General features: G+C 40.3%; 5 protein-coding genes across 6 annotated transcripts; 1 reads left to right on the plus strand and 4 right to left on the minus strand.

The window, feature by feature from the left end:
- The first annotated feature begins 6,334 nt into the window (after positions 1-6,334).
- On the plus strand, positions 6,335-10,357 carry LOC118490411. The gene is made up of 2 exons (XM_035988037.1): positions 6,335-6,856; positions 10,265-10,357. Exons 1-2 carry the CDS (start codon positions 6,335-6,337, stop codon positions 10,355-10,357), a joined length of 615 nt encoding a protein of 204 aa, XP_035843930.1.
- Positions 10,358-10,539: 182 nt separating this feature from the next.
- Positions 10,540-13,144, minus strand: LOC110931758 (caldesmon-like). Its single transcript, XM_035988038.1, has 6 exons — positions 13,133-13,144; positions 12,539-12,785; positions 12,333-12,472; positions 11,391-12,242; positions 11,016-11,306; positions 10,540-10,947 (listed from the first exon to the last, which is right to left on the minus strand). The coding sequence occupies exons 1-6, from the start codon at positions 13,142-13,144 to the stop codon at positions 10,540-10,542; spliced, it is 1,950 nt and encodes a 649-aa protein (XP_035843931.1).
- Positions 13,145-15,588: 2,444 nt separating this feature from the next.
- LOC110931759 lies at positions 15,589-16,116 on the minus strand. Its single transcript, XM_022175141.1, has one exon. It carries the CDS (start codon positions 16,114-16,116, stop codon positions 15,589-15,591), a length of 528 nt encoding a protein of 175 aa, XP_022030833.1.
- Positions 16,117-23,795: 7,679 nt separating this feature from the next.
- Positions 23,796-28,993, minus strand: LOC110929336 (glucose-1-phosphate adenylyltransferase large subunit 3, chloroplastic/amyloplastic). The gene is made up of 15 exons (XM_022172478.2): positions 28,644-28,993; positions 28,430-28,543; positions 28,151-28,324; positions 27,511-27,603; positions 27,347-27,430; positions 27,226-27,281; positions 27,039-27,132; positions 26,849-26,961; positions 26,417-26,489; positions 26,136-26,216; positions 25,851-25,937; positions 25,621-25,725; positions 25,076-25,182; positions 24,931-24,991; positions 23,796-24,270 (listed from the first exon to the last, which is right to left on the minus strand). Exons 1-15 carry the CDS (start codon positions 28,836-28,838, stop codon positions 24,169-24,171), a joined length of 1,539 nt encoding a protein of 512 aa, XP_022028170.1. The 5' UTR covers positions 28,839-28,993; the 3' UTR covers positions 23,796-24,168.
- A 2,914-nt stretch (positions 28,994-31,907) lies between these two features.
- Positions 31,908-37,665, minus strand: LOC110929339 (serine/arginine-rich splicing factor SR45). Of its 2 annotated transcripts, none has more exons than XM_022172480.2 (12): positions 37,372-37,665; positions 37,202-37,270; positions 35,274-35,362; positions 34,524-34,570; positions 34,091-34,171; positions 33,847-34,011; positions 33,516-33,769; positions 33,370-33,432; positions 33,173-33,277; positions 32,991-33,057; positions 32,867-32,904; positions 31,908-32,284 (listed from the first exon to the last, which is right to left on the minus strand). In XM_022172480.2, the coding sequence occupies exons 1-12, from the start codon at positions 37,557-37,559 to the stop codon at positions 32,182-32,184; spliced, it is 1,269 nt and encodes a 422-aa protein (XP_022028172.1). In that variant the 5' UTR covers positions 37,560-37,665; the 3' UTR covers positions 31,908-32,181. The 2 variants fall into 2 exon arrangements, with proteins under 2 accessions (XP_022028172.1, XP_022028171.1); XM_022172479.2 differs by having other exon boundaries at positions 33,516-33,768; positions 33,843-34,011; positions 37,372-37,663.
- Positions 37,666-72,089: the final 34,424 nt, after the last annotated feature.

A 72,089-nucleotide genomic window follows, 5' to 3' on the forward strand; every position in this document is an offset into this window, starting at 1 on the left:
AAAGTTATTTGCAACCCCTTCGGAAGTACGGTCGATACGTGAGGGAGTGTTAGAGCACCAACGTTGGGAGAAGGTACTCCGGAACGAGATGGTGTCGGCGTTTGGAAAGTGAGAAACTCGAGATATGTTGCTCCAGTTGGAGTGCTTCCCAGTGTTGAGATGGAGGTCGGTATAGCCACAGGAGTTTGGTTGTGTTTGGGGTAGAGGTACGAGGGACTTGGTTAACCTCTCCCAGAGACTCACCTTCCGACATGCTGATTCTTGAGCAGAAATGGAGCTACACTACTAGGTCTTTTGAAGAAAATCAGTGGCGTAGCCCCACGGTGGGCGCCAACTTGTTGATGCAACAAATACTAGACCAATGGTAGTGGCGGGGCTGGTCAGGCAAAATGGTTGGAGGGTTTAGTTTTGCCTAGCGCAGGTCGTGGGGTCCCCCCCACTTTTGTAAGACGTCGAGAGAGGTTCACTAGTTAGATTTTGTTGTTTGCTCGAGATCCTCCACTGAAGTGTGTTTGGCTTCGGGTGTGGGAGCAATGGAAATGTGTGTGTTGAATGTGAGGAAGAATGACTTGCATGGAACAAGTACTTAAGAGCAAAGACCAGAGATCCCAATGGAATTAGAGCTGATCGAATGTCCTTTGGCACTAAATGAAGTGTCATTTTATAGAGAAGGACATCTCCCAAAGAAGAAACCATTGACTAGTGAGATATGTCTGCAGTGGGGGACTTATCCTTTTACGGGTTGAAGCGTTTGGACCTTCGGGTAAAGACTACACTCTGTGCACATGTCTTCTTTTACGGCTGTGAGAGGCTGAACAAGTAATCAGAGAAGTGATGGCTCACTGTTCACATCCTTTTTGTTGCTCACCCAAGTTCGCGGGATCTGAACCTTTTAACCCTTTAACCTTTTAAGCATTCATATGTCTAATTCATTTTATTTGGTCTTGGGCTACCCCTATCATCAACTTCTGTGGCTGCATTTTGACTTTATTTCATTCTTCATATAATTCAATTCAATCAACAGTTGATAACTCACTCTTTTAACATTCCATTAGTAGCAATAACTCTCAGTTGCTCAAACATCATTCCTAATAGCAGTCTTAACATTACTATGACATCTTTGACTTTCAACATACATAGACCGTTGACCTTTATGAATCCCACGAGATAGCTATTGACTATAGGGATTAGCTCGGTACCATCCGGTACCGAACCGGTACCGGTACCAAAAGAACCGGTACCGAAAATCCCCAAAAGTGGCTACCTGTGCCGGTACCGAAAATGTCAAACAAAAATATCAAAAAATTAAAAATACATATTACTATGCATTAGTATATTGAATAGTATTAAAAATACATATAATCAATGATATTAATACCGATTATTATCGAATATTCAAACAAAGTGATATGATATCTTCATATAAATTCAAATAAGCATCATAACCAAAACCATATGAAATAATCCCTAAATACTAAAAATGTTCAACCAAAAATATCAAATATTAAAAAATGGTGAAAAGTCATAAATCTAACTAAGATTTAACTACACTTCGGTTCAGTTTGATTGTGGTGGGTATAGAAATCTTAATAACCATAACTGACCCGCTACTTTCGGATTTTAGAAAAAGCATTAACCGACCCACCGACTTTTGATTTGGTTCGTTTTTTCGGTTCGGTTTTGTTGGTTAATTCGGTTATGGGTTGGTTAATTCGGTTTTTTGCACACCCCTACCGCAAAGGATGATCAACCTGAACTGGAAAATAAACGTGCACTATTATGGCTCTTTTAGATGGAGGAACTTTAAAAAGACAGAAAAGTTGGCTAAAGGTATCATTTTATTATTTTCTGTCATTTTGTGAGAATTGAACAACTGATTTCATTGATTGTAAAATGAAAACAAATACAGTATATATACAAAACCCACTAGGCTATGTAACTAACTCTGTTAAATATAAACAACCTATAATAAACACGTGAGAAGCACGTGATGACTATCTCAACTAAAACTAACACCCCCCCCCCCCTCAAGTTGGAGGCTCAGAGAGACCCAACTTGGACATAATATTCTTGTGTGCAGGAGAAGCAAGACTTTTGGTAAAAACATCAGCAACTTGATCAGCAGTACGTGTGTGTTGCAAATTGATCTAACCTTCATGAAGCTTCTCCCAAACAAAATGACAACCAAGCTCTATATGCTTTGTTCTTTCATGAAATACTGGATTCTTAGCAATATATATTGCAGCTTGACTGTCACATTTTACAGCAATGGAAGTAGTATTGGGGACTTGTAACTCAGAAAGAAGACGAGTAAGCCAAGCAAGTTCAGCAGTAACACGCCTTAAAGACCGATATTATGCTTCTGCAGAACTTAAAGACACTGTAGCTTGTTTCTTCGATTTCCAAGATAATGGACATCCTCCCAATGAAACATAAAAACCACTGACAGACCTTCTAGTATTGGGACAAGAAGCCCAATCAGAGTCACAGTAAGCAACAAGGTCAAAAACAGGTTTATTGTTAAAGAATAAACCTTAGGAAATAGATTGCTTAACATAACCAAGAGTGTGTAACCCTTGGAGCCTGCATGTATTGACTCAAAAATTGAACAGCAAAAGCCAAATCTGGACGAGTATGAGTTAAGTAATTCAGCTTGCCAACTAGTCTCCGATAAACCAAGCTATCACTCAGCAATTCACCATCAGTGTTTGTAAGCTGTAAGTGAGCAGGTAAAGGAGCAGAATGAATAGGTAAAGAAGAATCTGCAAACTCTTGAATCATTTCAGAAGCAAATTTTCTTTGAGTCATGATGACACCATTTGGAACTTGCAAAACCTCTATGCCCAGAAAGTAGTTCAATTTACCAAGATCCTTGATTTGAAAGGTCGAATGTAAGAAAACCTTTAAGGATTCAATTTCTTCAACATTATTTCATGTGACAAGAATATCGTCCACATACACATCAACATGAACAATAGAAGAACCCATTGTTTTGGTAAAGAAGAAATAATCATTTGGAGATCTAACATAGCCTTTTGTTTTCAAAACTGTGGACAGCTTGCCATACCATTGCCGAGAGGCTTGTTTAAGACCATACAAGGATTTTTGAAGTTTTAAAACCTTGTTAGATGGTAGATTCATTCCAGGCGGAGGAGACATATATATGTCTGCATCAAGATCACCATGCGGAAAGGCATTATTCACATCCAATTGATGTAGAGACCAACCCATTTTGGTAGCAACAGAAATCAAACCTCTGATGGTAGTCATCTTTATGACAGGTGAAAAAGTCTCAAAATAATCTATGCCAGCTTTCTGAGTGTCACCTCTAACAACTAAACATGCTTTACACCTCTCAATAGTCCCATCAGCTTTATATTTAACCTTATAAACCCATTTGCATTTTATTGGTTTCTTTCCTTTAGGAAGATCAACAACAGACCAGGTTTGATTAGCTTCAAGAACAGAAAATTCTTTCTGCATTGCCTCCTGCCAGGCAGGTATTTGAGAAGCCTCATTGAAACAGGTAGGTTCAGAAATAGTATCAAGGTTATGAAGAAGGATTTGAGTAGGAAAAGAAAGGTTATGAGTGTCAATAGAGGTAGAAGCAACACAAGCACTAGTGATAGTATTAAAACAGGACTGCAATGGGTCAGATGTTGCAGTGGCTTGGTTACAAACATAGTCTTGAAGATAAGAAGGAGGATGATTATGTCTAGATGATCTTCTAAGAGTAGGATCAGTAGCAGGAGCTGGATCAGAAGAAGAATGAATGGTTGGAGGAGATGAAGAAGATGTATCATGAAAAGAAGAGTCAGGTTCAAAAGAAGAAGTAGAAGTTGTGGAAGATGAGAGATGAAAATCATCAAAGATTTGAGAAATCTGATCAGAAACTGGAAACAAAGTCTCAGATGCATTTGAAGGAATTGGGAAAATATGTTCCAAAAAGACCACATTTCTGGACACCAAAACTATTTTAGAATGAAGTTTATAAAGTTTATAACCTTTCTTATGCATAGGATAACCAATGAAAATGCAAGCATTAGCTCTTGGTTGAAATTTATCCCTACCATTTTTTAAAGTGGATGCATAACACAAACAACCAAAACTCCTCAAATGTTTATACGAAGGAAGCTTATGAAAAAGAAGTTCAAAAGGGGTTTTCCCATCAAGAACATTTGTGGGAAAAAGATTTATCAAATGGGTTGCAGTTAAGACACAATCTCCCCAAAAAGATATAGGAAGTTTTGACTAAAAAAGCAAAGCTCTTGCAGTCTCAAGCAAATGCTTATGCTTCCTTTCAACAATGCCATTCTGTTGAGGAACTCCAACACAAGAAGTCTGATGAATGATGCCTTTATTTAGAAGGTATTCAGCCTGTTTGGAGCCTGATGCTAATTCAAAAGCATTGTCAGATCTAATGCACTTGACTTCAGTTTTGAACTGAGTTTTGACCATTTCAATAAAGCTTTGCAAAATGGTAAAAGCATTACTTTTTGTTGCCATCAAATGAGTCCAAGTGGTTCTACTATAATCATCCACTATGGTCAAAAAATACCTAAAACCATTATAGGTAGCAACATTATAAGGTCCCCATACATCAATGTGAATCAGATTAAAAATTTTAGTGGACTTTCTTTGACTGTTAGGAAAAGGAAGACAATGTTGTCTAGCCTTGGGACAAACATCACAATGTGCAAGAGATTTAATATGATCATTGGAACAAAGATTCAACTGTTTGAGTTTATAGAAAGGCAAATGACCCAATCTAGAATGCCAAACATCACTAGTTACAACAGAATTACAAGAAAAAATAGAATTAGAAAGAACATGAGATGTGAAACATCCTTATTGATGTGTAAATGATCGAGCCCAATCAAGAGTTTACCCAGAACCACTGGCCTCTTCAGTGAAGGGGCCTGCAAAACACAGGATGTGGAAGAATAGAATATCAGTCCATTTGTATCTTGACATAATCTAGGTACTGACAGAAGATTATGTTAGAATTCTGGTACAAAGAGGACATTCTTCAATGTCAAATCATGATTAAGAATAACAGTACCAGCTTTGTGAACAGTAAGATAGCTTCCATTAGGAAGATAAATGAAAGCTGGTATTGAAAGAGTATGAAGTTCTGAAAACATGTTCTCATCATGACACATATTATCACTAGCACCTGTGTCAATGATCCATTTGAAAACTGCCCCTAAAACTTTACAAGTAATAATACCTGCAAAATTGGCATAGTTGATAGTATTTGTTGCTGGAGTATTATCATTGATGTTGGCAGATTTTTGCAAAAGACTAATCAACTCCTTGTATTGCTCAGGTGTGAGGATTTGATTAGGACTTGTAGATTTAGAAACATCATCTCCAGAACCATGACTTTCAGCACAGACATTAGCAGCAAACTTTTTATTTTTAGTGAACTTGAAATCCTTAGGAAAACCTATGATTCTGTAACATTTATTAGCCAGGTGCCCTACTTTGTTGCAATTAGAGCAAACCACACTTGAAGGGGTATGGTCCCAAAAAGTCGCGCAAACCTCATAACAGGTTGCACGTGAGACCATACTCCTTAACATAACAACTTGATAATACAGCCTCGCGCAACTCACGTCACATTATAACTTACCCCGCGCGAGGAAGAGCACATAACAAACCCAGATATCAACACTTAGCATAAAAACAATGGTATAAATGTGCACACTAACCCCGCGCGGGTTAGTTGCCATCAAACAAAATCCCCTCCGTAGGAAGACGCGCTGTTACCTACAGAGGTACACAGGGTACAAGTGGCAGTAAAAAGAGACTATGAGCACCCAGCAGGCTCTGTTCAATCGTGCGCCACGATCCTCTGACGATAAGTACACAAGGACGCCTACACGGCACCAATCAAGAGACGGGGACAACTGTCCCACGATCTCCACTCGTCTGCTGATGACAGAAGGACAACAAGGCCGACAACAATGACACGTGGCTCCAATCAAGGTGCGCCAGCTCCGGCGAGCATCTAGAAGCCACTAAGCGGTCGAGGCCAGCAAGGCAAAGAGCATATTCGTTGTTGTCCGTTTCTGGCCCAAGGCCCATCAGCCCACAACCTCTTACACCTCTCCGGCTATAAATAGAGACCTTCATTCCTCAGGTTAAATATTCTAGATTCTCGGCTCTTACTCTTAACTACTTAATTACTCTCAAAGCAGACGCTTATTCTCACGCCGGAGCCCGGTTAAGAGGGAAACCCCCACATTCCCCTCTTAACGAGTAACGGTGTTCTGTTTTGCAGGTTGATTAACCAGTCGGAGCTCAAATACCTAAAAGAAGATTAACCTCTATGAAAGGCAAACGCCCTTATGAACCTTCGTGGCAAGAGCAGCAAGTTGTATTTCCAGTAGTGCGCGGCGGACCTCGCGCCACACGTCCTGTGGTCATCACCGGCATACTCGGGCATTATGAAACTGACTACATATTCATAGACCCGGGAAGTACTGCCGACATCATTTATGAGCAATGTTTCAATCAGCTGGATGAAGAGGATAAAGCGCGACTCGAACCTGTCGATTATCCTTTGTCTGGATTTTGCAACGAAATGGTTTTTCCTCTCGGACAGATCAGTTTCCCTGTCACGCTCTCTGACGGGAAACACTCAAGAACAACAAATGTGAACTTTATGGTAATGCCAGTGAAATCAAGGCATGATGTGCTTCTTGGGAGGGAAACACAAGGCGAGCTAAACATGGTGACGTCAACGCCTCATTCTGCAATAGGTTTCCCAACCAAAACAGGAGTAGCAATCATATACGCCAAGAAGGAAGTAATGTCAACTGACGAGCTGCGCCCAACAAAGGCGGCAAAGGTCTCCACGACTGAGCCGGAGAAATGGGTTTTAAACCGAAAATACCCCGAGCAGACCGTGACAATTGGCCACGCCATTTCGTCAGACATCAGAACACGTCTAAAGCAACTGCTGTTCCGAAACATGGATATATTTGCCTGGACGCCGGCAGACATGACCGGTGTCCCGCGCAACATCACCGAGCATTGCTTAAACACGTACCCATCTGTCGAGCCAAAGGTCCAAAGAAGGCGCAGCCTAGGGTCAGACAAGACAAAAGCAATGAACGAGCAGGTATGTGAGCTGCTCAAAGCCGGGATCTTGCGAGAGGTAAGATATCAGAGTTGGGTGGCGAACCCTGTGATGGTAGAAAAATCAAATGGCGGATGGCGCATGTGCGTAGACTACACTGATCTCAACAAGGCGTGCCCAAAGGATTGCTATTCCTTGCCTGAGATCGATAAAAAAATCGATTCTCTCGCGCCATACCGATGGAAGTGCTTTCTGGATTGCTATAAAGGATACCATCAAGTGCAGATGAAGCTAGAAGATGAAGACAAGACAGCATTCAGAACAGACCTTGGAATCTTCTGCTACACAAAGATGCCTTTTGGTCTGAAGAACGCAGGCGCGACATATCAACGCTTGATGGACAAAACCTTCGCAGGCGACATCGGAAAGCATATTGAGGTTTATATCGATGATCTAGTGGTGAAAAGTCCCGAGGAGGACCAAATGTTAAAAGACATCGAAAAAACGTTCAACTCATTGCGCAGCGTCAATATGAAGCTAAATCCAGCCAAGTGTTCCTTTGGCATGGAAGAAGGGAAGTTTCTGGGTTTCATTGTCACAAACGGCGGTTTCAAGGTGAATCCAGAGAAGGTACAAGCTATAGAACGAATGCCATCACCGAGAAACATCAAGGAAATGCAACGACTAGCCGGCCGGCTGGCCGCGCTGAATCGTTTTCTCTCAAATCACGCCGCAAAGTCGTATCCCTTCATTAGCACGTTGCGCAATTGTGTAAAGAAGCAAGAGTTCAAATGGACCCCGGAAGCCGAAACAGCTTTTCAACAAATGAAAGCGTGTCTGATCGAACTCCCTACCCTGACGGCACCATTTGAAAAAGAGCCCCTTGTGCTGTACTTGTCCTCCTCAGATAAGGCAGTAGGGTCAGTACTGTTGGTAGACAGGAACGGAGTGCAAACCCCGATCTATTACGTCAGCAGGGTACTCACAGACCCAGAAACAAGATATTCCACAATGGAAAAGCTGGTTCTTGCGCTACTACACGCCTCCCGAAGATTGCGCCGATACTTCACAGGCCATGTGATAACTGTGCTTACAAATTTCCACATTGGCAATATACTACAGAAGCTGGAGACATCAGGCAGATTGGCGAAATGGGCCATTGAACTGGGCGGCCATAACATCTTGTATAGGCCGCGCCCAGCCATTAAGGGGCAGGTCCTCGCCGACTTCATCACAGAAGTGCCGGCCGATAAAGTCAAGGAGTGCGAGCTGGTAGAGACTCCCGAAGAAAATACAACAGAGACTTGGATGCTTTACACTGACGGGGCATCAAATGAAGATGGCGCGGGAGCAGGTTTACGTCTAGTGAGCCCAGAAAAGCACGAGTTTACTTACGCCATTAAGCTCGACTTCAAAAACACCAACAATGAAGCTGAGTACGAGGCTTTTCTGGCAGGCTTACGCCTCGCCATCAAGATGGGAGCAAGGAACTTGCGCGCACATGTCGATTCACTCCTGATAGCCAGTCAAGTAAATGGCATATACGACGCGAAGGGAGAAGTCATGGCTTTATATCTGGAACAAGCGAAAGAATTGCTCCAACAATTCAAAACCCACGAAGTCATACATATCAATCGCTCAGAAAACAAGCCCGCAGATGCCCTGAGCAAACTCGCCTCGACTTCCTTTCAACATCTCGCCAAGGATGTAAGGATAGAGGTACTCAAGAACCCGTCAGTATTGCTGCGACAGGTGAATGTGATCGAAACAGGGCAAACATCGTGGATGACCCCCATCATCCAATACTTGCAAGAAGGGGTGCTTCCCGAAAACAAAGCGGAAGCAAGAAAGATTCAAAACAAAGCCCTACAGTACGAAATGAACAGCGGTATCTTATACCGAAAATCCTTCCTGGGACCACTACTGCGCTGTGTGGACCCCCAGGACGCGAATTATTTGATAAGGGAAATCCACGAAGGGATTTGCGGCATCCACTCCGGACCAAGGATGGTTGTCGCGAAGATCATGAGCGCCGGTTACTACTGGCCTGGTATGCATGTTGACGCAATGAAGGAGATCCGCAAGTGTGACTCTTGCCAGAGGCACTCTCCAAAAACGCTGCGTCCTAAAAACGATCTTATCCCCGTATCCACCGCATGGCCCTTTCAGCAATGGGGAATTGACATGGTGGGACCCTTCCCGGATGCCCCCGGCGCCGTAAAGTTCATCATAGTAGCTGTCGACTACTTCACGAAGTGGGTAGAAGCCAAAGCCCTTGCATCCACCACAGCTATGATTGTGCGCAAGTTCATATGGGAGCACATCATATGCAGATTTGGCCTCCCGCTCAAGATCGTGACAGACAATGGCACCAACTTTGCTTCGGACGATCTTAAGAACTGGATGAAGGAGATGAACATTGAACACACTTTCACCTCTGTTGCACACCCACAAGGCAACGGACAAGTGGAAAGTGTGAACAAATGCATCGTCGAAGGGATAAAGGCCAGATTAGGAACAAGGCGGCGCGGATGGGTTGATGAGCTCCCAAGCATTTTATGGGCTCATCGGACCATGCCAAAGACGAGTACCGGCGAGACCCCTTTCAGCCTGGTTTATGGCTCAGAGGCGGTAATCCCGGCAGAGATTGGCCTGCCCTCGCCACGCATGACAACGGTCAACACGGTTGACAATGAAGCAGAAAGGCGCCTAGACTTGGACCTGTTAGAAGAAAGACGCGAAATCGCGAGAATCAGAGAGGCCAAGTACAAAACCCAGCTGGAAAGGTACTACAACACAAGGGTTCGCATTTGTACCTTCAATCCAGGGGAGTACGTCTTTCGCGACAACGAAGCATCAAATGCGGAACGCCCAGGGAAATTAGCACCTAAATGGGAAGGCCCATATCTGATTCATGAGGTCCTGGGCAAAGGGGCCTACAAATTGCGCACCTTAGATGGCCACATCTTACCAAGAACTTGGAATGCGCAACAATTGCGCAAATGCTATATGTAATCTTTTCGGCCTTGCGCCATCTTTCAATTCGCTACGCCGGCTACGAGCCATTGGCAAATATGTATGAAGGCCTAAGAGCCAACTTCTGACTTGAATGAAAACATACGACATGTTTTTCTATTACATTTTTTCGTTACAAATGCATGTTAAACTTTTGATTAGCGCGAAAACACTCCAGCATTTCAAGGTGGTTCAAACCACCTCCAAGGTCCTCCGCAAACAGAGCGCGAGACCGGGTGGCCACCTTATACTTAGAAAACGCTTCCATTTATTCGAGCTAATTTAACATAAAAGTTTTTATAACAATGCAGTAATTGCAACAGAAAAAACAAAAGGTTTCATTAACAACTTGCGCAACTGCGCAGCATCATACATAAGAGTATCAAAGAAATTACAAAGGCACCAATGCCTATCAACTACCTACTCAACAAACTATCCTATTCTTCGCGACGATCATCACCATCATCTCCGTCGTCTTCACCATCATCGTCATTGCCATCATCACCGTCGTCACCGGCGGGCTCTTCGTCAGACACCTCGACGGTAACTGGTGGATCGAGGATTGCCTTAAGACGCTGGCACCAGTCGTCTTTCTTTAACGATTCGACAACTAACTCCATGATAGGCAAGGAGAGGTTGTCATAGGAATTTTCAGCACTTGCCAGCGCAGCATCGGCATGTTCTGTCACTGAGCAATGACTTGTGTCAAATTCTTGCCCAAGCATTTGCTCAACATGATCAGCACACTCCAGGTAGCCTCCCCGATGACCCACCGCACGCGCCGCGTCTGTCAGAGCCGCTACGGCGCGATCTAGCTCGTTCGCATTTAGGATGGAGTTGGCAACCTTCAACAAAAGATAAGCGTTAAAGAAAACTCTTAAAACAAATTAAGAAAAAAGCATAAGGCACTTACCAACACTACTCCACGAGTGCGCATCCACTCCGCTTCTGAGACAAGCGTATCGACGATACCTTGAGCCTCAGAATAGTTGGTTTGGGCCACATTCAGCGCGGCAGTGCTCACAGCACGCGCCTCCTCCGCATCAGCGGCCTTGACCTTCTCAGCCTCAAGGTCAATCTCCAAAGACTCGCATCTGTCGATTTGCTCATTCAAGCGACGTTTGAGTTCCGCTATCTCAACGTCCTTGGCATGGAGATCCTTGTCCTTGTTAGACAATTGCACCTTGGCTTCAGTCAGCTCAACCTAAAAATTGACAAACGCCTTGAGAATTGACTTAAAGAAATCTCATAAACAAAAAAGGGAAGAGCGAAAGGCAGTAGAACTAACCTCCATCTGCTGCTTGGCAGCTCTTTCACCCTGCGCTTCCTCCACCTTTGAGGTCAAGTCCGCAACTTTGGCCTCAAGATCAACGATCTTCTGTCGTAACGCAAAAGCACGATCGTTGTCTTGGGCGCATATGCGCTTAAAATCGGCCTTCTCCTTGGCCAGTTGCTCCTCAACATTGTGGAGTTTTTTCTGCAGCCCCTCGCGACCCCACTCTTCAGCCTTCTTGTCAGCCTCAAACTTGGCTCTCTCCTCACCAAACGCGGCTTTCGATTTTTCGAATTCAGCAATACGTTTCAGCTTACGCTCGCGATAAGCCTCCCAGTCGGCGCGCTCCCGAACCATCGTTCGCCATTCGCGAACTATTTGATGGTTGGCAGCACGAGCGTTAGCCTCACCAAGAATATAAGTACGATACAACATTTCGTGAGGTTTCGCCCTTTGTCGATGGACTTCAGCAGGTGTAAAGGAGTTCAGGAACCACTCACGCGCAGGGCTGAATTCGATAAAAGTATCTTTCTGTTTTAAACTCCAGGGGGCTTGATGAGGAGCATCCCCACGCTCTTCTTCAGTATATGTCTTATAGTAGATATCTCCAACGGTATCTTTCGCCCCTATCACGTTAGGGTTATAACCCCCGGCTCCACCGGAGCTCGCGCCGCTAGAAGAGTAGCGGCCGGACCCTTTCGAAGTGATAACAGGGCCGGTGCTGGTTGGCCTGGTGACCTCAGGACCTTGAGACTTCAAAGGCTGATCCATAGCCTTTTTCGCCGCTACCTCCTTCTCCAAGGCCTGCTTCCTAGCCACCTCAGCAAGCCTCTCCTGCTCCGCCCTGCGCTTCCTTTCCTCTTCTTCCTTCTTTTTTCTTTCCTCCTCCTTCCTCTTCTCTTCTTCCTCCTTCTTCTTCTCCTCAGCAATCTTCTTCTCTTCTTCTTTCTTACGCGCCTCCTCCACCTTTCGCTGCGCCTCAGCCGCCTTCGCGGCGTCCTGGGCTGCAGTGTCAGTGGGCCTGACGGTTATCTTGGGTCTTTTTACCCCCGCCTCACTGAATGTAACCGCCTTTTCAGGGGTCTTCTTCTTGATCTCTGCAAAATAAGGCAAGTGTAAGCAAAGAAGTTTTTTAGAGAAGAAAAGAGAAGAAAAGAACATACCAGGAGAAAATTGATACAACGAGCGCAGCCTGCTCGTCTTCCCTATCGCAGGGATCACAACAGATTGAGGCGCGGAAGCCACACCAGTTGTAGCCTCGCTCCTACCCCTTTTCCGCCCAATAAGTTGAGCAGCAGCATCTTCCTCTTCCACTTCTTCATCCTCTGGGAAAGACGGAGTCGCGCCAGCTTCAGGGTTGCGAGAACCCGCGCTCCCGGAACTCTTCGACCCACCAGCACCAGCTTTTCCCTTAACTACATGTGATAAACCTTCATATGAGTCACTGATGATCACATAATCATCCAAGTCACGTTGACGAAGGCGAAGAGTACCTTTGCCAGCAGCAGTTGTTGCGCGACTAGGGCCAGTGCCCTTGCTGGTCACCTCCGGCTCCGCTTTCTTCTTCTTCTTCACCGGTTTCTTCTTTTTCTCCTCTGGGTCAATCCCCAGGTCGCGCAACACACCTGCAAATATTTTAGACCAAGAGCTTAGCTCGCCGCTGGAAGATCCTACGGACTCCTCGCTGGAAAGATAGAAAGTCTCTTTCCCAGCGAGAGTCACAGAGCGCAATGGACGAGGTTTAGGATATTGCGCACCTTCAGTAGCATCTGGCGGCGAGGCGAAAGCATCAGCAGTAGGAAACATGAAGTTTCCTTTAATCTGGTCATACCAGCTTTCTTCGTCGTCGCGCAATGGGCGAACGCCCATGGAGCCTCCAAAAGTAGAAAAAGCAGCTTGGTAGAGTTGCGCCTCTATAAACGGAGATACGTAAGTAATAATTACAGAAATCCCACTTAAAAAGAAAACATAAAAACGACTAACCTTGATCGCCAAGCTTCAACACGGGAACATCCCTGCTGCTAGGTGACCACTGGTCACTCATCTTTGCTGCAACTAGAACACTTTCCCCAAACACCCGGTTCGGGGTGGGGGTCAGCTGCTGATACCACAAAGCCGTTTTTGGGATCGTCAGGTCTTCCTTGGGTATGGCCTCAGTCCATTCCCTAAAGGTCATAGCAACCGGCACAACTTCTTCCCTGATGAAGAAGAACTTGGGTTTCCAATCATGGAAACTCTTGGGTGGATTCAACAAGATCTTCTTCGCCGCACCCCGGCTCGCAAACGAAAAAAACCCCATCGTCCTTTGCAGTTGGTAAAAGGATCGAAACTTGTCTACGGATGGCTCGATGCCATGAGACTGACATAAGAACTCGAAATGTCTCACCCTCACCATCCCAGGTGGACTCATCTGAGATATGTGGAACTTGTAGTAAGAAAGGATACTACCCAGAAAATTGGTCGCCGGCAGCCGGAAATTACCCTGAAGAAAGAAATCTTCATAAAGGGTAATATAGCCGGGTGGGGCATCAGCCGCGGTTTGGCCTTGAGCCGGATACCGGGCGTCCCATTCCGGTGGGAATCTGAAGCTCCGAACAATCTGTTCGAACAGACCTAAGTCCCATCTAAGGACTGGAACCGGTCCTTCCTCACTAGCAGGAACCTCTTGGTGCCCCTCACTCATATTTTAGAAGGATCTGGAAAAAAGAACGAAGAAAAGTTTGAAGATTTGAAGAAATCTTGAAGAAGATGAAGAACACTTTGAAGATTCAAAGACCTTTTGAGAGGAAATTGGAGAAGAAACGAAGAGAAAGTGAATCTCTCACCTTTCTCTTCGGATATTTATACCCATCGCATTTAATGCGATGGGTAACCGTGCCGCACTCGCCGCAAGGGCAACCAACGAGAAGTTGCCACGTCGAGCGGAAAAGCAAGGACGACGGTTACCACGCGCGCGTGGCACCCACTCTCCTGACATGAAGTGCAACCGCCGCAGGCGGCATGATGACATCCGTGCCAGGGGTCAACTCAAGCGTCGCTCTCAGCGACTTATCTCACCAACCTGTCAGAAGTTCAAATTTCGAAGTTTCCCGCTATAAAACACACAAGTAACTTCATATAGAAGTTACAGGAGCCGCGCCAGATACATATAACCTACTATAATCTCGCGCGCCTAAAGGGCACAATAACAAATCACCCAACACCTGCCTCGGGCCTGCGCATGAAGAACATCAATATTCTACATGCACCATACAAGTCAGGACCAAAAGGACTATTTCCCCTTCTCTTATTTTTATTAAGTCCAGAACTCCAACCACTTGCGTTGCGCATGGTGCAGCACTGGACTGGGGGGACTTGAAGGGGTATGGTCCCAAAAAGTCGCGCAAACCTCATAACAGGTTGCACGTGAGACCATACTCCTTAACATAACAACTTGATAATACAGCCTCGCGCAACTCACGTCACATTATAACTTACCCCGCGCGAGGAAGAGCACATAACAAACCCAGATATCAACACTTAGCATAAAAACAATGGTATAAATGTGCACACTAACCCCGCGCGGGTTAGTTGCCATCAAACAAAATCCCCTCCGTAGGAAGACGCGCTGTTACCTACAGAGGTACACAGGGTACAAGTGGCAGTAAAAAGAGACTATGAGCACCCAGCAGGCTCTGTTCAATCGTGCGCCACGATCCTCTGACGATAAGTACACAAGGACGCCTACACGGCACCAATCAAGAGACGGGGACAACTGTCCCACGATCTCCACTCGTCTGCTGATGACAGAAGGACAACAAGGCCGACAACAATGACACGTGGCTCCAATCAAGGTGCGCCAGCTCCGGCGAGCATCTAGAAGCCACTAAGCGGTCGAGGCCAGCAAGGCAAAGAGCATATTCGTTGTTGTCCGTTTCTGGCCCAAGGCCCATCAGCCCACAACCTCTTACACCTCTCCGGCTATAAATAGAGACCTTCATTCCTCAGGTTAAATATTCTAGATTCTCGGCTCTTACTCTTAACTACTTAATTACTCTCAAAGCAGACGCTTATTCTCACGCCGGAGCCCGGTTAAGAGGGAAACCCCCACATTCCCCTCTTAACGAGTAACGGTGTTCTGTTTTGCAGGTTGATTAACCAGTCGGAGCTCAAATACCTAAAAGAAGATTAACCTCTATGATAGGAACATAAACCCTTCTAATTAATACCATAATTAGATCACTGTTTCTTCAACACTCTTATTATTCTGGAATCTGTTGGTGTTGCTAACATTCATGGCTGCTGATTCACTGACAAATTGAGTACTAGCATGAATTTCCCTTTGTTTTTCATCTTGTACTAACTGGGCATATGCTTGTCTAATAGAAGGAATAGGTTTCATCATCAAAATTGTACGTCTAACATTATCATAGTTTGAATTCAGACCCATAAGGAATTGAAACAATCTTTGATCCTCTTCTCTTTTTGCAAAATCTTGTGAAACACCACAAGTACATGATGGAAGAAGATTTAAAACCCCTAATTCATCCCAAACACTCTTTAATTTGGTAAAATATGAGGCTATATCACTGTTACTTTGAGAAATCTCTCCCAAACTCTTTTGTAATTGATACAGTCTTGCTCCATTTGATTGACCAAATCGTTCAGATAGATCGTTCCATAATTGTTGTGCTGTTGCATAATATATCACACTACCTCTTATTTCATGTGATAAAGTGTTGAGAATCCATGAAATCACCATATCATTACATCTTTGCCACAAATCAAGCGGAGGAGCAGAATTAGGTTTTGTGATTTCACCTTTAACAAAGCTCAGTTCTTCGCAGATAAAGCACCAAATCCATTGCCATCAAATGGTTTAGAGACAAGAATCAAACCAGGGTGATCGGAAGGATGAAGATACAAAGGATTTGAAGAATCGATGAGATTAGTTGCAGCAGAAGTTTGAGTTGACATGATTTTTAGAGAATGATATTGAATACTCAAAGAAGAAACGAAATTGAACAAATACGAACAGATGAGAAGAAACAAAGATGATGAAAAGATCGAAAGAAAAGAAAGAGAACAGAGAGAGAAAGAAGATGAACGGAAAAATGAAGAAGATGACCGAAAAAATCTCCGGTGAACGGAAAGCTAACAGAATTTTAACAGAAATAACAGATCGGAACGGTTATGCTCTGATACCATGTCATTTTGTGAGAATTGAACAACTGATTTCATTGATTGTAAAATGAAAACAAATACAGTATATATACAAAACCCACTAGGCTATCTAACTAACTCTGTTAATTATAAACAACCTATACTAAACACGAGAGAAGCACGTGATGACTATCTCAACTAAAACCAACATTTTCTTCAACAAGTTTTGGATTAGAGTATTATTGAACTCCTTCAAAAAAGAAATTATAAAAATATATTTTTACAATTGCAGGGAGCCTCCTACGATAATTGTTGGAACCTTGGGAAGCTTGTGCCAAATGCTTGAGAAGCAAATGATCAAACTAGAATCAATGCGCGTGCTTTTTTTTTTTTTTTTTTTGAAAGATAAATTTCATTCAAAAACGCCACAAGAGGTCCCCAAAGCGGGGACCCAAGGGCACTAAAACGACTTTACATCAAGTTTAAAGGAAAATTACACCAAACATTCCAATCGATATTTTTAATTTTAGATCTATTCCGGATCCAAAAATACGACGTCGTTTTTATGATCTCCACGACTTCAATCGGTCTTCGGCTTTTACCTTCGAAACTTCTATTATTTCTTTCGTTCCATAACGCCCACATAGTGGTAATAACAATCCCTTTCAATATGTATCTGTCGTGCTTCGCGATTGTTTGTAAATCTGTCATCTTAAGAAGGTCCGAAACTTCAAAAGCATACATAGGGGCCATACGACACCAGCGTTGGATCCTCGACCAGATTTCATCCGAATAATAACATCCAGTGAATAAATGCAGCGAGGTTTCATCTTCCGAGTTGCATAACATACACACTGCATTCGGTAAAGGGACTCCACGTTTGAGCAGCTCCGTCTTCGTCGGTAGGCGATTAAGTGTAGCTCTCCAAGCCATAACTTTACACTTCAAGGGCACCCAACCTTTCCAATTCATGTTCCAGCTGTTTGTTCCTGCAGAAACATTAGTCATCAGGCGTTTAGCCGAGTTCACCGAGAAGGAACCATTATGGTCAGCCATCCACTTCCAGCCATCTACTCCAAGCCATAACTTTACACTTCAAGGGCACCCAACCTTTCCAATCAATGCGCGTGCTAGTAATTGACGAGGTATTTATTCACATTATTATTTATGACATTTATACCCTTCACGCAGTCACACATTAGGATATGTAAGTTTCGAGAAACAGAAGGGTATCATGATGCTCATATTACTGAAATGGGCAAATATGAAAATTTTAATATATTGGATGGGTATATTTGATATTATTTTTTTGGATGGGTAAATTTGATATTTTTCAAGTTATCAAAGTTATCAGGGTTATATATTTATATATACTATTAAAGAGAAAGGGTTATATATTTATATACTATTAAAGAGAAAGGTGTGGAAGACCTTTCTCTTTTAAGTTTTAACCCTCAAATTTTGACTTTTCCATTTCTTTTACCTTTTTCTAATTTACACTCTTAATTTTTTTTTGACATAAAACGCTATTAACCTTTATCTTTAAGTAAGTTGCACATTCACTTTTAACTTTCAGTAATTGACAACTTTGACCTTCTTAACCTTTTCTACTTAATAACTTGACACCTCCTTTGGTTTAAATGACTTATACGACTTTACACCGCAACGTCTACAAATTATTATACTTTTTTTTATCTATGTTCTACTTATTTTGTGTACGATCGTAAACTGTATTTGAGAGCATGTCGGGTCAAATATACTACGTTTTCATTCGATGGCGATGTAATTTTCTTAAGTAAAGAGTCGGGTCAAATATACAGTATAAATACGAGTTACTTTAACTTTCGACGCCGCCGTAACGCGTGACGGGTCAAAATCCTAGTATTATTTGGTTAAAATGTGCATCCGATTTGATACTTTGTAGGTCGATTTCATGTTTAATTCTTCAAATCAAGTTAGCTCTCTTCTAAAGCTATTGATATCTTACTCATCAATCAACAATCGTCAAACAATATTTGCTAGTGCATCAATTCCCCAATACAGGAGGTTTTTATACGACTGTACACACACCAGAAGTGGACTAAGGTTAGGCAGAAGACCATCAATTTATTTTTATTTATCCAACTTATAATAAAAGACTTCAAATAATATCTCATGTCATTTTCTCCTTCAAACTTATAAATTCTAATTATAATTATTTAACAAATTTCTTTTAATGTTAATATTAATAATTAATATATAGATATTATTTATTTTTATCCTTATATTAAGATTAATAAATAACTTCAATTTTGCAATTTAGACCCTTTGTTTTTTTTTACTTTTAACCCAAAGTTTTTCATCTTTTGCAATTTAATCCCAACTTTTTTTTATTTTCAATTTTGGTCCACCATACTTATTATCTTTCCCAAGTTTTTCGTTTCGTTCTAAATTTTGTGAGTTAATGCACCGCAACGTGCGTGTGTGGTTCAACATTTTTTTCGTATATTTTTTCCCGTTTGACTGGCCCGTCGCAGCACATCTATTTTTCTCTGTTTAACAAGTTCAACCAACGCGCGGGTCCTGGATTGACTTAGTTTTTTTTTCTATGTTTTACGTTTCGGTTTAATTTCTCCGCAACGAGCGTTCGTGATTCAAAGATTTTCCGTTTGCTTTTCGCTTGGCGTTATTTTTTACGTTTTTATTTAATTTGTTTTTACGAGCTTTTCCGGTGTTGGTGGTCGCTGACAGTGGTATAGCATTGGTACTACTTGACACAGTTTTACAACAACCGCTACAACGAAGTGCTTAATAGTAATATTCATAATAAATTCATGTGATATTGTTTGTTAGCGCAGGCTGCTGTTGTTCATATCCATGCACATCCTGTTAGCCAATGCCTGCACGTTTACAGCACAGATTTTTGGTGAGTCAATTTTCTGAATTCGAAACCGTACTGCATTACACTTGTCTAGATGTGTCAAAATGAATGTGACGGGTTCAGGGCCGATACCATGAACAAAAAATTGTGGCTAAGGTTTTTGTCCCATTATTTTAGTCGGCACCATATTTTATTTTACATTTTTTTTGTATTTGTTTGATTCTTTGTATTATATTATTGTACTAGTATTAAGCTCCTGCGTTGCAGCGGTTGTCATAAAGTGTGTTAAGTAGTAGCAATACTATACCATTGTCAGCGACCACCAACACAGGAAAAGCTCGTAAAAACAAAATAATCAAAAACGGGAAAAAAATAACGCCGAGCCAAAAGTGGACGTAAAATCTTTGAATCATGCACGCTCGTAGCTGAGAAATTAAACCGAAACGTAAAACACAGAAAAAAATAACTAAGTCCATCCAGGACCCGCATGTTGGACGAACTTGCCAAACGCAAAAAATAGATGTGACGCGACGGGCCAGTCAAACGGGAAAAAATATACGAAAAAATGTTGAAACCCACACCCACGTTGTGGTGCGTTAAGTCAAAAAATTTAGAACGAAACGAAAAACTTGGGAAAGATGAAAAGTATGTGGACCAAAATTGAAAATAAAAAAGATTTGGGATTAAATAGCAAAAAATTAAAAACTTTGTGTTAAAAGTAAAAAACAAATAGTCTAAATTGCAAAATTGAAGTTATTTATTAATTTAAGATAAAGATAAGGATAAAAATAAGTGATATCTATATATTGGTTATTAATTAATATAAAAATTAAAAGAAAATTATTAAATAAATATAAATAAAATTTATGAGATTGAAGGAGAGAATGACATGTGACATTATTTGTAGTCTTTTATTATAAGTTAGATTAGATTGTATTTGTTGTTATATATTTCAATTATTTATATATGCACACATATAAATTAATATATAGTTTTTTTTTTCAATGTTGTAAACTATAAGATTTTTAATTTTTTTTCAATGTGGTAGAAGTGAAAGACATTCAGATTGTCGTCCTTATTGTAATCTGATGCACCTCAGTCTGCCATAATTTTTGTAATTGATCAGGTTTGACTTTTGTTGACTTTTCGTAATTGATAGTGCAGTTTAAATCTAAATAAACTTGAAGGTTGATTAAAATATGTAATAATTATATTTGTAGTCTGAGAAGTCAAAGAAGGCTGGAAATGCTCCTGCAACTAGCATTGTAATTGATGTGCTCAAGAATTCACATCAAGGGAGTCATGAAATTTTGCTTCTAGAAGAAAAGTTGAATTTCAACTCTAGAGCAGCTTCTTTCTCAGTAAGTAACACCATGCAAATGACCAATTTCCCCTTGTTCATTTTTTATGACTTAATTTTGATTTTAGAGTAAAATGTTAAAATGGTTTCTGAGTTTAGGTATTTTTGCCACTTCAGTTTAGAAATGGAACCTTTTGTATCTGGGTCTTTGAGGTTTCATTTTTGTTGCCATTTTCATTCAATTGGCAAAATAGGTTAAAAATTTTTGTTAAACTCTCCTTTTGTCGTTTTCCTAATTTAAAGAGAAAAATGCCCGGATAGTCCCTGTGGTTTCGCTTTTTTTCACCTATAGTCCCTAACTTTCTAAAACTACTTGAATAGTCCCCAAGTTTTCAATTTTTGTTCTCGGATAGTCCCTGGGTCTAACTTCAGTTTGTTTTCTCTGTTAAGTGGGTGTTAAGAGGGTGTGAAATGACAAAAATATCCTTTCCTTAAATGGCTAAACCACAGGGACTATCCGGGCATTTTTCTCTTTTTATTTATAAAACCCCACCACCACACTTCATCTTCAACCTCCACCCACCACCACACTTCATCTTCAACCTCCACCCACCATCACCCTCCTCCACCCTCCACCATCACTGCCACAGGGACTATCCCGACATCTTCTTCAAGCTGCCATTTTTCTTTTCTTCTTCTACAAACAGCAACAATCTAATACTTTCTAAATCTCAGCAGCAATAAAGACTCGCAAACAAGATACTAGCTGTCATTTATGCCCTAACATCCTTTTTCATCATAAAAGGCACTATCGATTTTACTTCAACACTGAATCAAACCTGCAACTTTTTTATACACTACACCGAACGCTACAACAATCCAATCTGTTTATCTCTTTATCTCACAGCCATCGTTTATCTATCTTAGATCTGCACACAAATCATCACCACTTCCTATTTTCAAATAATAACAATCAGAATTCAGAACTAGTTCATCTACTCTGATGAACAAACAACAAAAACACAATTTTGATTTCGATTTGTAGCGGCTGTTTGAATCCGATGAAGATTCAGATCTGGAACTGGATACGGAGGCGGACGACGGTGGAGAGGAAGACGGTGGTGACGTCAGACGTCGGTGCCGGAGTAGGAGCAAAAGCGTCAGCGGCTGAGACAGACGGCGGTGACGTCAGACGTCACCGCCGTCACCATCTCCAGCGTGTCATCTTCATCATCATCGCATCATCAACTTGCCGACATCTTTGTCGCCGTGTCGTTCCGTCGATCGGGGGGGAGGTGTGATTTGGGGGTGTGTATCTCGACGATGAAGTCGAACGGACGAGGAGTTCCGTCGATATGCCGGTGTCTTGCTCCGGTCACCTGACCGAGAGGATCGAGAGGAAGGGATTAGGAGGGACGGTTTGTGTTGTGATTGAGAGGGAGGGATTACATAGCAGGAGAGGTGTAATTTGTTTTGTTTTTACATTAAGGGTATTTTTGTAATTTCACACCCACTTAACAGAGAAAACAAACTGAAGTTAGACCCAGGGACTATCCGAGAACAAAAATTGAAAACTTGGGGACTATTCAAGTAGTTTTACAAAGTTAGGGACTATAGGTGAAAAAAGGCGAAACCACAGGGACTATCCGGGCATTTTTCTCTAATTTAAATGGAGGGTATAATCATCATTTTATGTTTAAACTCCATCAGGAAGTCCATCATTTAAATGAGAAAAACGACAAAAAAGGCAGAAATTTCTAACCCAGTTTGCCAATTGGATGGAAATGACAACAAAAATGAAACCTCAAAGACTCTGATACAAAAGGTTTCATTTTTTTATTGAAGTAGCAAAAGTGACCTAAACTTAGAGATCATTTTAGCATTTTTTTTTTCTTGATTTTATCTTAAGAAACCAAAATAAAATGACCAAAGTAGCCTTGTTCTCTTGCTCATGTTAAAGATTAGATGTTGGAATTTTTAACTAGTTAACTTATTATAAAATCTACTTTAATGCATTATGCATATACAAAAATTATATAGAATATTGTGAATGTATTTTAATTTTTTAGTCATATATAACACTATTTATTTATAGGGATTTATACCAAAATTCGTCCATTAACATGCCAAGTAATGAAAATCCCTTTAATATTATTTGTAAATAAAACAATTTTAATGTTTATTGTGTCGGCACCTCGCCAAATATAGCGTTATCTTATAAAGAACATAAGGTCATATTCGTCATATGACATGTCTTTGCTCAAAAATACTATAAATGACACAAGTTACATACATGACAGCCTCCATAAACATTATCTTGTATTTTTTATAAAAGATAAACTGGATTTAAATAATTCTAGCTTTCTCAATTTGACCGATAATAATCTCAACTCAGTTATGGCCCATAATAATCCGAACTGGTCCACTTTTGGCCGATAATAGTCTGCCGTTAAAAATAGCTTAACAGAGTTAAGCTTTTTTCCGAATTACAAACTGATGTTTTATGGATTTTGATCTGAACAAGTATACGAGTCGATTTATGTAAAACATACCTCGAAACGATACTTCAAACGGCTTGATTATTTTTAATTAGAAGTTTAAACACCTGAATTGAAGCACCGTTTTCGTCATTTGGGCAGTATTTCGAGGTAAATTTTATATCAATTAATTCGTATCCTCGTTCTAATCAAAAGCCCTAAAACATCAGTTTGTAATTCGGAAAAAAACTTAACTCCGTTAAGTTATATTTAACGCAAGCATTTTGGGAAATCCCAATCCAACCTGACCTGACCGAGTGACCGTGCTAAAAATGAGTCATTTTTGGCGTAATTTGGTATTGGTTGACCAATTTAAATAACTCAAAACAGGAACTGAGGCAAGGTGGATCCGGGTTAAAGTTGCATTAACTTTTATTTTTGAGATTTGTTCACGGTCAGGTTCGGTTGAAAGTTCTGGCCTGTCCCGCTAATTACGTGTCAGAAAACGTAATTCAGACCAGCCTGATTGGTTGGTAGCATGGTTGGAAGAACCGATAGGCGTTAGTTGGCCTACCAACTAGCGATTAATCAGGATTAGTCGTAATTAATAGGTTGGGTCCGTTGGGATAAACACATATTAATTGCATATTCCAATATAGAAATAAACTCATTAACCATAAAGGTAAACAACTTACACAACTGGTTTCAAGTTTCAGACCATAAGCCGACCGTTAAACCCGGTTTTCTAATGGTAAACCGTCAACTTTGTGAAACTTAAACCGACTTAACCAACCGATATACTTTTGTTTGATCGGTTTCAACGGTTTATAAACATATCTCATGCTTACATAATCAAACCAAAATTTAATAATTTTGAAACGTTGCAATGTATTCACATTTACAGAGATTGGCAATGATGCCTGCAGCCTGTTGATCCTTTCTCTGCATATAAATGTTCATTTTTCACATCCTTCAATTTTCATGCTCAAAGAGGAGAAGACTAAACAAAATGCATTATATCACTAATCCGTCCTTAATTGTCGAATTCTTTAGTATGATTGTAACACCCGATCGAATGTAAAACCCTTCTGAAGATCTGTCCGCCTCCTGTATTCCCTGTCATTTTATGCAACTGTCAAAATCGCATTTGTTCATTCGCATTCTTCCATTAGTTTTATAACTTTCTGGTCTGCTCAGTTAGGTTATAGGCTTAAAGGGTAGGGATCCTGTACATTAATCCAGAAGTGTGAGAAATGTATTATAACACTATATATAACACTATATAACACCACATAAACACTGTATAACATTATGTAACACCATATAACACTATATAACACTATATAACAATATATAACACTATACATCTATCATAGACATGCTATCAGACAAAATATAGTGTTATATTTGTTATATAGTGTTATATTGTGTTACATAGTGTTATGGTGTTACATAATGTTATATAGTGTTTATATGGTGTTATATAGTGTTATATATGTGTTATAATACACTTCCCACACTTCTGGATTAATGTACAGGATCTTCTATCTAGACTTAAAATTGTCCAATGCATTATATCACTAAAATAATATGATTTTTGTGGTCATATTTGACACATTAATTATACATTTTTAGTTGTTGACTCGACACGACCCGACCCGACACATTTCAAACCATACAAAAATCACCCTTTTGGCCCGCATCCATTATAACCCGTTAAACATATTTCCTGACCCGCACATTTTGACACCTCTAGTATTTTTTTTATGAGCTTACCTCTGAATTTGCAATGATTACATTCTTTCCAATTCTAGCATTCTTGTCAATGATGCAAGTTCTGCAAAATATATGAAATAATGCGTTAATATCAAATAAACAGTAATCTACTGCATTAACTTGACCAAGTTTTAGATTTTCGCACGTGATCTTTGTATTTTCTCCTATTCCAATAGGAACACGGCCTTCTGCCAACAGCGACTTCATTTCGGCATCGGTCTCATAGTAGTCAGCGCCAAGCATCACAGTGTCCTGTATAAGTTTTTATACAAACAAAACAATGCTTATAAAGTGGAGTGTTATAAGCTGATAACTAGTGTCGAATGCAACGGTGCTAAACGAGTCGTGTTTGTGGGTTAACGGGTTGAACCCAACACGTATTCCAAGATTGTATTGCACATGAACCTGCTTAACACGAATTCCTATTTTATTTTATTTGTTTTGCATTTATCTAAAATAAGAAATTTACAATAAAAAAAATACAAATGTATATAAAACAATTACATATCTCTATATTTTATGAAATAACGGGTTAAATGGGTCAACTCGCGGACCCATCAGGTCACCCGGACCAACCTGTAGATCAAAGGCAGGTTGGTCTAAAGGCTAAGTGAACATGCGGTTTTGAAAGTGATTATGGATTTATATAACTTAAAACTAGAAAAAATTAGTTTAAATGCAATAACAAACCTTTAAGTGAACATTGGAACCAATTCTTGACCGAATACCGACAACACTGTGTTCGATGAAGCTATTAGTTAGATAACTACCATGCGATATGATCGAGTCAGTGATCTGCATAACAATGTGAAGGTAGAGAATGAGGCACATAGATTGTTTTTCGTTTATTTATTTATTTATTTATTTTTTTGTAAGGAATAAATAACAGTTGAATATTATCTTATATTGCTATTACTAACCTTGCAGTTGTCAACATTTGATGGTGGTAGATTTCTTCTGGAGGTATACATCGGTTTAGCTGCATCGTAGAAGCTAAACCGCGATGGCTGTTATGCAAAATCAGATGTGAAAATAGTTTAGTGTCAAATGTACTCATTTAAAACACATAGATTTTCTTATTTACAAATTTTGAAATTACAAATTATAATATGATGATTATACCCTTCTTCACCTTACAGCTTATGAAACAAAAAAAAAAAAAAAAAATGATCCCAAAGCATAATGGAAGTTGGAATGCAACTCACATGTTCGGTAAGCGCAAGATTTGCTTCGAAGAACGATCTGATCGTACCAATATCCTCCCAGTAGTCGTTAAATAAAAACGCCTGCAATTGAATTTTTTTAAAGTTTTGATTGTATTCACATGCATATATGTATACATACGCATGTATGCATATATACACAATTATTTATACATACATGCAGACATACATAAATGCGTATATAGATACATATATAAATATAATACAACCGCATGTGTGTGCATGTATATCGTCTTGATTCATTCAGAAGGGATTGAACAAACCTTTATGTAATATTCTTGGGCTGAAGCAGGGATAATCTCTGATCCGAAGTCATTTGCCGTAGGGAAACGCCATCTGCAAGTTAATTAACATTTGTTATGCAAATCATGTGAAGATAATCACTCACTGTGAAAAATATAGACAACGTAGACCTTGTATCTTGTCCGGTCGTATATTATTTCAAACGGTTCAAATCAAGACATTAAGCTAAAAAGGGTAACGGGTCGAACAGGTTAAAAACTTGAAAGTCACTAAAGTCTATTTTTACGGATCGACCTCCTAAATCATTTTTTCAAAGATTTATATCGTCATGTTAATACTATAACAAGTTATAGAAAATGGACAAAAAGTGTTTGCGCGTCAACCTGACCCAACCCATAACTAAATGACCCATTACCCACCACCCGACCGCCCATTGATCCTGTGTCTTGTACCTCAAAAGATTTAAAAGGATCTCCTTCTTGAAAATATATACTCCCATGGAGGCAATATACGGCTTCTTGTCCGCCTCTTCTTTAGACAATCCCAAGACTGTCGTATCCACCGCCTGAAGTAGAAATTTAAAGGTATAAATCATTTATCGTATCTTTCTATGATGCTAGTTTTAAATATTTCTATCTTTACCATTGATTTCAACTCATTCCCTTTAGGCTTTTCACTGAATGAAACAACTCTTCCTTTCCCATCAATCTTCATCAATCCAAAATCCGAGGCCCGACTGTCATGTGTAAATAATATAATAAAATAAATATTTTTATATCATTATCATCATTGTCGTCGTCATTCAGTTTGGAAAATAAACACAAGTAACCTATCATCCATGGGCAAACAGGAAATTGTAATATCTGCACCGCTTTGTCTGTGGCTCTGCAACAAAAATAAAGATATAGCATATAAATTTATATAAAAAAAACTTATAATAAACATTTCACCTGAAGAAAGTCCATATAATCCATTCTGTATAAGTGATCTCCAGATAGAATGAGAACATCCTCAATATCCTTGCTTCTTGCATCCTACAGACTCAAAAGTTAGTTATATTATGTGTTGTTAATAATACGTTAGTTTGTCCAAATAAGTATTTCGTTTCGGGTACCTCAAACAGCCAATGAAACTGTCGAACTGCATCTGCAGTACCCTGGAACCACCTCTTACCTTCCTCACCTGGAGTTTGAGTTGCGGAGAGTGCCTGATATCACATGATTACTAATAATTATTAGAATTTGTGACATGGGCTCTCAACATTTGGAACCTTTATTTTAGACTAAACGGATTTCCTTAATTCAACGAGTCAAACGGATTTCCTTTATCTCGCATGATTGGAATGAAATATATGTTAACTTTAGTAAAAAAAAAAAAAAAAATCGGATTGTATTTGTTGCTAACGGGTCAAATGGGCAAGGGCGGTTCTTAGAAGGGATGTGGCAGGGCCACGGCCCGGGCAAGTTTTTCGGCCGTAATGCTAATTTTCCGCATTTCGATCGAAATTTTTTACATATACTATGTTTGGCCCGGGCTTGCCCGAACTTTTTTTTAGTGCCCGTGTCTTTCGGCCCTGGCACGTTCAACGGGCAAGATCCGCCACTGCAAATGGGTAACTTTTTCGTTGTTATATAAACAATGAGTTTAGCAAATATGATTAGAAAGTGGATTAAGGTTTTAAACATTAAAAGTACAGTTTTGTTGCTTTCAACCCAACTGCCCATTTCCCAACTTCCAACAAAAATCAAGAGTACCTCAACGAAACCGTCTCCAAAGGTAACACCATTACCAAAATTATAAGCGCGGGCCAAGTGTCTGTTGAGTGATGCCGAATTAAACTGAGTCAAAATGTAGACTTTATTGATCCCGCTGTTGATACAGTTGCTCATGGGGACATCAATCAGCCTATAGGCCCCTCCAATTGGCACCTAAATAACTACCATACATCAATCTACTGCATTCATCATAAATCATTCAATTTAAATAAAACAATGTATCTTAGTCAAACTTTATAAAATAAAGACAATGCGTACCGCAGGTTTTGCCCTGCGCTTTGTGAGAGGGAAAAGACGGGTACCCGCTCCACCTCCCAATATAACCGCCACAACTGTTCGCGGGTCCCTTTTCTCCATATCAAGGTCCCTCAACTGCACAGTTAAGTAAGTTCATCAATCTCAAGTTTTCATCTATATGAAGCTACTTTGACTTTGACTTTTTGAAAAAAAAAATGTCAAAACAACAACTCACCTTTGCCTCACCTGTAGCAATGCCGGTGAGGGTCATGCATATGCTTGATTTAACATTGTTTTTCTTTTGGGTTTTCTGAATGAAATTTAGTTTCTTGCCCATTAAGTCACCGTTGACCGGCCTCCAGTCCCTCGGGGCCAATCCCGAGCTGCCATGTGGCTGGCGGACTATGGTGGTGGAGAGTGATAAGGCCATATTTTTATTTTCTATGTGTTGTTGTTTGCAGGTAATGAAAATGTCATGTTATTTACATGGGGTTGGGGTTGGGGTGGAGTTGCATTGCATTGCATGGTACTTGTGGTTAGTTATGTTATCCATAAAAATCTGTATCCACAAGTATTTTTGTTTGTGGAAAATTTATGTGATTCAGCGGTCCTTATCTTTTATATATATTATTATAAAATTTAAATTTAATACCCACGAATATTCTCGTGTGAATTTCTTTTATGTCTCTTGCTTTACCTCCGGCATAACTTTTTTTACAGGGAACTCGTGTTTCCTGGTTTTCCTATAAAGATGAAGTCAAATTTTATTTTTTTTTTAAAAAGTACATGTTTTTAGAAAATTAAAAAAATACTTACGTTTTCCTTTGGAGGATTCTAATGGTACACTTTGACATTTCAATACGGATCGTATACGAGGATCTGTATAAGTGATCTGTACATTTTAGGTACCTTTTATTTTATATTAATCATAATATCAAAGCATTAAAATTAGTACAAAATTTTATATTATTAATAATTTCATTGATTTGTGTAGAAAATATACTATAAGTCGTTTATATGTTTTGTAGGTTTCAAGACGACAACGAGCTAAAGCGATATCTAAAGGAACTTTGCAACGATATTTTCTTAAGTTCATATTGAAGGTTGATAACAAATAATCGGAGTAGCAATTTAAAGGAAACAAAAGGCGTGGTGGATGGGTTGGTTTAATTATTAGTAATACTAGGTTAGAACCCCGTGTATTACACGGGTTTAATAAATGTAATTTTATATACTAAATAAAAAATAATATATTTTTAAAAACCCCATTTATTACACGTGTTGAGATTAAATATAATTTTATATATTAAATAATAAAAAAACTATATCTTTAAGAACCTTGTGTATTGTGCGGGTTAAATAAATGTAATTTTATATATGAAACGATAAAAAAGTTATATTTTAAAAAACTCTGTGTATTCACGGGTGGAAGAAATGTAATTTTATATACTAAATATTAAAAAGTTATATTTTAAGAAAACTCCATGTATTGTACGGGTTGAATAAATCTAATTTTATAGCAAGTAATTAAAAAAATATATATCTTTAAAAACTCTGTGTATTACATGGGGTAGTGTTTGATATGCAAGAATAAGATACGAAATGGAATAGACCATTATGGAATAGACCTTTTTGTTACTTTTTTAATGTCACTTTTATAAAAAAAAAATATCGCAAAATACTTGATTTTATGGTATATATATATTTTTTTAAATAATGAAGTATATAAAGTTATTTTAGTTTTAAAAACTTGATGGAAAGAAAATGATTAAATGACTAATAAAGATCCTATTATCACTTTTTTAGATAACATAATGATTCATTGAAATTCTTTGGTCGTTAATTTAGAATGAAAATTTCCAATTCTATTTTACAAATTGTCTTTTTATATCAATATAACAATTATATTCAATTATTTTTTTTTCAGTGGTATTTTGATTCATAAATGAAATGCTATTAAATAGGTTGAGTTGTTTTTTTTCTTTTCTAATATACAGTTTGTATCACCTTATCTAATGATGTGTATGTTTCATTGAAATTCTTTGGTCGTTAATTTAGAATGAAAAAATGCCAGTTCTATTTTACAAATTGTAGAGTTGATAAGATTTATATTAATTTAATTAATATTTAATAAATTAAAGAAAATAATAATTATCTACAATTAAGGATGGTCTAGAATAATGACAAATAGAATCTCCATTGGTTGGTTTCATATAGTTGATAAGATTTATATTTATTTAATTAATATTTAATAATTTAAATTAAATAATAATTATCTATGTCGGCATTTTATATTATTATATTAGATTTTAGATTTGATTAAATATTATTAATAATAAGAATTTGTATTAATTTAGATTAAATATTATTATTTTTAGTATTATTAATAATTTTAATCAATTACATGAGAGAATGACAAGTGTCCAAAAACAAGTTTCTTTTATTATAGTAGATAGATATCTAACTTTATTATTACTTAATAATTAATTGATTATTAATATTTTTAAAGCCAGGTGCATTTTGGACATTTCCTCTCAAATCTAACTTCTCATCGACAGTAGATAATCGCAAGCAATTTTTTTTTTAGAATTGAAGAGTTCGACAGCATTTTGGGCCAAAGCATAAAACACGTGGAAAGAAACAGAAGGTGAATGAAGTTTTTAGCAACAAAAGAAAAAAAAAAACAGAGAACTTGCAGTCTTATGATTGTACCATGAACTCACAAGTGCTCATGTGTCTACCCACCAACACTGAAACTCACGCGTGTTATAATTTGTAAGACTCATTTTGTGTGTAAAAGAAAACAAAATCACGCAAATGACGTATCATGTAATCCAAAAAAAAAGTATTTTTTACCTCGATATAAATAAATTCGTGCAACCACAACGAATACCGATAGCAGTTCGGAGTACACCGATACTGGTACTCACGTTCGGTCGGTAACGGCTCGGATCGTCACCATACCGCTATTCAAGTAAAACTCTGTTTTTAATAACAAGTATATCATAATGCCTCGAGAAAAAAATTCGAAGTAGATACGTATTTACTTTTTAGAAAATATATCCTAACAAACAAAAGTTATAAGAGAAATAAAATTGTTGGATCAAAGTATAAAGTATTTTATAGTATAAGAGGTGAAACTGAAACTTTAAAACAAAAAATAAAGCTCCAACAAAACTCTGATTTTAATAATATTTATGTCAAAATGGCGAGATAAAAAAAACAGCCACAAACTTGGTTTTTATAAGAAAAAATAACGAACGAAAGCTAGGACTAACTATTGGGTTTAACATACGTTTAATAATCTTTATATTTTGAAGAATAACCAAAATTAAACAATTTTAAAATAAAATTTATAGATCATTCAACTGACTAAAACATAACTAGTTCACTACAGTCTGCATGCAATCTATTTCACACACTAATAACATAAGTTACAACGCATGTCACGTTCAGATGACTCGATTGTTTGAGTTGACGCTAGTTAAACATATAAACATAACAACCGGTAACACACATTTATATAACTAAACCAAACCATCAGCCGAACACAACTACCATATCTTATGACCGACCAGCTGCAACTACAAATTTGGAAAGGACAAAAGCAAGATGTATTTGGATGCAAATAGTAGAGATTTAGAAAGTATAGACATGTTTAGACGGTCAATGCATGAATTCTGTTAATCACATCCAAACAAACCACAGAACACAAATCACTACACATCGGCCGTTCCGAAATAAAACCAAGTTCGGTACTCCATATATGGGACTCAAGGCCTACGAGGTGGTGGTCCTGGTGGCGGTGGTGGTGGTGGGGGAAGTGAACCGCCGCTGCTGCTGCTACTGTTACTGCTGCTTCTACGTCTTATAGGCCTTCACCAACATAAACAACCACCATATAAATAAATATTGGCAACTTAAAAAGCATGTCCTCAACATGCTCTAAATAATACTTTCTTATCCATAATGAGAAAAACCTCTCGTTATCTACTCGGAATTAGCTTACCAAGCTTAAACGAGTTTGAGCCCGAATCCGAACCTAAATTGGTGCTTGTTTATTAAATAAACCAAAACCCGGCCTTTAATTATAAAACGTGACAGCTCAAAAACCTAAACAAGCCTCTAATATTTATACATATTGTAATTTTTTTTTTAAAACATATATTACATATTAGATATTATATTATATACACTTTTTATAATAAAAGTAATTAAAATAATTATATATGTATACAAATTTAAAAAAATAACAAATAAACTAATAAACGATTTGAGCCTGAGCAACTGAAGAATTTTCTCAGAAAGTGAACTCAAGCCTTCGATATATAACTCGAGACAAACAATTCTAGCCAGAGCAATGTGAATTTTTTTTAAAAATGAGCTCAAACGTATTGGCTGAGCTTGTGCTTGGCATGTTTACACCCCTAAAAACATATTAAAACCATTAAAAATTACCTTTTAGGACTGCGACTTCTTGATACTTTTCTTGCCACCTATTACCGTCGAAAAGAATAAATATTAGTTTCAACTAAATGTAGTTGGCGAATCTCCTTGTCACTAAATTAAACAAAGTTTAGACCTTTCGTGGGCTTGGGGAACTCGAGTAAGATGACGACCTCCCGCGCCTGCCAACTGGCGGCCGGCCCCTGTATAAATGTAAAGAAACAACCTATGGTTATGATATTACAATTGAAATTATGAAGCACAAAGTCTCACACTTAGACGAATTAAACTTTGAAAACGAAAAGTAAGAATATTTACCGCCTTGGTGAAACTGATTTAGAACGAGAACGTGAACGTGCACGCCTTCTGATAGGCGAGCGGCTCCGCCTACGACTCAGAGATGACCTTCTGGGAGGTGGACTCCTTGGCACACAAAATTACAGTTGGTAAAGCAATTTACCCACAAAAAGACAAACTAATAACATAACTATTATTAAATTAAATATCATAATTACCGGCGTCTTGGTGGGGGTGACCGCCTTCGAATGGGACTAGCACGCGGCCGACGAGGAGATGCCCTATTAAAAATACATATTTAGTTAAAACTAGTTATAGTAATATATTAATTATATACTAGCCAAATAAAAACATTAAAAGTAACCTAAGAGGTGATCGATTATAACGTCTTGCTGGCGGAGAAGGTGAGCGGCCTCTAGCCGGTGGTGATGCAGGCCGCCTTCTTGGAGGCGGTGGTGATGCAGGCCTTCTTCTAGGAGGTGGCGGTGAGCCGCCACGGCGGTAAGGAGATTCTGGCCGTCGAGGAGGGGAGTCGATACGGCGACGGGGAGGAGATCCTCTTCTGGGAGGAGGAGACCTCCGTCGTGGTGGTGATGGAGGTCTACGGCGAGGAGATGCTGTTAAAGAAACACAGAATTAGTTACCCTACTTGTTTCATAAAAATAATTATTGGTTGATAATTATGGTATACCAGCAGCAGGGCCACGTTTGGGTCCATCTTTTTCAGCATCCACGCCAGCATTATCATTTTTGGGCAAATCTCTCCTTGAACCGGTGGTCAAAGGCTTGGGAGGTGGTGAGGCTTTCTTTCTCTCAGGTAAAGTAAACTTGGCTTGAACAACCTTCCCATCAATTTGAGCCTGCAACAATGCCACAACAGCATGAGTTTATAAAATAGTACTTTATTTGATTAAAAGTTTTCGTCATAATTAAACGTACACCATCCATGTGTAATTGAGCTTTTTCAGCATCGGCTCTTAACTTGAACTCAACATATCCAGATCCTTTTGGAAGGTTAACCTGAAAATAAACAGAAAACCAATATTCAACTAACCTCAACAATAGAAAATGGAGTTTTTCAACATTTTTTTGGTTTATTTTTCAACATCATAAAAAGTGTGCTAACACTAACTACTAAACAAGAAATTAAACTGGTTTTAACATAATACCGTAAAAAGTTTTTTGCATTTACACATATTTCAAATTATTTTCAGCCTGTTTCATCCCCACGAGCAGTTTCCTTTTTGCTTAAGCTGCTTAACTTAAATTATTACATAAAATTTAACATCAATCAGCCCATTTGTATGTAAAATAAGTTGAAACTGCCAGCTTTATTCCTACTCACTAAGAGAATATACAACATAAATCTTACAATGTGATCCATAGCCAGCCGTACATGCACAACTTCACCAAAAGTTCCTGTAGTGAAAAATAAGGCGCATGTTATACAAGGATAAACAGTAAGCGTACACATAAGCAAAAAAATCACTGGAAATAAAGTCTAGCAAAAACAGTGAATTATTCATTATCCTCCAGAAGCAGTCACTTCCCTAAGAAAGTAACAATAAGTAATGCTAGTAATTCCCCTAGGAAGTAAAGCTACTAATTATCTTAGAAGTGATTAGTAAACAGTGATACAGAAAAATGATACTATGATCACACCGAAAAAATAATGTAACCATTGGCGCGCTAAACTTTCAATTTTGTATAAACTACAGCTTCAAATCTACTAGCCAAATCAAGTGCTCTCAGACACAATTTTTAAAAATATAAGTTAATTATTTATCTATCAAAATTTTTAAACGAGCACATTTGACCATGTAAATAAGGACAGTACATAATAATCGCTTAAATTAAGTTTAATAAAGTGAGCCTGTGTCAGATTAATCATGCATTTTACTACTTCAGCTTTTGATTTTTATGGACATAAAATAGGTAAAATTGACAGTTAAGACGTGAAACAAATAGCATGTGGTGTATGAGTGTATCCATCAGTGGCTTCTTAGTTTACTAGGTACATGTCTAAAACGTAAAGATATAATGCTTCCAGGCATAAGTGAAAACTTAAACAATAAACAGAAAAGAGTATATAACTAGTAAGCAACCAGATCAGGTGTATTACCAAAAATTTCTTTCAAATGATTTTCATTTACGTTCCTTGTGAGCTGGCCAATGTGAAGAACAAGTGACTCAGGTACAGGAGAAGCTTTTCTGTAAAAACAATGACAAGTTAATTTAGACAAAGAGCCTTTGCAGGTAAGAAATCAGAATGATTACTTTACTAACAGGTCTAAGAAACTCAAGCCCTTAATTTAAAAATAAAAAAGCAAGATTGCACACCTATCTAAATCAAAAAGCCTAAAAAGTAGCATAAAAACAGAAGTATTTAGAGAACTGTATATTATCCTTCCTCACATGGTGTCCATCTCTTATGATACAAATGTTATGGAAAAAATCAACTTCTACCAACCAAATTATATAAACACCCATAGGCATGTATTAGCATCGAAGTTATCAAGACGCACCCCGGCGCCTAGTCGATGTGAAGCCCAAGCCTAAACTAGCCCTAAACATGCCTAAAACATGTCTAAAGTAACATGCAAATCACTTGCTTTCCTGTGCCTCTTCAAAAAAACAATCAAACAGTATGTTATGTTAGTTGTGTCCATCTCATAGTTGACTCTTGCAGTCAACTTGTCAAAGTAACTTAACACATACATGAAAATCATGTTGCGAGTCAAATGTGCATCCTTCTTCATACAAAAAAAGCTTGCATGTATAACTTTTGTATATCATTAAGTTCCCTTTTATTATGTGTACCAATCAAAATGAATGCTTTTGAAACCAGAAAGCAAAGTTATTAAAGGCGCTAGGCTCAGTCAAGGCACATAGACCTCGCTTGGGGCCTAGGCACAAAGCGCAAAAAAGCAAGGGCCTGAGAAAAAAAAAGCGCACAATAAGATCATCTATCTAGTACCAAAAGTTTTAAAATATTAGTGTATTAGTGTAGAAAAGTAGAAATCTTGCTGGAATCTTGCCAGAATTTAGATACGTTGGCCGAAAACTCTCTAGAATCTAGGACTCTCGCCAAAATATGCGCCTAAACCATCATCTAAAGAATAAAGCGCAATTGCCTTGACTTGAAGCGCAATTGCCTAGCCTCAACTAGAAAATGGGCCTAGGCGCAAGAGGCGATGACTTTTAACAAGTATGCCAGAAAGTATCTGCAAGTTTGGATTAGTTTTAACCCACATAACCACACAGTTTTGACTGAGTAATACACTGAGATCATGAACAAGAGATGAACCAATCATTGGATATTTTATATGGTATAACACTAACACACTAACCTTTCAATAATATTAATTGCACATCCCATAAATAAAGCAAATAGCAAACAACACAATAGCAGTTCAACTTTTTAAGCTTGATCAAAAAATAGGAGCACATAGTATGATCAACTACATCTCAAGTACCAGCTTTTCACTTAAAGTGATCAAACCTGCCCTTAAAATGGAAAATTAATTCCATAAGCACGAACTGAAACTAACAAGAAGCAACTGTTAATGCCTATGTTGTCAAAAGCCCTTCAGACGCATGCCTAGGCCCTCAGGAAAATTGAGCCGCAAGGAAAGCACCTTGCAAAGTTCAGGTAAAAAAACTACACATTCCAGCCACACTAGTCTGCAACATCCAAAACTGGTTTGAAAGACTGAAACGACCCTACACTAGCCCTAAACAAGCCTAAAACATGTCTAAGATACCCAAAAAAAATGGTATGCGTATGCTATATGAATGCGGCATGCGCCTTGCTTATCTCAGACCTTTTGCTTTTTAAGCTCACCCTTTGTTAAGATCATAATCTTAATCTATACACAACATAAATTGCTAAATAACAGACATTACACATCAAAAGCACCAATATTCAAAACCGATAAAAATGAAAATGCATAGGATCTCTAGCAAGTAGTCAAAATGTAGTAGCTCCAATTCACAAACACAACTATTCAAATTAGGTAAAACAAACACATCACACAGTAACATTTCAACCTTGGAGGTGGAGAACTCCTCTTAGACTGCGCTTGCGGAGACCGACCTCGCCTCAGTCCATCACCAGAACTGTCAAAACCACAAAAACAACTCAGCATCACAAAACCCTAAAAAAACACAAAAATCTCAAATAACCTAAACATAACCAGATTACAACCACGAAAACAAACCTCTTCTTCGCCGGAGGACTGCGGCTGCGAGACGGAGACGAAGACGACGAGTAGGATCTAGAGCGAGATCTGGAACGGGAGGAGCCAGAGGAGCCGGAGACGGAGCGAGATCGAGAGCGAGAGGAGGAGGAGGAGGCGGAGCCGGAGCGAGAGGGTGCGGCGGGACGGCCGCGGCCTGGTTTCGCCATTGATGACAAAGTAGTGCTCGGGTTGTTCAGAGAAACCCTAGCTGAAGATTGAAGATGATAACGAGTGTTTGGTTGTGATGATTGGTTGTGGTTATTGGGCTCACTAGATCGTCTATTGTCTAGGCCCATTTATATGCTCTCCAAGTGTAGGGATGGCAAAAAAAGCCCAAGCCCGATGGGTATACCCGAAACCCGAAACATACGGGCCGGGTATACCCGAAGCCCAATGGGTATGGGCCGGGTACGGGCTTAAAAATAGAAAAAAAATCGGGTATGGGTACGGGTATGGGATTTAGTGATACCCGCCCGATACCCGGCCCATTTACCCGAATAATACCCGAATTATAGTTTTCCATATATATAAACTTAGTAAATGTATTTATTACCTTCTTTATAGTCATATGTGGCTATTTATTTAGCAAGTGTTTAGTTAACATATAACTTATTTTTAAGCATGTATATTCGATATGGAAGCTATCACCCTTTATTATGTGAATGTTTTATGCAGATAGGTGGTCCTGATATAATTATTTAATTAAATAATCGTTTTAATTTAGTTTAGTATATGTGGTCTGATTATGATATGTAAGTTATTAGTCATATTTTCATTTATTATAGTCATTAAAATAGTAAATTATATAAACATCAAAGTAAAAATTGCATATTTGTCCTAACATGTATTTTTAAGAAATTAACGGGTATACCCGATACCCGCAGGTATGCCCGATACCCGACGGGTAATTACCCGAAAAATACCCGACGGGTAACGGGCCAGGTATGGGCTAAAGAATTACAACCGGGTACGGGCCTAGAATTACCAATACCCGGCCCAAGCCCGACCCATTGCCATTCCTATCCAAGTGGATTAAGTAGAACGAAACCGGTTTGGTAGTTAAATGGATTAAGCCCATTTTAGATCCCACCATTTTAGTTAAAAGGGTATGAACCGGTTGGGAATTGATTGTTAAAAACATATGAAGAACCGGGTAGGAACTTTCAGGTAGTCGAACCGAGTATATATCCCACCGGGACTTACAAGAGGAAGGTACAAGGAATTATTGTGGTCCTGGTTTTTGGAATTGCCTTAAGGAGAGGTTTGATGGGGAGTTTTGAAATCGACCGTACAAGTGATAATCTCAAAACAAAGACCATAAGTATATACAAACCGATTGAAAGATTTCATGATGTTTATCACAAATGGATAGTAGAGTTTGAAGACCCAAATAACGATGAGCATGTCTGTAACATCCCAAATTTTATCATTTCTAACGAAGCAAATGAATCAACTATCCGAATTGTTTTAGTGGATCAGTTAACAGGTTTTGGCGCGTAAGATTGTATTTAATGGATTGGAATGATCCGGTGTATTGTCGTACAGATAATTTCGAAACCGAAACGCATGAAACGAACTGCAGGGACCTGATTGTCATTATCTGAAGTGAGTTTTATTAGCTTTATGATGGTAATGCTTTATGAATTAAAGTTGAGGGACTTCATGTAAATTTCTAATCATCACCTTTCTTAAAATAAAATAAAATAAAAACATAGCATCGTATAACCATAAGACATCATCATCATCCACAAAATTGAATAACCCTACTATCGTCACCTCCTAATCGGCCTCTACACGCACGCTCGCTTAACTTGACAAAGAAACACAAGGTCGCCTTAAACATGAACGAAACCCTATGCTCGTTGAAACGCTAGACCTGGTAACATTTACTTCAGGGCCGTCTCCCAGAACAATAATAAAAATTTGGGCGTTGGGCGAAACAAAAAAATTAGGCCCACTTATTATAATATAAACTCATCAGTTATGTATTAAGAAACCATAATACGAAGATAATTGTTACAAAATAAACAAAACAAACCAAAAGTGGTGTAGTTTGATAAAAATATGTTTATACACTCTGTATATATAAATATGTGATTCAAATTAGTGATGTTTTTAGGCATAACATGTCGTGTAATCTCAGTTTATAAAACGTTAATATTGTTTTTAGAAAATGAATCGTTACAAAATCATTAACTAAAAATAAAAGTTAATCATGGGGTTTGAACTCATGACCATAAGACTATAACCCTAAACATTAACTAAAACTAGATCAAACTGTTAATTAATTAAGTGGATTGATAAATAAAAACGTAGAAGACTAATAGTTGAAAATTGTTTAAATAAAAATACACCGGAGGGGATTAGAACTCATGACCTTGGTTTTCAAATTTGAGTGTCTTAACCATTGAACTAGCTTCATATTTTGGTTATTAAACTCATTTATTAAACATTTAACATAACGGTGCTCATTAAAAAATCTAGGCCTTGAAATTTTGTCGAGCCCTATAAACCCTTTGGGCCGTGGCGTCTGCCCCGACTGCCCAACCCTAAAACCGAGCCTGATTTACTTAATTCGATATCCCCATTCATTCTTATATGTGTGCTTAGTTTTAAGAACATGTTGCTTTCAAATTGATGCCTCTCCTTCAATCAAACCCATGTTAGTTGGTCGTTAGAGCATGTGGTTACCATTGTCGTGGCTGGATTTTAGTAGTTTGTTGGTTCTCTTTGTTTTAGGGTTTAATCGATGGTGGAGACCCGGATTTCATGACAGTCTCGGGTGGTTGATTGTACTCGCATACCAAGTTAGCTTCTGAACCGTGTACTCGCGCCTGACTATAGTTTTGAGTGTGTTAGTTATGTTGTTTACGGGATTCTTGTTAGGGTTTTTGAACCGTGTACTCACGTCTAAAGAGGAAGAAGGAGGTGATAATGTCGACCTTGCTTTAGGTTGGTACGTGTAGCTACGTTAGTTAATAATCACTAACTAAAGATCACCTCAGGTTAGTCTTGTTAATTCAAATTGCCATGGGGATGTGTAGGTGTGCTTAGGCAAGTTCATAAACGAACTAGAGTGGTGAAGATGATAAAGCTTGTTACGGATCAGATGGAGTATGTATGCATGATGGTAGTATAAATTTGATCTACTATTATGAACCGTGGATTTAAATTGGGGTTGTAAGGAGGCCATGATTTGGGTGATGGTTAGGATCTACGTATGGGGGTGTGTACATGAAGTATGAATTAAACAATTAAGAGTGTGTTAGAGCTTGGCTTGAATTTTTAACTAAATACGGGTGTCCGTACTGAAGTCGTAGCCTACTACTAATAGATTCTTTCCAAAATTGTTTTTTTCATAACTTCTTTGTTTTAAGTCTATTTGCTTCACCGTTTTCACCTACGTCTTCGTAATTCAGCCCTCTCTCATGCCATATATCAATATCTTCATATGCACTCATTCGTTTTTCTCGAAACACGTCCAATCTTCGTGTTTAACCTACAAATGCTTCTCGTAATTATTCAATTTCACACATTTAAACACATAAATACTCATAAGGTTAGTCACTTAAGCATGTTAAAAACCATTCCAAACCCATCCCATCATGTGCTACGAATATGGAAACCGAAGTTGAAATTTTGTATATTAAGCATTCTAGCATGCACCTTAATTAGTTAAGCATGCTAGCATGCATCTCAATTCTCTCATCTAGATTTTAAAGAATATGGTTTGTGAACACAGAGCGGGCTGTGACTATGTTATCGTATGTGAGGGTCTATAGGGTTTTAGTAACCTTATTCGGGCTGTGGGTTCGTATTCGAGTACGCATTTACAAGACGCTTGCTTCTATACTAGAAGCTTTGCAACCGGTGAGTTCTAATTCACATTTTTTAATGTTTTTAGGGTTGGGATACATGCTTATCACATGTTTTCATACATGTTGTGAGTTTTATATATTTTCGAGTTTTGTGATTAATTTTTTTATAAACGTTATCCCACGCGGAATGGTTTTTACGGCATACTGGTTAACTCGACTTTATTAGTCCTGCATAGCTGTATGATGTTTTATTAGTGATGTGAAGTTGTTGGGGTATGAGGCGTTGTAGGTGTCGATATCAATAGCATGACATGAGTCATGTAGAATTTTATTCTGTGATTTTATCACTAGGTTTCAAACCGTAGTAGTGATGGGAATTTGAGGGTAGTTGTTATCAGGTAGTTGACGTGCTTTAGACCTTGTATGTGTGTCTATGTGATTTAGCATCCTTGAGGTGCTTGATGCTGGTTACTCGTGATGGGGTCGTTACCTTCGGGATGGCGTCAGATCACAAGAAACACCCTTGAGGTGTTTAATGAATAGCCTTAGTGGCAACGACGGACCCTTCGGGTAATATGCGGGTGACGAACTCTTCGGGGTCAAATTGGAGGTGACAAAACCCTGACAAGGGTAATGATGAAAGCCTACGGACAACAATTGATTTGTTAGGTTCCCACATTGTATGCTTATTTGTTTCGCACTAGTTAAATGGTTGGCAAGTGATATTTATTTATGTAGTTGATGAATGATGATAAACTATGTGGGTGATGAATGATGATAAACTATGTGGGTGACGGATGGTAATTAATTATGCGGGTGACACATGATGTTTTATTATGCAGTTGTCGAATGGGGTTAATTATGCGGGTGACGAATGATGTTTATTATGCAGTTGTCGAACGATGTTAAATTGTGTAGTTGTCAAATGAGGTTTAGTCGCAATTGAGTTTATTCTAAGGAATGTCTTGTGTGTTTTGGGGACAAGCTTTAATAGGCAGTCGTACTTCACGATAAACGAGTCTTTTAGGCCATTAATTGTCATGTCTGATATTTGGGTTGGTTTGTGTCACAACCCCTAATCCCATCCTGGGAGCGGGGGCCGTGAGCCAGTTTCGGTGGTATCCTGTTTGTGTAATTTGGCAGCGGAATTTTTTCATCAGGACAGTAGTTAGGAAATATTTTATCAGAGTAAATGATGTGCACAAAACGCAACATATAAATTACATCAATCATGGCATAAAACTAACCATTTTTTAGTACTAATGTTGGAAAAGTGTGCTTTTATCTTCCTTTTGTATTTTCAGGATTCAATGAGCTCAAATGAACAAAAGAAGAAAAAAGGCAGCTAAATCTAACATAAATACAAGAAAAGGAACAAGCGTGGCATGCCCGACCTCCCCACAGCATCTTCCCAAGCAAAACAAGAAGACAGAAGCCTGAACACGCCCCATGCTCAGTGAGCACGGGGCGTACCCAAGTGTCAGCAGAAAAGACAAAGTGGTAGAAGCTTCTATTGCCCACCACGGGGCCATGCTCAGCAGACACGGGGTCGTGGTCAACTATAAGATTCGCGAAATCTAGGCAAATCTTGATAGTACAGATATGCTTCTGCACACGGGGTCGTGCTCAGTGGACACGGGGGTGTGGTCAACTAATGCAGACAAAAATGCATTTAATGAAAATGCATTTAATGAAGAAAGAGAGTAGGATGGGCACGGGGCCGTGCCCAGTGGACACGGGGCCGTGCCCGAGCTTCTGTTCAGCCTATAAATAGGAGTGCTTGGAGCTCTTGCAACTCATCCCTTGGCACACCACCTCTCTCACACTTCACCCACCACCCACCACCATCACAACACCATTATCCACCACCATCATCCATTGTCCATCATAGAGTGTGTGAGTCGTCTCGGGATCCAAGATTGATCGTAAGAGTTCTTGACAATCAAATGCCATGTTTGCCTAAGTCTCTTACATCACTTGGTGAAGACAAGTGTTTAGTGTAATACTTTTTATTTTTAATCTTTTGCACTTTTTAATTGGTTTTATATTAATGACTTTAATTACTAGTTTCTTATGTTGAAGGTGATTCTTCCTTATCGTTTGTCCGTGGTGTCTTGGTATTGTTTTACTGTCTATATAAAATAAAAGATTTTCACCATTCATATCTCCACGGTCTATATGGAGGTATGTTGGCTACCTGGTCGGGGGTTAAGGGAACGGTTTGGTAAGAGTCTTGCCATTGTTCAGTGTATAGATCCTGCAAAGGACCTGGGTCAAATTTAGTAGGACCTCCTTCAATACCCAACGGTATTGGATGGCAGGGGTCCAAACTCTTTGATCCCCTCATAAGTTAAACTACTATTAAAACTTTAACCCGGCTACTTAGGACTGTATCCCTGCTGACTCAGACTACTTAGCCGAGGGTAACGTCGCCTTCAAAAGAGAGGCCTACCACATTATGCATTAATAACTTAATTAATAATCTTTCAATAATCCGACCCTTTAGGATTGTATCCTTGCTGACTCAAACTACTGGGTTGAGGGTAACGTCACCTTCAAAAGAGGGGCCTACTACAATAACTAAGATAATCTCTTAAACAGTGCAAAAGTGCGAAAATAATCAAAGGTTACACTACACACGAGTCGGATCCAAGTGATTCATCTTGTCTATCTGTTTTTATTTTTATTTTACTTTTCAGCATTTTAGTTAGTTTTATTTTCCTAGTTTAAAAACCTTTTTCTAACATTTTGATTTGATTAGACGTTGAGGATAAACCGGTACTAAAAGCTCTTGTGTCCTTGGACGACCTCGGTATCTTACCAACACTATACTACGTCCACGATGGGTGCACTTGCCCATATGTGTGTTTAGTGTTAGTAAATATCGTGTTTATAAATTTAAAACTTGGCTAAAAAGTGTAAAAATGACTTAAAATATACATCAAAAATATATTACACCTAACGCACATCAGTAAAATGCCACATTTTCATAACATTAAACACATGGGTAAAACCCAAGTTTCAGTACACACATTTCATAGGAATAAATCCTATTTTTATTTAAGAAAAACATCTATTTCTTTTAGGTAACTTTATTGCCACTTTTCCAAACCTTTAGTGCTGTCCAGCTGGCTTCTATTTGGCTTTCACATATTGTTACCTGAAACGTGTTTTAAAAATATTTTGTCAGTGGAAAATACTGGTGAGTGAATCCCAGTTTAATCAAGTTTAAATAAAAACCAATTTACGGTATTGAGGGCACATCCGCAATTACATTTGTTTCCAAGATATACAATTAACATCCATGGTACTGTCATACTCAACTTATGGAAATGTTACTACGCCCGTAACAAATTTTGTATACAAAACCCAACATACCCACGATAATTGTATTCTTACAAATACTCAATAACTGCTTAGTATATGTTTAATTAAGTGAGGTTTTGTAAAAACCTTTAACAAAAAGAGGATTACTCACATTGCTGTCTTAGGGTTTTCAGTAAGGATTTCCTGGGAATAATCTATAAATTACACAAATGCATGTGTGTTAGTATAATAACCCATTTTAACATTAGTAATACCCTCCTCGAGACGGCATTCCAACGACTACGTCGGGCAGAACCACGACAGCCGTTACGGAACCCTAGATCAATCGGGCAGAGTATCTAATACGTCTCCAGGGGTTATGATACTTACATCGTAGCAGAACTTCGCTAATTGGGGGTATAATACCCGAGTATTACTTCTACTATTCTGAAATTATGATTGAGAAATGAAAATGGGACGAACAGACTGAAGATCCGAGGCCATCTATTTATAGTTGCTGATTCTGGCTTTGTCGCGGCCCGTGTAACACAGGGGCAGGGCCTACGTGGCCCGCGTTGACCTCCGGTCAATGCGTAGCCCATCCGGATCACTATGTAGGCTCGACATGTGTTGGGCCAAGTGGCGGCCCAGGGTTGCGCCACTTTTCACCCTGTCGCGGCCCGCGTAAGGTTGAGGTGTGGCTTACACGGCCCGCCTCAACTTAAAATTTTGATTTTTATTTTATTTTTAATGGCATAACGGATTTTGGGCTCGGTTTTCACATACGGGGTGTATTTTAAGACATATCGAGATATTTTAAAATATATTAGGGTGTTGGAAAAATTATGAGGGTGTCGGTTTTATTTAGAATTGTTACATCCTCCCCCTTGTTTTAGAGCTCGTCCTCGAGATCCACTGGAACAAGTGCGGATATTTCTTTTGTATTTCAGATTCAAGCTCCCATGTGTACTCAGGTCCTCTTTTGGAGTCCCACTTCACGTTGACCAGAACTAATCTCTTATGCTTGAGATTCTTGATTTTCCTATCTTAAATTTGTAGAGGCCTTTCTACATATTTTAACTGTTCATTTACCTCTATATCCTTAAGAGGCACTACGAGTGATTTATCAGCTAAGCATTTCTTGAGATTAGATACATGAAATACATCATGTATTCCTGCCATTTCCTCTGGCAGTTGTAGCTGATAGGCTACAGGTCCTATTCTTCTAATAATTTCAAAAGGTACAATATACCTGGGACTTAGCTTTCCTCGTTTGATGAATCTTACCATTCCTTTCCAAGGAGAGACTTTTAATAATACTTTATCTCCTATTTGGAATTCTAACGGCTTCGTCTGTTATCAGCGTAGCTCTTCTGTCGATCACGTGCTGCTTTCAGTCGTTCCTTGACTTGAATGATCTTGTCGGTTGTTTCCTGCACTATCTCAGGTCCAGATAGTTGTTTTTCTCCAATTTCTGCCCAACAGACTGGGGTTCTGCACTTTTGTTCATAAAGTGCTTCGAATGGTGCAGCATTGATACTTGTGTGATAACTGTTATTATAAAAAAATTCTGTTAAAGGTAAGTGATTGTCCCAATTATCTCCGAAATCAATTACACAAGCTCTAAGCATGTCTTCCATTGTTTGAATTGTCCTTTCGCTTTGTCCGTCCGTTTGAGGATGATAAGCTGTGCTTAGGTTCAGCTTGGTTCCCATTGCTTTTTGGAAACTTGCCCAAAAATGATAGGTAAAATGGCTATCCCTATCAGAAACAATTGATAAAGGTATTCCATGTAATGAAACAATTTCATTTACATACAATTTAGCTAATTGTTCCATACTAAAAGTTTCCTTCATTGGTAGGAAATGAGTTGACTTGGTTAGCCTATCTACAATCACCCAGATTGTATCATTACTTTTTCTTGTTTTGGGTAATTTGGTAACAAAATCCATTGTTATCAATTCCCATTTCCATACTGACATTTCTAACTGTTGCAGCAATCCTGAGGGTTTCTGATGTTTAGCTTTAACTTGTAAACAGGTTAAACACTTAGAAACGTAAGCTGCTATATCTTTCTTCATTCCTATCCACCAAAAATCTTTCCTTAAATCCTGGTACATTTTATCATTTCCTGGATGCATCGTATACTTAGACTTATGGGCTTCTTCTAATATACGATGACGTAGGTTTCCTAATTTAGGTATCTACATTCTCTTTTTATGGAATCTCCAAATTCCATCTGTTCCTTGTTCTAATTTCTTAATCATACCTTTTAATTTTTCAGTATCATCCTTGATTACTGATTCTTGTGCTTTTCTAATCTGATCGTTTAGATCTACTTGTAGATTTAATTTAAGAGAATGTGCCCTTTTTGACTTTTCATGATACTTTCGACTTAAAGCAATTCCATCCAACGTCTTTGTCTCATATTCAACTCCTTTTGCCCGAAAACATACTTTAAACTTTTATGATCTGTGAATATGGTAAACTTTCTACCATAAAGGTAATGTCTCCAAATCTTAAGGGCAAAAATTATGGCTCCTAATTCCAAATCATGGGTTGAATAATTTTCTGTGACAACTCGAAATTTAGAACTTTTCTTGTGTCTCGATGTAACATGCTTGTACGTTATGTGACTGGTCAACCGATTAACTTAATGATAAACGTGAACCTTTTATGTGAAATGTGTCTTGTTTGTGTGCATGTATATATATATATACGTGTTATAAGTGAACCGAGAACCCAACCCGAGAACAAAGGACCCAACTCGAGACCATGAGGTCTCGAGTGTATAGTAACCGACTTGGGCCTTTGGGCCGTGACCCCCTTAACCGGCTTGTAAGCCCATTAGGGTACACCACCTTAGAACTAGTATATAATCTTGGGGGTTATGCAACTTTGCCATTTTCTTGAACAACACACACTCTCCTATATTCCCTCACACTAAAACCCTAAGAAACACAAGCACACACTCCATTCTCGGCCAACACTAGGATTCTCGGTCAAAGCTTGGAAATCGAAGTTCACCTTTCACACCTCTTAACCGGTTAGTGATCTTTGTTATGTTTTGTGCTTGTATTGATGATCTTGACATTTTGTTTGCTTGCTAATTGTTATGATAAGTGTTGGTTTGATAGAAAATTGTATTTGTTGACAAAAAGATGATATTACATGTATGATAATAATGAACCGGTTAACATGCTTGATTTCGGATTGATGATGTTTTGGTATTTAAAGGAGGTTGAACCACTAGTTTTAAGGAGCATGAAATCGGTTTGCATTTGTCATGAAATCGGGTAAATAAAGGACCGAATTGTGGTCTTTGGTTCAAGTGTTTGATAGTTGTTCATGTATAATTAGGAAGAATGCATAATATGCTTGAACAAAGGTTGAATGTGTTATGAATATGCTTGAATGTTTGAAGAACATGAAGAACTTGTTGAATATGCTTTGAATGTGGGTTAAATGTTTGAATTCTGCTTGTTTGATCTGATTTCGTGAATGGTTAGACAATAAAACATGTTTTAGTGGATAGTACAATGTTTGTGTTGCATGATATTCAAATGCTATTGGATAGTACACACTGTGCAGAAACCAGCAGATGTTGGGGAGTCGAAACCCTGGTTGCGACTCGAAATCTCCACATTGCGACACCAGTTGCGAGTCGAGAACACCTGGTTACGACTCGCAACCATAACATGACAAGCCGAGATCATGGTTTCGAGCCCGGTTACGACTCGAGACCAAAACAGCACAAGCCGAAACCGTGGCTGCGACACAGGTTGCGACTCGCAACCACCAACAGGCAACATAAACAGCATGACCCGCAACCATGTTTGCGAGTCCGGTTGCGACTCGAAACCGCACTAATGGGCTTGCTTAGTTATGGGCCTAGGATGGTGGGCCGGACTTAAGGACTTCTGTATTACTGTTGACGTGTTGTTTTGGGCCTGTTACTACGAGCCCAACTGTTTTGGCCTCACACATGGACTTTGGGTTTGTATTTGACTGTTACCTGTGAACTGTTTATGTTAAACGTGTTGCCATGATTATTACCTGTGTACAATACGTGTTGAACATACGTGCACTGCTTGGCTTGAATCTGATACGAATAATGCCTGTGATAGGACTTAATTGATTACCTGCAACTTAATTGACTTTCCGTGATTAACTGCCGAGCAAACCAAGGTGAGTTCACACCCTTTACAAAGCATGGGATTCCCTGGGTTGGGAACGGGGTTAAGGAACGTGGGTTCCTCGTCCTCCTTGGGTAGGACGGCTATGGTTCAGGAATGTGATTCCTCGTCCGGATGGACGGATAACTCGTACTAGACCAAAACTCTATCACGAAGTCCCTCCTTTTGTATCGACTAATCGCCGGGCCAATGGCGAGCGGGACATTAGTTAGATAGCGCTATTTAGGTCTGACAAACCTCACACCGTGCCGCAGAGGACGGGCGTGAACTAATGGATCTGGGGCACGTCAATGATGATAGACATTGATGTTTTCAGGGCACATAAACATGACTACAGTCAGCAGTCGATATGGTAACGAGTCTAGTGTACGCATGGGGTAGCCCCCACGGCCGAAATGCCTGATAACTATCATGGGGTAGCCCCCACGGCTGGAATGCCAGAGTAACTGGGAATGAACAAGTCACGTTTTTAAAACTATGGGGTAACCCCCACGGCAGGATGCCAGTTAAAGGAAACTATTTTTGAAATAACTAAAACGAACACCCAACTGTGAACTCACTCAACTAGTTGTTGACTCGTTACTACATGCTTTGCAGGACCATAGGTACTCAGCTGGAGCTTGCATGGAGGAGAGTCGTTGTGGGACACGGATTGCTGCGTGTCACGTTTTAATTAAACATTGAACTTATGTTATAACTTTAAACTTATGCTTCCGCTTGCAACTTAAATTGTTTGTTTTGAAACACCAATCGTATTGGTTAAACTTTTATAACTGTTTATGTGACAACCCGTACTCTAGACTTATCTTGTGTAACGTTATATGCTCACGGGAACTATATTACTTGAATGAATTCATGATGTTATATGAATGTTATGTGTTACGTGGTTATGTGATTGCGTGATATGTTGCTTAAACCGAATAGTATTGGATTACACGAAAACCCACTCGGTCCATTTAGTGGACTCGAGACCATGAGAAAACCCATGTGGGGTTTCGGCCCACTTCCCTTCACACGCATATATACACACATTACCTCTAGGGTTTTAGTTTTACAAACTTAGCAATCAAGAACACACACACACCAAACGCTCCCTCTCTCGATCGGAACCCAAGGCAGCCGACCCTCTCAAGTCTCGAAGTTCCTTGTAATCGGATCATCCCTCGTGCACACTCTAGAATCGGTTAGTGTTTATGGTTGGTTGTTCATACATGATGTTATATGATTTCATGTTTGATGATGTTTCTTGCATGATAATCTAGGGTTATTGTATGTGATTGATGATGTTCATGTAATCGGCTCATGTATAAATCTGATAGTGTTGGTATAGCTCGAACAGATTGATAATCATATTAACAGATGTAATTACACACAGGCTAGGGTGCATGCTAGTTAGAATCGGCTGGTTTGGTAATCCGATTGGATGTTTGTTTGATTTAGTTGCTACTGTTCTCGATGATAATATGAATGTTCTTGAATACTATTCATATGTCCGATTAGGGTTCATAGAGTTTATGTAAATATGTTGCTAAAGACTCTATTTGATCGATAATTGCCATATTTTGGAACTGTTAATTATCATGTTTGATCTGTTTCCGAAACTGATGAATCTGTTTGCTGAAATCACGGATTAGTTGTTATTGTTATTTAAGGAATTCAGGAAAGCTGTTACACGCATGGTTGCGACTCAGATTGCGAGTCGGGAACCCACAGTCTCGACTCGAGACCACAACGACATCAGCCGCAATCATGGTTGCGAGTCCCGTTGCGACTCGTAACCGGACCATGATGAACCGAGACCAGCCATTGCGACTCGCAACCTACTGTTGCGACTCGTAATCTCCTGATGTGACTCGTAACCCGGTTGCGACTCGAGATCCCCGTTGCGACTCGAGACCACCTTTGCACGTATACTGTGTTGGGCTTTCACTGTCACGAGCCCAATCAGTTGGGCCAAATAATTGAACTTATGACTGCATGTTATTGGACTGTTATCATATCTGCTATTGGACTGCTTATCTGATTGGACTGATATGTTGTTATGGGCTATTATGGTCATTGGGCCGGGTTATGATTGGGCCGAACACTTAGATTGTTTATCGGATTGCTGATACGTGTACGTGTTTACCGTGATCCTTGCATGCTTGCAACGTGTTAACTTATGTGATACATACGTATGATACTTGAACCAAACCTGACTTATGTGATCACCGTGATAGGACGTGGTTGACCATTTACTTGATACCTGTATTCTTTGTGTATCTGCCGAGCAAACCAAGGTGAGTTCACACAGCCAAGGCATGGGGTTCCCAGGGTGGGAATGGGATTGAATGAAATATACGTACATACTTAGTTAACGGAACATAATGATATGAGTCCTCAGGGTGAGGGTGGTAAGTGATGAGATACAGCTAGACTAGTATACCTACTTGAACTGATCTTCGCACACACGCCAGGGGTTGGCTGCGATATTATGACTAATCTTCGTACACATGCCTCAGGAAGGCTGCGAACTACACATACTAAAACTTCGCACACATGCCAGGGTGGCCAGCGATACAAATATACATAGTCTAGGATATTTGGGAGTATTAACCCCAATCTTCGCATACATGCCGAAAGGGCCCGCGATACGAACCAATACTATACATGAACAATGAACGAACTAATACGATGCATGATTAGATGAACGAACGCAATGCTTGCTATACTATTCTATTACTGAACTTACTTTCTGTGAACTCGCTCAACTAGTTGTTGACTCTCTGCTGCATGCCTTGCAGGACCTTAGGTACTTTATGGAGTTTGCACAGGGAGGAGCAGGTCGTTGTGGGCAAAGGATCGTGAATACTATTTTAACACTTATGATGAGTCATACATTAATATTATTGCTTGGGTTACTTAAATGCTTCCGCTATACTTAACTATATTATACGTTCAATATGATTGGTGGTTAGGATCCTGGTCAGTCATGCCTCCAAGCGGTGATACTCCGCGTGTGGATTTTGGGGGTGTGACAGATTGGTATCAGGGCCATTGGTTATAGAGAACTTGGTTTTAATATGGGAAATACGTTTTTATTAAAACCAGACTATAACCAGAACAAGTGCTCTCAACGATCCACAACGACGCTTCGCTCCACGTGCAAGACTCGACATCCTAGGTAATAAGGTTTATGATTATTGCCTGTTTGCTAGAACTGCTTAGAACTTTGCTCGCATTACGCTTAGATACACATGCTTTGATTACATGAGAACACCTATATGCCTATACTTTTCTGTCATCGCCCTACACGCGAACCACTCTCATTTACGTTACTTTTACTATGAAGATCATGTCTGGACGCGTGAACATGACTCAAGCCCAGTTAACGGCTCTTATCAATGAACGAGTAGCTGCGGCACTTGCAGCTGCACCAGCAGGTAGTATACCCTGCAGTTGGGATACACATTAGGATCTTTGAATCCTACATTCCTAAATCAACCCTTGTATTTAACATTGTCCTATTCTCTGCACAATAGGTCAAAACGCTCCGCAACCTGTCTGCACTTTCAAGAACTTCATGGACTGTCGTCCAAGCACTTTCAGTGGCACCGAGGGGGCAGTGGGACTCCTCCACTGGTTTGAGAAGCTAGAATCCGTATTCGAAATGTGCGAGTGCCCTGAGGCTCGCAAGGTCAAGTTTGCCACCGGCACCTTGGAGGGAATAGCACTGACTTGGTGGAACGCCCAAGTTCAAATCTTAGGGTTGGCAGCTGCTAACGCCACACCCTGGAACGACTTCAAGGAACTTATTAAGAGGGAATATTGCACGCGTGAAGATATTCACAAGCTGGAAGACGAGCTGTATAATCTGAAAATGATTGGGTCAGAGATCGAAGCGTATACCAAACGGTCAAACGAGCTGGCCGTGCTATGTCCAACTATGGTGGACCCTCCCTACAAGCGCATTGAGATGTATCTCAAGGGATTGGCGCCAGAAATTCAGAGCCACGTGACGTCGGCTAACCTCGAAAACATCCAGGAAATTCAGCGCCTCGCTCATCGCATCACCGACCAGGCAGTGGATCAGAATAAACTGCCAAAGCGTGTCAACGCTACTGCTACAGTCACTCCAGCTGCTACTTCTACTACACCCAGCGACAACAAACGGAAATGGGATGGGGATTCCGTTCAGTCTCAAGCACAGCAGCGCAGAACGAATGACTACCAGAATCCGAGTCAGCAATCATCTGGCAATCAGGAGCAGGGTGGATACAGGGGAGTGCACCCACTATGTAACAAGTGTAACAAGCACCACAGTGGAAGGTGTCGCAAGGAACGTTGCCAGAGATGTTTCAAAATAGGGCACGAAGCCAAAGATTGCAGGAGCTCACGACCTGCAAACCAGAATCAGCAACTTCCACCACCAGCTCCTCAGAACCCACAGCAGCAGCAGCCACAGCGTGGAAATCGGGGATGTTTCCAGTGTGGGGCAGAAGGTCACTACAAGCGCGATTGCCCACAGTTGAACCAGAATCAGAACAACAACAATAACCAGGGCAATGGGAACAACAACAACAACAATGGCAACGAGGCAAGGGGTCGAGCTTTCGTGCTAGGACAAGGAGACGCTGTTTGAACTTATAACTCGTTTTGGGGATTTCTATTATTATGTTTCTGTTACTCAAACAAAGTTTGGTTTGAACGTGAATCGTATTGGGTTTTATGGATTATTTTAACTACTATACCTTATGTTTGATATGATGGATGGTTTGATATCATTTGAACGCTCCTGCCGTATTTAAGGACCTTATGAACAGGGTGTGCAAACCCTACCTAGACAAGTTCGTCATAGTATTCGTGAAGTCCACTTATTAGGCCACGTAGTGAACAAGGATGGGATCCGTGACGATCCATCCAAGGTAGACTCGACCAGAAACTGGCCTGCACCACGTACTACAGGCGGTTTACGCAGGGATTTCTCGAAGATTGCTCAGCCACTTACGCTACTGACACAGAAAGGTGTCACCTATTGCTGGGGAGAGCCCCAGGAGACTGCTTTTCAGCGCGACAAGGTCATCGCTTATGCCACTCGTCAACTCAAGGTTCATGAACGCAACTACACGACGCACGATCTGGAACTGGGAGCTGTTGTTTTCGCGCTTAAGATATGGCGACACTACCTGTACGGTACCAGGTGCACGATTTACACCGATCACAGGAGTCTCGAGCATATCCTTAAGCAGAAGGATTCGAACATGCGTCAACAACGATGGGTTGAACTACTTAGCGACTACGAATGCGCCATCAAGTACCATCCAGGCAAGGCCAATGTTGTGGCGGACGCCCTCAGTCGGAAGGACACTCTACCTCAGCGCGTGCGAGCGCTACAGCTTACGAATTCAGTCTAGCCTTCCCGCACAGATACAAACTGCTCAGATAGAAGCACTGAAACCCGGAAACGTCAAGGCTGAAGCCTTACGCGGCTCACGACAACAAATGGAACAGAAGGCAGACGGCACCTACTATGTAACGGGGCATATTTGGGTCCCACTTTATGACGGTTTATGAGAACTTGTGATGGATGAAGCTCACAAGTCTCGCTACTCGGTACATCCAGGGTCGGATAAAATGTACTACGACATCAGCACTACTTATTGGTGGCCTAACATGAAGGCCCACACCGCTACGTACGTTGGAAAATGCTTGACCTGTGCGAGAGTCAAGGTTGAATATCAGGAACCAACTGGTCTACTTCAGCAACCTAAGATACCTCAGTGGAAATGGGAAGAAATTTCCATGGACTTTGTTACAGGCCTACCTAGATCCCAGCGCGGGAATGATACCATATGAGTGATCGTGGATCGACTCACCAAGTCTGCACACTTCCTACCTATAAAGGAAACGGACAAGTCCTCCACTCTCGCAGACGTCTAGCTTAAAGAAGTTGTCTCGAGGCACGGGGTGCCCACCTTCATCATTTCGGATCGCGACGCACGATTCACTTCAGAGCTATGGCAAGCGATGCACAAACCATTCGACTCACGATTAAACATGAGCACAGTAGCATACAAGCCGCACCATTCGAGGCATTATACGAGCGTAAATGCCGGTCACCTCTCGGTTGGGCAGAGGTGGGGGAATAGTCAGATCGCGGGTCCAGAGATTTTAGTGGACGCCACAGAAAAGATTGCACCGGTACGACAACGTATGGCGGCAGTACGCGACCGTCAGAAAGCCTACGCGGACAAGCGTAGAAAGCCATTGGAATTTCAGGTCGGGGACCATTCGAGATCATAGAACGTATAGGCAGGGTAGCCTATAGATTGAACCTACCAGCTGAACTCGGGGCAGTTCACAAGGTCTTTCATGTGTCGAACCTAGAGAAGTGCCTATCAGATGAAACCCTCATCACTTCTTTTAAGGAACTCACTATCGACGAGCAGTTGCAGTTCGTCGGGGAACCAGTTGAAATCACGGACCGGGATGTGAAGGTCCTTAAACACAAGAGAATCCCTCTTGTTCGAGTTCGTTGGAACTCCAAACGTGGCCCAGAGTACACCTGGGAACGCGAAGACAGGATGACAGAAAAGTACCCCCAGTTATTCGAAACCAATACAACCACTACTGAGGCTGAAGCTACTACTTCGGAATTTCGGGACGAAATTCCAGATCAACGGGGGGAGGATGTGACACCCCAGGAAAACCAGTGAACGATTGAACTTACCTAGCTTCCTCAGTGAGTGCATACCAAATTTCGGGACGAAATTTCCAATTAGTTGGGGATAATGTGACAACCCGTACTCTAGACTTATCTTGTGTAACGTTATATGCTCACGGGAACTATATTACTTGAATGAATTCATGATGTTATATGAATGTTATGTGTTACGTGGTTATGTGATTGCGTGATATGTTGCTTAAACCGAATAGTATTGGATTACACGAAAACCCACTCGGTCCATTTAGTGGACTCGAGACCATGAGAAAACCCATGTGGGGTTTCGGCCCACTTCCCTTCACACGCATATATACACACATTACCTCTAGGGTTTTAGTTTTACAAACTTAGCAATCAAGAACACACACACACCAAACGCTCCCTCTCTCGATCGGAACCCAAGGCAGCCGACCCTCTCAAGTCTCGAAGTTCCTTGTAATCGGATCATCCCTCGTGCACACTCTAGAATCGGTTAGTGTTTATGGTTGGTTGTTCATACATGATGTTATATGATTTCATGTTTGATGATGTTTCTTGCATGATAATCTAGGGTTATTGTATGTGATTGATGATGTTCATGTAATCGGCTCATGTATAAATCTGATAGTGTTGGTATAGCTCGAACAGATTGATAATCATATTAACAGATGTAATTACACACAGGCTAGGGTGCATGCTAGTTAGAATCGGCTGGTTTGGTAATCCGATTGGATGTTTGTTTGATTTAGTTGCTACTGTTCTCGATGATAATATGAATGTTCTTGAATACTATTCATATGTCCGATTAGGGTTCATAGAGTTTATGTAAATATGTTGCTAAAGACTCTATTTGATCGATAATTGCCATATTTTGGAACTGTTAATTATCATGTTTGATCTGTTTCCGAAACTGATGAATCTGTTTGCTGAAATCACGGATTAGTTGTTATTGTTATTTAAGGAATTCAGGAAAGCTGTTACACGCATGGTTGCGACTCAGATTGCGAGTCGGGAACCCACAGTCTCGACTCGAGACCACAACGACATCAGCCGCAATCATGGTTGCGAGTCCCGTTGCGACTCGTAACCGGACCATGATGAACCGAGACCAGCCATTGCGACTCGCAACCTACTGTTGCGACTCGTAATCTCCTGATGTGACTCGTAACCCGGTTACGACTCGAGATCCCCGTTGCGACTCGAGACCACCTTTGCACGTATACTGTGTTGGGCTTTCACTGTCACGAGCCCAATCAGTTGGGCCAAATAATTGAACTTATGACTGCATGTTATTGGACTGTTATCATATCTGCTATTGGACTGCTTATCTGATTGGACTGATATGTTGTTATGGGCTATTATGGTCATTGGGCCGGGTTATGATTGGGCCGAACACTTAGATTGTTTATCGGATTGCTGATACGTGTACGTGTTTACCGTGATCCTTGCATGCTTGCAACGTGTTAACTTATGTGATACATACGTATGATACTTGAACCAAACCTGACTTATGTGATCACCGTGATAGGACGTGGTTGACCATTTACTTGATACCTGTATTCTTTGTGTATCTGCCGAGCAAACCAAGGTGAGTTCACACAGCCAAGGCATGGGGTTCCCAGGGTGGGAATGGGATTGAATGAAATATACGTACATACTTAGTTAACGGAACATAATGATATGAGTCCTCAGGGTGAGGGTGGTAAGTGATGAGATACAGCTAGACTAGTATACCTACTTGAACTGATCTTCGCACACACGCCAGGGGTTGGCTGCGATATTATGACTAATCTTCGCACACATGCCTCAGGAAGGCTGCGAACTACACATACTAAAACTTCGCACACATGCCAGGGTGGCCAGCGATACAAATATACATAGTCTAGGATATTTGGGAGTATTAACCCCAATCTTCGCATACATGCCGAAAGGGCCCGCGATACGAACCAATACTATACATGAACAATGAACGAACTAATACGATGCATGATTAGATGAACGAACGCAATGCTTGCTATACTATTCTATTACTGAACTTACTTTCTGTGAACTCGCTCAACTAGTTGTTGACTCTCTGCTGCATGCCTTGCAGGACCTTAGGTACTTTATGGAGTTTGCACAGGGAGGAGCAGGTCGTTGTGGGCAAAGGATCGTGAATACTATTTTAACACTTATGATGAGTCATACATTAATATTATTGCTTGGGTTACTTAAATGCTTCCGCTATACTTAACTATATTATACGTTCAATATGATTGGTGGTTAGGATCCTGGTCAGTCATGCCTCCAAGCGGTGATACTCCGCGTGTGGATTTTGGGGGTGTGACAGTTTATATGCTTGTTCAGTATGATTGGTGGCTGGATCCTGGTCAGTCACGCCTCCAAGCGGTAGTACTCCGCGGGTGGATTTTGGGGGTGTGACAGATTGGTATCAGAGCCATTGGTTATAGTGAACTTGGTTTTAATAAAGGGGAAACGTTTTTGTTAAAACCAGACTATAACCGGTACAGTGCTCAACGGTCCACAACGACACTTCACTCCACATGCAAGGCTCGACATTCTAGGTGATATGATATGTGTATATTGCCTACTTGTTAGTTACATAGTACATTGCTCATGGTATGCTTGATTAGTATAACTACTGTTGCTTGAACACGTGCGTGCTTGCTTTATCCTACTATCGTACTTTCACGAACCTCTCTCACACGTATTACTCTTATTATGAAGAATCATGTCTGGACGCGTTAACATGACACAAGCTCAGTTGACGGCTTTGATCAACGAACGAGTTGCCGCAGCGCTTGCAGCTGCAAACGCAGGAGGTATATCCTGCAGTCCGAATTGTTTTAGGATCATTTGGATCCTACTCTCGTGAACCAGCCCTTGTGTTAAACTCTGTCTTTCTTTCACCTACCTTAGGTCAATATGCTCAGGCACCGGTGTGCACATTTAAGACCTTTATGGACTGTCGACCCACTACTTTTAGCGGAACTGAAGGAGCAGTAGGTCTCCTACACTGGTTTGAGAAACTAGAATCTGTGTTCGAGATGTGTGAATGCCCTGAAGCGCGCAGGGTGAAGTATGCTACTGGTACTCTCGAGGGTTTGGCCCTCACGTGGTGGAATGCTCAAGTGCAAATGCTAGGGTTGGTTGCTGCCAACGCCACCCCATGGGAAACTTTCAAGGAAATGGTCAAGGAGGAATACTGCAGTCGTGATGATATCCATAAGCTGGAAGATGAGTTCTACAATCTCAAGATGACGGGGTCAGAGATTGAGGCGTATACTAAGAGATCGCATGAGCTTGCCTTGTTGTGTCCTACTATGGTGGACCCTCCGTATAAGCGAATTGAACTTTATCTCAAGGGCTTGGTGCCAGAGATCCAAAGCCATGTGACTTCAGCAAACTTGACTACTATCCAGCAGGTTGTTTAGTTGGCTCACCGTCTCACTGACCAAGCGGTGGAGCAGAACAAGTTACCAAAGCGCATAGGTGCTGCAACTACTTCTGGTACTTCTAGTGGGGACAAACGGAAATGGGATGGAACTTCAAGCAAGGGTTCAACTTCTGTGCAATCTCAGTCTCAGCAAAGAAAGACTGACGACCACAAGAGCCCCAGTCAACAATCGTCTGGTGGTCAAGGTCATGGTGGGTACAAGGGGAATCACCCCAAATGCAATCGTTGCAACTTACACCACAGTGGGCCATGCACCAGGGGCAACTGTCATCGGTGCAACAAGCCTGGTCATGTTGCAAAGGATTGCAGGAGCGCATATCCCGCCAATCAGAATCGTCAGCAACCTCAACAGAACCAGCGGCAGCAACAGGGTAACAACAAAGGATGCTTTCAGTGTGGAGCTGAAGGTCACTTCAAGAAAGATTGTCCCCAACTGAACCAGAACAACAACAACAACAATCAGGGGAATGGTAACAATGGGAACAACAACAATGGTGCCAGGGGGCGAGTGTTCGTGATTGGTCAAGGTGAAGCAAGGAATGATCCCAACGTGGTGACGGGTAAGTTCCTTCTCGACGACTTTTATGTTACAGTCTTATTTGATTCGGGTGCCGATACTAGTTATGTGTCACTAGAAGTTAGTAAAATGCTTAAGCGTATTCCAACACCCCTGAGTGACAAGCACACTGTAGAGCTAGCTAATGGTAAGAGTTTGGAAGCCTCGCACGTAGTCAAAGGTTGCCAACTTGTTCTCGCTAACCAGACCTTTTCTATTGACCTTATTCCTATCGTCTTGGGTAGCTTCGACGTTGTCATTGGGATGGATTGGTTATCCCAACACCGAGCAGAGATTCTTTGCAACGAGAAGATCGTTCGTATTCCTGGTTTAGGTAGTGAACCTCTCATGATTCGTGGCGACAAGAGAAGTGCTGTTGAGAACATCATCTCTCTTCTTAAGGCTCAGAAATGCTTACGAAAGGGGCACCCTGCGATTTTGGCTCTAGTTACTGATACCACAGAGAAAGAGAAGAAGCTAGAGGATTTTCCAGTTGTACGAGACTATCCTAAGGTATTCCCTGAGGAATTACCTGGTCTTCCGCCCCATCGCCAAGTCGAGTTTCAGATTGAACTGACTCCTGGAGCTGCGCCTGTAGCACGTGCACCTTATCGTTTAGCGCCATCAGAACTGGAAGAACTCTCTACGCAACTACAAGAACTCTTGGATAAGGGTTTTATTCGTCCTAGCTCATCGCCTTGGGGAGCTCCAGTACTATTCGTGAAGAAGAAGGACGGTACCTTCCGAATGTGTATCGACTATCGTGAACTCAACAAGGTGACTGTGAAGAATCGTTATCCTCTACCACGCATTGACGACTTGTTCGACCAGTTGCAGGGGTCGAGCTACTATTCAAAGATCGATCTGAGATCGGGATATCACCAGCTGAGAGTCCGGGAAGAGGATGTCTCTAAGACAGCCTTTAGAACCCGTTATGGACACTATGAGTTTTTGGTCATGCCGTTTGGGCTGACGAACGCACCCGCAGTTTTCATGGATTTGATGAATCGAGTGTGCAAGCCTTACCTGGACAAGTTCGTTATAGTCTTCATCGACGACATCCAGATCTATTCTAAGAGTCAGGAGGAGCACGAACAGCATCTACGACTTATTCTGGAACTCCTTCGAACAGAACAGCTTTACGCAAAGTTTTCGAAATGCGACTTCTGGCTTCGAGAGGTCCATTTCCTAGGACATGTGGTGAACAAGGATGGGATTCACGTTGATCCATCCAAAGTGGACTCTATTAAGAACTGGCCTGCGCCTCGCACACCAAAGGAAATTCGCCAATTCTTGGGATTGGCAGGCTACTATAGAAGATTCATTAAGGATTTCTCTAAGATCGCACAGCCTCTCACCTCACTAACGCAGAAAAGCGTTGTCTATCATTGGGGAAATGCACAAGAGTTAGCTTTCCAGCATCTAAAGGATAGACTTTGTAGTGCACCTATCCTTTCACTGCCAGAGGGCACAGACGATTTTGTGGTTTACTGTGATGCATCAATTCAAGGTCTTGGTTGTGTATTGATGCAACGAGATAAAGTCATAGCTTACGCCTCACGACAACTCAAAGTTCACGAGAAGAACTACACTACACATGATTTAGAGCTGGGAGCTGTTGTTTTCGCACTTAAGTTATGGCGGCATTACCTGTACGGAACCAAGTGCGCAATCTACACTGACCACAGGAGCCTAGAGCACATATTCAAGCAGAAGGAACTGAATATGCGGCAACGACGATGGGTCGAATTGCTGAATGACTACGAGTGCTCTATCAGGTATCACCCGGGAAAGGCCAATGTTGTGGCTGACGCCCTCAGTCGAAAGGACACTGCGCCTAAGCGCGTAAGAGCTTTACAACTCACGATCCATTCTAATCTACCTTCGCAAATACGAGCTGCTCAGATAGAAGCACTGAAACCAGAAAACGTAAGGGCCGAAGCCCTACGCGGGTCAAGACAACGCTTAGAACAGAAGGAAGACGGTGCTTACTACGTGACGGGACGTATTTGGGTCCCACTCTATGGCGACTTACGAGAACTTGTGATGGACGAAGCGCACAAATCTCGCTACTCGGTACACCCTGGTTCGGATAAGATGTATCACGATATTAAAACTACGTATTGGTGGCCTAGCATGAAGGCCCACATAGCAACCTACGTCAGCAAGTGTTTGACTTGTGCGCGAGTCAAGACGGAATATCAGAAACCCTCAGGCCTACTCCAACAACCAGAGATACCACAATGGAAATGGGAGCAAATTTCCATGGATTTTGTTACTGGCCTACCTAGATCTCAGCGCGGAAACGATACTATCTGGGTGATCGTGGATCGACTCACAAAATCCGCACACTTTCTGGCAATTAAGGAGACGGATAAATTCTCCACTTTAGCGGAAATATACCTCAAGGAAGTTATTTCGAGGCACGGGGTGCCCACCTCTATCATCTCTGATCGAGATGCACGTTTTACTTCGGAACTGTGGCAAGCAATGCACAAGTCCTTTGGCTCACGATTAGATATGAGCACAACATATCACCCACAGACGGACGGGCAGTCCGAGCACACTATCCAGACATTAGAAGACATGCTTCGTGCTTGTGTAATCGACTTTGGCAACAGCTGGGAAAGGCATCTGCCACTTGTGGAATTCTCGTATAATAATAGCTACCACACCAGCATTAAAGCTGCTCCGTTTGAGGCATTGTACGGACGTAAATGCCGGTCACCTCTCTGTTGGGCAGAGGTGGGGGATAGTCAAATCACTGGTCCAGAACATGTGGTAGACACTACTGAGCGGATTGCTCAAATACGACAACGCATGGCGGCCGCTCGAGACCGTCAGAAAGCCTACGCCGATAAGGGCAGGAAACCACTCGAGCTCCAGGTTGGGGAGCGGGTATTACTCAAAGTTTCACCCTGGAAGGGTGTGGTTCGTTTCGGTAAACGAGGCAAACTTAACCCACGATACGTTGGACCTTTCGAGATCATTGAGAAAATAGGCAAGGTGGCCTACAGACTGAACTTACCAGCAGAACTCGGTGCAGTTCACAACGTTTTCCATGTGTCGAATCTGAAGAAGTGTCTGTCAGATGAGACCCACGTAGTTCCTCTGAAGGAACTTACGATCGACGAGCAGTTGAAATTCGTCGAGGAACCAGTCGAAATCACGGACCGGGATGTTAAGGTCCTCAAGAGCACTAGAATACCTCTCGTTCGAGTTCGTTGGAACTCACGTCGCGGCCCAGAGTTCACCTGGGAGCGCGAAGATCGGATGAAACAAAAGTATCCCCAACTGTTTGAAAACAGTACAACCGCTACTGAGGCTGAAGCTACGGAATTTCGGGACGAAATTCCAGATCAACGGGGGGTGGATGTGACACCCCAGGATAACCGGGAAAACCTTACAACTTAACTAGCTTCCTCAGTGAGTGCCATCAAATTTCGGGACGAAATTTCTTTCAACTTGGGGATGATGTGACAACTCGAAATTTAGAACTTTTCTTGTGTCTCGATGTAACATGCTTGTACGTTATGTGACTGGTCAACCGATTAACTTAATGATAAACGTGAACCTTTTATGTGAAATGTGTCTTGTTTGTGTGCATGTATATATATATACGTGTTATAAGTGAACCGAGAACCCAACCCGAGAACAAAGGACCCGACTCGAGACCATGAGGTCTCGAGTGTATAGTAACCGACTTAGGCCTTTGGGCCGTGACCCCCTTAACCGGCTTGTAAGCCCATTAGGGTACACCACCTTAGAACTAGTATATAATCTTGGGGGTTATGCAACTTTGCCATTTTCTTGAACAACACACACTCTCCTATATTCCCTCACACTAAAACCCTAAGAAACACAAGCACACACTCCATTCTCGGCCAACACTAGGATTCTCGGTCAAAGCTTGGAAATCGAAGTTCACCTTTCACACCTCTTAACCGGTCAGTGATCTTTGTTATGTTTTGTGCTTGTATTGATGATCTTGACATTTTGTTTGCTTGCTAATTGTTATGATAAGTGTTGGTTTGATAGAAAATTGTATTTGTTGACAAAAAGATGATATTACATGTATGATAATAATGAACCGGTTAACATGCTTGATTTCGGATTGATGATGTTTTGGTATTTAAAGGAGGTTGAACCACTAGTTTTAAGGAGCATGAAATCGGTTTGCATTTGTCATGAAATCGGGTAAATAAAGGACCGAATTGTGGTCTTTGGTTCAAGTGTTTGATAGTTGTTCATGTATAATTAGGAAGAATGCATAATATGCTTGAACAAAGGTTGAATGTGTTATGAATATGCTTGAATGTTTGAAGAACATGAAGAACTTGTTGAATATGCTTTGAATGTGGGTTAAATGTTTGAATTCTGCTTGTTTGATCTGATTTCGTGAATGGTTAGACAATAAAACATGTTTTAGTGGATAGTACAATGTTTGTGTTGCATGATATTCAAATGCTATTGGATAGTACAAACTGTGCAGAAACCAGCAGATGTTGGGGAGTCGAAACCCTGGTTGCGACTCGAAATCTCCACATTGCGACACCAGTTGCGAGTCGAGAACACCTGGTTACGACTCGCAACCATAACATGACAAGCCGAGATCATGGTTTCGAGCCCGGTTACGACTCGAGACCAAAACAGCACAAGCCGAAACCGTGGCTGCGACACAGGTTGCGACTCGCAACCACCAACAGGCAACATAAACAGCATGACCCGCAACCATGTTTGCGAGTCCGGTTGCGACTCGAAACCGCACTAATGGGCTTGCTTAGTTATGGGCCTAGGATGGTGGGCCGGACTTAAGGACTTCTGTATTACTGTTGACGTGTTGTTTTGGGCCTGTTACTACGAGCCCAACTGTTTTGGCCTCACACATGGACTTTGGGTTTGTATTTGACTGTTACCTGTGAACTGTTTATGTTAAACGTGTTGCCATGATTATTACCTGTGTACAATACGTGTTGAACATACGTGCACTGCTTGGCTTGAATCTGATACGAATAATGCCTGTGATAGGACTTAATTGATTACCTGCAACTTAATTGACTTTCCGTGATTAACTGCCGAGCAAACCAAGGTGAGTTCACACCCTTTACAAAGCATGGGATTCCCTGGGTTGGGAACGGGGTTAAGGAACGTGGGTTCCTCGTCCTCCTTGGGTAGGACGGCTATGGTTCAGGAATGTGATTCCTCGTCCGGATGGACGGATAACTCGTACTAGACCAAAACTCTATCACGAAGTCCCTCCTTTTGTATCGACTAATCGCCGGGCCAATGGCGAGCGGGACATTAGTTAGATAGCGCTATTTAGGTCTGACAAACCTCACACCGTGCCGCAGAGGACGGGCGTGAACTAATGGATCTGGGGCACGTCAATGATGATAGACATTGATGTTTTCAGGGCACATAAACATGACTACAGTCAGCAGTCGATATGGTAACGAGTCTAGTGTACGCATGGGGTAGCCCCCACGGCCGAAATGCCTGATAACTATCATGGGGTAGCCCCCACGGCTGGAATGCCAGAGTAACTGGGAATGAACAAGTCACGTTTTTAAAACTATGGGGTAACCCCCACGGCAGGATGCCAGTTAAAGGAAACTATTTTTGAAATAACTAAAACGAACACCCAACTGTGAACTCACTCAACTAGTTGTTGACTCGTTACTACATGCTTTGCAGGACCATAGGTACTCAGCTGGAGCTTGCATGGAGGAGAGTCGTTGTGGGACACGGATTGCTGCGTGTCACGTTTTAATTAAACATTGAACTTATGTTATAACTTTAAACTTATGCTTCCGCTTGCAACTTAAATTGTTTGTTTTGAAACACCAATCGTATTGGTTAAACTTTTATAACTGTTTATATGCTTGTTCAGTATGATTGGTGGCTGGATCCTGGTCAGTCACGCCTCCAAGCGGTAGTACTCCGCGGGTGGATTTTGGGGGTGTGACATTTTCTTCATGATTCTTAAGTTGTCTAGATGCATAAGCTATCACCTTTTGACGTTGCATCAATACACATCCATAACCTAACTTAGAAGCGTCACAATAGACTACAAAGTCTTCAGTTCCTTCTGGTAACGCTAATATGGGTGCATGGGTCAATCTTTACTTAAGGATTCTAAAGGCTTCTTCTTGTTTTGGTCCCCATTCAAACTTAATGGATTTACAGGTTAACTTGGTTAAGGGAATGGCTATTCTAGAAAAATCTCGAATGAATCTTCTATAATAACCAGCCAATCCTAGAAAACTTCTAACCTCGGTTGGTGACTCAGGGGTTTTCCATTTAGTAATTGCCTCGATCTTTGTTGGATCCACATGAATTCCTTCACGATCAACTAAATGTCCAAGAAACTGTACCTGTTCTAACCAAAACTCGCACTTTGAAAACTTGGCGTAAAGCTTTTCCTTTCTCAATAGACTTAAAAGTAAGTGCAAGTGCTTTGCATACTCTTTTTTAGTCTTAGAGTAAATTAGAATATCATCTATGAAGACAATTATGAATTTATCCAAATATGGCTTACATATTCAGTTCATCATGTCCATAAATGCGGCTGGGGCATTGGTTAAACCAAATGGCATGACAGTAAATTCATAATGGTCATACCTTGTTCTGAATGCAGTCTTAGGAATATCCTCTTCCTGTACCTTTAATTGATGATGTCCAGATCTTAAATCTATTTTAGAGAAAAATTGAGCTCCTTGCAATTGATCGAACAGATCATCGATTCTTGGTAATGGGTACCGGTTCTTAACCGTGACCTTGTTCAATTCACGGTAGTCAATGCACATACGCATTGATCCGTCCTTCTTTTTAAGGAATAAAATTGGTGCTCCCCATGGAGATGAGCTTGGCTGTATGAATCCTTTCTTCAACAATTCGTCTAATTGTTTCTTCAGCTCCTGCATTTCGGCAGGTGCCAAACGGTAAGGTGCTTTGGCAATCGGTGCTGTTCCTGGTAGCAGGTGGATTCTGAATTCAACTTCCCTGTCTGGCGGTGGTCCTGGTAATTCTTCTGGAAATACATCTGAAAGCTGAGACACTACTGGAATGTCTTTTAATTCTTTTCCTTTAATGTTAGTGATTATAGAAATCAAATACACTATGGACCCTTTTCTTATATAACTTGCAGTTTTCATCACAAAGATGAATTTAGTGGACCTAGATGGTTTATCTCCTTTAATTGTGATCTTTTCACCCCTTGGTGAATTTACTTGAATTGACTTTTGATCACATAAAATACTGGCTTTATTGGCTATTAACCAATCCATTCCTAACACAACATCAAATCCTGCCAGATTCATTAGGTAAAGGTTTGCAATATATTTTTGATTAAAAATTTCTATTCTTCCTCCCTGCTAGATTTCAGAAATCCTAACGGTTTCTCCATTTGCTGTCTCTACTAGACATTCTTATGATAGTTTAGTTAATGATTGATTTAAAAGTTTGCAAAACGAAGTATTGATAAAACTTTGGTTTGCACCAGAGTCAAATAATACTTTAGCAAAAATATCATTAACTAAAAACGTACCAGCTATGACGTCCGGGATCATCTTGGCTTCGTATGCAATTAGAACAAATGCTCTAGCATTTTTAGTGTTCTTGTTGTTTGTAGCTGGAGCCAATTTCGGATAATTCGGCCTGATATTACCTTTTTCTCCACAATTGAAACACATTCCATTACTTGATTTCTTCTTGCAATCTTCTTCCTTGTGTCCTAGGGCCTTGCAGAAATTGCAGTGAGTGGAGCATCTTCCTGAATGCTTCTTTCTGTAGGTTTTGTAGTATGGTGCAGAGGTAGAACCTACATTCCTACGGTTGAAATTTCCGGAACGGAATTCTTAAGTAAGCCTTTGGGCTAGGTTTCACCTCTGGTCTTCTTCTCTAGTACGGATAAATTCATCTGTCAAGGTATTGGCTAGTTCTACAGCTTCTTCTATAGTTTGGGGTCTAGCTGCCTTGACCACATGTCTAATCTCCCCGATTAATCCCCAGATATAACGGGAGATTAATATCGGTTCAGGTGATGCAAGGGTTGGCACTATTCTAGCATATTCAAAGAATGTAGTAGTGTACCCCTTACTATCTACCCTGGTCATTCTAAGGTTTAGAAATTTATTTGCTATCTGTTCCTTTTCATTGGGAGGGCAGAATTTCCTTTCTACCATATTTTTAAACTCCTCCCATTCCATGTTGTATACCTTATCACTTCCTCTTGACTGAAGGATAGTGTTCCACCATTCTAAGGCTGAATTCTTACACAGATTCAAAGCAAACATTATCTTGTCTTTGTCAGTAATTTGCTTATCTTCAGAACAGCCTTAGTTTTCTCTATCCAGCGTAGAGCTGCAATGGGTCATGCATTGCCCGAGAATTCTATTGGTTTGCAGGACCAAAATTCTTTATAAGAACAACCATATGGCATGGTTCTTCTTCTTTTGGAATGGGCACTTGAAGTACAGGTCCATTGTTCACGCTGTGTTCCGGTTCAGTTGGTCGCTTACTGCTATGTTTGCTTTTATTTTCGGCTTCCTTAACATTTTAGATAATAAACGGCATCGCATCTATAATTCCTTATGCCACTATGTGTTGAAGGGCACTATTATCCACTTGGTTTCCATTGTTATTGTTGTTCGGATTCTCGTTATTCAGATTATCGTTATTCGAGTGGTTATCATTCTGGTTTTCGTTGTTCAGGTTTCCTGGTTCACTTCGTTGTCCATCTGAATTTTAAACATTTACCACATATTAATATCATCAATAATATTTGAATATAGCCAATCACATGTCACACACTTTTGGTCAAAAGCGTCGAGCATTGCGACTTTTACTCTATTCATATATTATGCATCTATTACACACCAGTACTGAAATAAAAATTACAATACCGACTGAAATTAAAAACTACACTACTAGTAGTAGGCATCCATAGTTTTTTTTAACACATACACACATATTATATATTATATTATTATTATTTCTACCGTTTTCACCATCGATTCAGGGATATGGATTCATCCAAAAATCCATATTGCGTTCGTCGTATTTCCATACGAGACGCTCTCCCACCTGTCTCATTCGTTCACTACTCTCTAAAATTTCCTCACCGAAAGTCCTAAGTTCTTGTACATTGTCTGCACTCATTGGGGGTGCAGGTTCTAGGACTGGGTTCGGAATCTAGGGTGCGGGTTCCTGGTACGGGGCCTGGTATGGGTAAGGATTCTCTAAAATCTCCCTAATGTACACATCGTTATCAAAATAGGGATCTAGAGGATCTAACCCTGGGTAGGCTCCTAGATTAGGCATGGGTAAATCTTCATGGATAGGGTAACGTTGCACATAGTCCCTGTTGTCGTCCCACCGTGGGTCATAATTTGGGTCTAGGGGATTTGGTGCAGGTACCCTAGGTATTTCCTCCGGATTGAAATGATGCATTTCTACTTGGTTTTCAGGGTTCTCTATCTCCATTGGTTGGTCGGGAATTGGTGGTTGTGGTTGGGGTGCTAACATTTGCTCCAGTTTTGGGTCAGCTGCAGTGGTTGCTAAAATATGAATATTGGCTATACCCCTATTCAGCATATCCTGGGCATATGCATCGGTTTCTCTTTTGGCTGCGGCTATTGCTCTCTGGTCTTGTAACTTTTTTATACGCTTCCTACGCTCGTGTGCTCCCCTATTGAACCATCCCCTCTTTTTCTGAGGAAATGGCTCTTCAGATTGAGCCTTAAACACGAATATTCCTTCTTCCGCATCAGCAGAGTACCCCGAGAGGGCAGGCTGAGAAGAGGCACCTTCGCTTCTAGGCGAACCAGACAATTGACGGTACGCGTCAGATGGTCCTTGGTCGCTCATACTGTAAACTAACAAATAGTCAGATAACATATAACAAGAAAATACAATTATGCACGTATTTCCATAATTTATTTCCTAACACTTTGAATTTTGATGTCAGCAGAACACCTCTGTGGCTGAATCAGTGGCTTAGCTCTGATACCACCTTCTGTGATAACCCCTGATCCCATCCTGGGAGCGGGGCCGTGAGCCAGTTTCGGTGGTATCCTGTTTGTCTAATTTGGCAGCGGAATTTTTTCATCAGGACCGTAGTTAGGAAATATTTTATCAGGGTAAAATACCACATTTTCAAAACATTAAACACATGGGTAAAACCCAAGTTTCAGTACACACATTTCATAGGAATAAATCCTATTTTTATTTAAGAAAAAAACATCTATTTCTTTTAGGTAACTTTATTGCCACTTTTCCAAGCCTTTAGTGTTGTCCAGCTGGCTTCTATTTGGCTTTCACATATTGTTACCTGAAACGCGTTTTAAAAATATTTTGTCAGTGGAAAATACTGGTGAGTGAATCCCAGTTTAATCAAGTTTAAATAAAAACCAATTTACAGTATTGAGGGCACATCCGCAATTACATTTGTTTCCAAGATATACAATTAACATCCGTGGTACTGTCATACTCAACTTGTGGAAATGTTACTACGTAAGTAACAAATTTTGTATACAAAACCCCAACATACCCACGATAATTGTATTCTTACATATACTCAACAACTGCTTAGTATATGTTTAATTAAGTAAGGTTTTGTAAAAACATTTAACAAAAAGAGGATTACTCACATTGCTGTCTTAGGGTTTTCAGTAAGGATTTCCTGGGAATAATCTATAAATTACACAAATGCACGTGTGTTAGTATAATAACCCATTTTAACATTAGTAATACCCTCCTCGAGATGGCATTCCAACGACTACGTCGGGCAGAACCACGACAGCCGTTACGGAACCCTAGATCAATCAGGCAGAGTATCTAATACGTCTCCAGGGGTTATGATACTTACATCGTAGCAGAACCTCGCTAATTAGGGGGTATAATACCCGAGTATTACTTCTACTATTCAGAAATTGTGTTTGAGAAATGAAAATGGGATGAACAGACTGAAGATCCGAGGCCATCTATTTAAAGTTGCTGATTCTGCTTTGTCGCAGCCCGCGTAACATAGGGGCAGGGCCTACGCGGCCCGCGTTGACCTCCGGTCAATGCGTAGCCCATCCGGATCACTATGTAGGCTCGACATGTGTGGGGCCACGTGGCGGCCCAGGGTTGCGCCACTTTTCACCATGTCGCGGCCTGCGTAAGGTTGAGGTGTGGCTTACGCGGCCCGCCTCAACTTAAAATTTTGATTTTTATTTTATTTTTAATGGCTTAACGGATTTTGGGCTCAGTTTTCACATACGGGGTGTATTTTAGGACATATCGGGATATTTTAAAATATATTAGGGTGTCGGAAAAATTATGAGGGTGTCGTTTTTATTTAGAATTGTTACAGTTTGGTTACTCGACCCATGAATTATGACGCGTGGAGGGTTGTCCTTTGGTGTTTAGGTAATATGATCCACATAAAAAAGGATTGCTTGTAAGATTATCGGATTTAAGTTATGGGTGTAGTTGTGGGTCATTTTGGGTGACGAGCTAGTGTCGTTGAACTTTAGATCGATGTAACACAGTTTAATACAACAATGATGATTTTACAGGGATGGTGTTCGGTTTTAAAATAAGGTGCTTACAAGGTGTTTAAAATACTTTAACTTAAACAATAAAAACTCACTAAGTGTAACTGACTTTTGCATCTATGTTAGATTTTGTTGCTGGTGTATGATTCAGTTGGTGATGCTCTTGGCTAACGGATGAGATTACTCGTGGGCATAATGGAAGGCTTTCTTCTTATTTTGATTTAACAATAGTTTTAAATTTTAATACACCTGGTACTATTTTTAATCTAAATTTGTCTCAATTGGAAGCAATACATAAATTGGAAGCATCAAAATGTCACACCCCAACTCGTGGCGGATTATCGATCGGGGCATGATAATTTTCCAAAGCTTATGGCACTATTAAATATTTCATAATTAAACATGTTATAAATTTAAATTTGTCATACCTTAAATATAAGTTCAAATAACCAACAAATAACATATTCAAATCCCTTTATTAACTTCTAAAGGCAATCCCTAAGTAATCATGATCCAAGCTTTCTTTAATTCTCATTTCCTGTATCACGTGTAAAAATGTTTTTGGATCAACTACAATGAGCTGATGAGTAAATAAAAGTTAATTTATTTTTAAAAGTAATCATACAACTCATGTGTTAATCAAACATCTCAAATAATGCACATCGAACAATAAATAAAATAACCAAATACACGAATCTTGAACCCAAAAAGGGTGTGACTAAATGACAGCGAAACCTACATCCCATAGTCATGAGGAAAAGGTCAGTCTATGAATAAGTGAAACGATGCCCAAATCCCATGTCATGAGGAAAGGCTCAACCTATGAATAAGTGATGCGATACCCACCTCCCATGAGTTATGAGTTATGAGTTATGAGTTATGAGAAAAGGGCAGTCGGATGTAAGTGAGCTTATAAATAAGTGAGGCACTTACGAATTTAATAACCATTACACATAAACTAAATAAACAAATAAACCAAATAACACATAAACAACAAAATGATATTGCATGCTTTGATAATTGTATAAAAATGAATATATGAATGTGTGACACGATGATACAACCCAAAAGGTTTAATGTAAAAAGGGGAATGAGATTTGCTCATAGTTTGCGATGTATAACCCACGAAAATGAAAGCGCGT

This window comes from Helianthus annuus, chromosome 3, assembly GCF_002127325.2.
Source record: "Helianthus annuus cultivar XRQ/B chromosome 3, HanXRQr2.0-SUNRISE, whole genome shotgun sequence".
Lineage (NCBI taxonomy): Eukaryota > Viridiplantae > Streptophyta > Magnoliopsida > Asterales > Asteraceae > Helianthus > Helianthus annuus.

What these genes read in the sequence shown, in the direction of transcription:
- LOC118490411 (XM_035988037.1), top strand. Translation starts at nt 6,335, where the DNA reads ATGAAAGGCAAACGCCCTTATGAACCTTCGTGGCAAGAGCAGCAAGTT. An exon ending in GCCCAACAAAGGCGGCAAAG is followed by an intron (nt 6,857 to 10,264) that starts GTCTCCACGACT and finishes ACTTTTGATTAG; the next exon opens with CGCGAAAACACTCCAGCATT.
- LOC110931758 (XM_035988038.1), bottom strand. An exon ending in GTTGTATCAATTTTCTCCTG is followed by an intron (nt 12,473 to 12,538) that starts GTATGTTCTTTT and finishes CTTATTTTGCAG; the next exon opens with AGATCAAGAAGAAGACCCCT. An exon ending in CGCAGCGAAAGGTGGAGGAG is followed by an intron (nt 12,243 to 12,332) that starts GCGCGTAAGAAA and finishes AGAAAAAAGAAG; the next exon opens with GAAGAAGAGGAAAGGAAGCG.
- LOC110931759 (XM_022175141.1), bottom strand. Translation starts at nt 16,116, where the DNA reads ATGGTGATTTCATGGATTCTCAACACTTTATCACATGAAATAAGAGGT.
- LOC110929336 (XM_022172478.2), bottom strand. Translation starts at nt 28,838, where the DNA reads ATGGCCTTATCACTCTCCACCACCATAGTCCGCCAGCCACATGGCAGC. An exon ending in AGCGCAGGGCAAAACCTGCG is followed by an intron (nt 28,325 to 28,429) that starts GTACGCATTGTC and finishes GTAGTTATTTAG; the next exon opens with GTGCCAATTGGAGGGGCCTA. An exon ending in GGAATGAGTTGAAATCAATG is followed by an intron (nt 26,962 to 27,038) that starts GTAAAGATAGAA and finishes TTTCTACTTCAG; the next exon opens with GCGGTGGATACGACAGTCTT.
- LOC110929339 (XM_022172479.2), bottom strand. Translation starts at nt 37,559, where the DNA reads ATGGCGAAACCAGGCCGCGGCCGTCCCGCCGCACCCTCTCGCTCCGGC. An exon ending in AGGAGTTCTCCACCTCCAAG is followed by an intron (nt 35,363 to 37,201) that starts GTTGAAATGTTA and finishes TTGTTTTTACAG; the next exon opens with AAAAGCTTCTCCTGTACCTG. An exon ending in AAATCAGTTTCACCAAGGCG is followed by an intron (nt 33,058 to 33,172) that starts GTAAATATTCTT and finishes ACATTTATACAG; the next exon opens with GGGCCGGCCGCCAGTTGGCA.